The sequence below is a fragment of the Miscanthus floridulus genome, chromosome 11 (assembly GCF_019320115.1).
Source record: "Miscanthus floridulus cultivar M001 chromosome 11, ASM1932011v1, whole genome shotgun sequence".
Lineage (NCBI taxonomy): Eukaryota > Viridiplantae > Streptophyta > Magnoliopsida > Poales > Poaceae > Miscanthus > Miscanthus floridulus.
This window is the reverse complement of record NC_089590.1, coordinates 66876501-66948589: the sequence shown is the minus strand read 5'-3', so window position 1 is coordinate 66948589 and position 72089 is coordinate 66876501. Positions and strand designations below refer to the sequence as shown.

General features: G+C 50.1%; 1 protein-coding gene and 1 pseudogene across 1 annotated transcript; both read left to right on the top strand.

Annotated features, from left to right (window-relative positions):
* The first annotated feature begins 7003 nt into the window (after nt 1-7003).
* On the top strand, nt 7004-9833 carry LOC136493406 (protein CUP-SHAPED COTYLEDON 1-like). The gene is made up of 3 exons (XM_066489489.1): nt 7004-7365; nt 8639-8904; nt 9046-9833. Exons 1-3 carry the CDS (start codon nt 7197-7199, stop codon nt 9472-9474), a joined length of 864 nt encoding a protein of 287 aa, XP_066345586.1. The 5' UTR covers nt 7004-7196; the 3' UTR covers nt 9475-9833.
* Nucleotides 9834-47368: 37535 nt separating this feature from the next.
* On the top strand, nt 47369-50292 carry LOC136493299 (low-specificity L-threonine aldolase 1-like; annotated as a pseudogene).
* Nucleotides 50293-72089: the final 21797 nt, after the last annotated feature.

Below are 72089 nucleotides of genomic sequence, written 5' to 3'. Positions count from 1 at the left end.
GAATAAGACAAACATATTATAACCATGATTTTACAAAGAACAAGTTAGAAACATATATTAGCAAGTAAATCAGGTGCAAACATATAAAAAATAAATTAGGTGCACGTAAGGTCAAACATACATTTACAGGGACGCCTCCATGGCATATATTAGCATCACGATTTTGATCTGAAGTAGAAGTTGTTTTCAACTGCAGCAACACATACTAAATGTATATACATACAATATGATGATTTAGCAAGGGAAATGACAAAAACATGTACCACAGAATTGACTTTTTGATGCATGCCATTGGATACAACACGTCGAATCACAGATATCACTCGATTAATAGGACAAGATGTACCAGATACTGGACCGACAGGACACCTCAGTTTAGGGTCTTCAACATAATTTCCTAAATTATCCTTAAAATCAAACATTCTAAAAGATGGTATGCTAGGACTATTAAAGTAAGGAGCCTTCTTCATACAAGGTTTCTCAAACGGGTGCTTCCCCTGCTTAATTAAATATTAAATTGGTAAAGAAAGTTGAAACTTACAAGTGACAAGAACAGATATTGCACATGTCAAATACCATAATTGCAGTATTTTAAATGTGCAATTTACTGCTAATAAATGTGCAATCCAAAAATAGGTACTAACTAGTATAATCCAAAGTAGGAGCTGCATTTTCAGCCAGTTGAGTTTCTTTTGAATGGCAGGGAATAGTTTTTGGCTCTGAAACATGCAAATTAGGACTAAGACCATGATCACTCTGGTTCAGAGAACCAATAGGATTCCTTCTACTAGACGATTCTCCTGCACAAAGACCATGCTCAAACATGTGTCTTGTTTGTATCATAGATTTGTTGAACATTTTTTTTCATGAGCAAGACAAACCTGGAGCCTTCTCAATTGTATTCGTCGAGTGTCCAGCAGCTCCACTAGTTCTTTCACCTACCTGAACAATGACAAATAGATGGAATACGTTGCATGGGCAAAATAAAAAGGGGGTCTACTGTTCATAAGTGCACGGGCAAAAAACACAACATAAAAACAATGTGAGTCTGCTCTAAAACATAGACCGGAATGAAAGATCATGGTAATAACAAAAACAATGCAAGTCTGTTACCTTTGTTGAATAATGAGGTATGTCCATCGTCGCACCACGACCATTGTAGAAGCCAGCTGGTTCATGAGGAAGAAACGACATCCGAGAATTAGAAGCAGCAGGTACACCATTGTAGAAGCCAGCTGGTTCATGAGGAAGAAGCGACATCCGAGAATTAGAAGCAGCAGGTACACTTCCTTCATGCAGAATAGATAGCAATAGAAAGATCGGTCAAATAATAGTTAAAGAAAATAGGTGGAAAATTAGAACTAGCTGGAAGCTTGGTTTGCATTCGCTAAAAGATAACAAAAAACTATGGCCTAAAGCTCTGAATTGATAGTATTGTAAGTGTTAGGTGGAGCACATCAAGGGCCAACGGAGTCGCATACTCTTGATGCAAGAGCACAAGCAGCCACATGCCAATTTTCCGGGGAGAAAGAACTTCGGCAAAGATCCATTTGTACTAAACAGTCGATTTGTTCGCATGTTATATCATTTCTCGTTAGATTCATCGGCTCAATGCTTTACACCGGTAGCACCCACCTAGCTGATGATTTTACTTAATTCTACGTGTATTGTACTTGTCAACATAAAATCAATCATGATCCATGAGCTTTACAGTCCGTAAACAACCGATTTCTTCGCATATCAGCCGTTTAGTCGATTTTTTCCGTCTGACTGCTCCCGAAGTGGCACACTTGGAATTGTCTGGGCAAAGACCGGCATGTTCCACCTTAAATTACTGATAAACTTTCTCTCCTTGTCAATTGCAGGTCAAATTGACTGGCATGCCTCAGGAGAAATTCGCAGGGTCGACGGGTCCTGTGATTGAAGCCAAGCGGATCTCCAGCCTTGTTTCATCAAGCAGATCCTTCCGGCTTGCTGTGTGCCATGCGCATCGATACATTTTTGCGCCGACAAATCCTTACATGAGTGAGAAACAAAAGTGTATATATTTCCGAGACACGGTAGCTTTCACATTTTGCCACACCATGAAAACTGACATTGCAACACTTATCCACGTATGTTCACACATCGTTTTTCTAAAGCACTCCAATCCACACGGATATCCTCAGGGCGCAACAAAAACAGTTAATGACTGCATCGTGATGCCGAGAAATTAACCAAAATCACCCCAAAGAGATTCACACATTGTCCATTTTTGACCAAGTCCACACGTTATTGCAGTGATCCGGCCAGACATCTGGCTGTAGTAGGCCCAGCATCGATCGTCCTGCTGTTTTCTGTCTCAACAAACATCCAGCTTCGAATGAATTCGAATACGATCGATCGAGGCGGCCGGGACCCGGAATGGCTTGTCTCCATCATTTCGCGTTTTCCCCGATTCTCATGACTGCTTTGTTGGCCGCGACATCGATCAATATATGGGTGTTTATGATTTTTTTTTGGCTTGATTATGAAGTACACAAATCTCACTTTCTTGTTTCAAATCGTTGGTGGTACGGTGGTAGTGTCGTAATAAGTACCATGCCACACTGTCAACATGATCGCAATTCTCTCAGCAGAAATTAATGGAGTTCCTTGCATTGGATTCTGCCATTCTGGTTGCATTGGTTAGGTGAACACTTCCATGCCCCGGCCGGCCCAGTATGTAGTAGCTGTAGCCTGTAGTTACTTGCACCGGTGTACCAACTAGTAGTTGCCCTTTATGCGTGTGATCATCATTTGCTGATGGAATCTGCTAGTCGGTTCAGTGAATTAGGAGCAGTATTGATCTACTCCCAGTATATATGTCGTACGGCAACTTGTGGCATGACTGCATGAGTCCATATACATGCAACCGGATTTCGCTGTTAATGACCAACAGGTTCAGACATCATAAACCAGCCAATCAACAATCGACATGCTGACCGGTCAACTGGCCCGCTGATCACAAATCACTTGATCAGCGCTATATATCAATTATAAGGTTCATGCATGCATGAAAGCGTACAATGTATGTGCTTGAGGAGATAGATCTACCAATACAGAGGGAGTCAAATTGCTTGGGTCTCAAGCTGAGGAGCAATCTGGGGTGGTGCCCTAGCTCTACCACACAGGAAGTGCAGATTCCAGAAGATCAGTACTGCTGGAGTGCTGGTGCATTCCTTGAGAAGGAGAATACTGGGGATCGATTTGTAATCTGAGACCACAGTGATCACGCAATTGCTGTGGGTTTGGGCAGTTTACATGCTGTGCAATCTACATGTTCACAGTTTAGCTGCTGCACTAATGGAGGGCTCCTTCGATCGTTCGCCAGTCGACGGTGTCATTTTTCATGGTCAAATATCTTTTGCCTATGCACTTTGTTTCTGCAGTTATGTCTGTAATAATCCTAAGTTCTGAAATGTGTGTGCCCATGAGCTAGCTCTCACTTAGGGCTCGTTCGGTTCAAGTCCCTGAAACAATTCCTATTTGGAATGGTTCACTAATAATTTATATAATGTTGATAAGCTGAAATAGTTCCTAGCTCCGTTCCAGAACAACCGAACAGACCCTTAGCAGGCTTAAAAACGGACTAGATCAGTACCTTATTTGGGTTTATAATTCCCTCCCTACCTTTGTATAAACTCTTCTGGACCGTGATCTCACTGATGTCATTGTGGAACAAAAGCAGCAAGAGGTTGAACGACGTAAGAAGCGCACACACACTCTACCACCACAAGAAAAATCATGGTTTTAAAACTAGACTAGATCCGCTAGACCGTATAGAGTATAAATGCGGCATTACTGAATTTTAATGCATATATAAGCAGCATAACCTTTTCTAAGAAAGAGGTGCCAGTTCGTTATAATACTTCAATCATGGACTAGTGTGATGTAATCTTGAAAATTCCCATAAGATCAACCAATTTAAAATTGAATGAGTACTATTACTGATGCCATATTTGTTGGATCAGCTTACTATGTAACAACTGTGCAAATGATGTGAAAGATGCCATTCCTCATAATGTATTTTAGTGCGAACTAGTTGTTTTTGTCCACGAGCTGGATATCTTTTTTCTTTGGGACTAACACATGCACGCACACGGCACACTTATCACTAGAACACGCTTTTTCAATATGCATGGGGCCTAGCTATGTACGTACGCGTGCAGCTTCACTAGCTTCATCCAAATCCCATTTGGAGATACACACGCTATAATACTCTATTTAGGTGGACAATAATCAAGATTTGATCTTGTTAAAAAGCAAGTTATATAATTGCAATACATTTTCTTTCCTTGCCCGTATTGTTTTAGTTTGTTTCTATCCAAACTCATCGGAGATGTTTGATCCGTGTTGTTCTCGCATACAAATCATCTCATTTCTTGATGTGTTCCTTATTAATTAACTAATATGAGCATCTGTACTACGGATACAAAATTGGAATGATGTATCCATGTCATTTTTTTTGCAACATAGAGCTTCAATTAATCAAGAAGCAACAGAATTACTATCTTCAGTCAGCAAATGACACTAGTATAGAAATAATTTTTAGGGACGCCTCATTTCTTTCAAAAATTGTCTACTTAGCAAACGGTTTGTAACTATCTCAGGGAGCACTGTAGCTTATAAACCGACCCTAGAAATATCTTTTTAGGAGCAGTTCTATTAAGTGAACTGTCACTAAAAATATATTTATTTTTAAATGATTTGTTTAAGAGAACCGTTTCTGAAAAAATAATTTTCAGGTATGGTTTCTTATGTCAACCGTCTCTAAAAATAGGTGACTTTTGAGACGGATGACTTAAGTCAATCATCCCTAGAAATCGATTTTTAAAGACGATTGACTAAGTCAACCACTCTTAAAAGTAGCTAGAGCACAAGTAAAATAATAAATTTTTCAAATAAAGTCGGATGAAGAAAAAAATTATATCAAAATTATAGAGCTCGACGAGATCGAAAACTTTGTAGTTGATGCAATTTTTATTCAAGATCGTTTAAGGGCCCAAATATATATTATGTTCTCAGTTTTAAAATTTTAAGTTTTTGAATTTTTCAAATGACCGATTGAGAAATATCCTTTATCAAAGTTGTAGTACTCGACGATATCTAAAACTTTGCAGTTCAAAGTTTTCTCATTTAACATTGTTTACGAGTCAAAATATTGATTACAAGAATCATATATATTAGTAAAAGTAGACAACATCATATAACTAAGCAAAGTGACTATGTGGTGTGGTGGTAGGGAATGGATTGCATGAGGTGAGAGGTTCCGTGTTTGAATCCTGACGGTTGCACTTGTTCAAAACAAGCGAAAATAAATCTTTGTGAGCGGTGGTTGGTCCTTCAGGCTTCTAGCCACATTAAAAATATTTAGGCCGTACCGGTGCCACCTCGCTCTTCCACCTTAAAAATTCCCCACCTGATCACGAAGCACGACAACTGTCGCTCCCTGACAAGACTTCGGATGGAAGGCGTAATTAGTATTGCATTTGATCCCCCCTCTTGTGGTGCACTCCATCTTCTCCTAACTTCACCCACGACCTTCTTCTTTAGGGCTTTAGTGATTTGCCAGATGCCTGAACCTGACACGCGGGCAGAGCTACAGGGCGCCAGGCTCTGCAGAAGCTTTGTCTTCGTGCCCGCGGGGTTGTGTCGGCCACAACCGGCACAGGGTCATGTCTGGGGCATGACGTAACGTGACTAGGATGAGTGTGCGGTCATCACAAGAGCGCACCCGCCCGCAGGTCAGCCTCTCTCTACATGTGGCCATGTCCTTAGCATGCGACGAACGCCACAAGGAAGACGAACCTAGGCAAGGCATAATGACTACTCCAGCTTGTAACGGTCAGCTCTAGGCTCCAGCAGAAGATGCCATGATCAACGACGAGGGACGGTGTCCGGACGCCACCAACCAAAGATTAGGACACGAAACCCGAGAAACTCCCAAGAATCACATCTCCTTGTACTCTCCTCACCCTCCGATATATATAACGCATGAATGAGTCTCATGTAAAGGAGATTGACAGCAAAACCCAATCGAACCCTCTCCTACCATCTCTCTTTCTTTCTCCACCATTGTAAGAATTTGACACAAAGAAACCACTACTGGACGTAGGGATTTGACACCCGAACCAGGATAGATCCTTTGTGTTGTCTTGAGTGCTAAACCACCGAAGTCACACGCATCGATCCACTGATCGAATCACTAATCACTGCCGCCGAGTCATACCCACGATAGCCGCAAGACCATTTTCGGAGGTAGTCCTTAGATCTATCCGCCCCTATTAATCAAAGAGGTCGTTGTTTCCTAAAATCCTTTGTTCTAGTAATGACATGTTTTTCTTAACAATTCATATGGGGATCAAACTATTAACGTTCCACCAGAATCTGCGCACAAAGCCGCAAACTGACTGAAACGTCATCGTAATCTTATTGTATATATAGAAAAGAAGATTAAAAAGCGAGGGCCGGGGGAAAAAGGCTTGCCAGTTTCATCGATCGCGTATTCGCGTTCCACGTAGGATCGAATCAGTATATACACCGGATCGAGCATCAGGAAACTGTTTGGCCTCGATCCTCTCGCTATCCCTCCATCGGCCCCATGACTTCCCGGCGGGGATGGATAACTTGCGAGGCTGCGCCTCCTCGTCAGGCGAGAGGGCGATCCGGATCCGGGGGCAGTTCTCGTGCCACAAGCATGAGGCATGGCGACATGGCGTCGATCAGTGGCGCGCGTTGGAATCTTCCACCTCAGCCTCAGCCTGCTGGCGCGCGTCCGATGTGACGTGCGCCCGCCGAGCCGGAGCCCCAGGAGAGGAGAGATAGCTAGCTAGAGGATAGCGACGGGAGCTTATTGCCTGGCAGCATGACACAGCAGGGGCACAGCGGTTTCTTTTGCTAGCCAGCCCGCCTCCTCCTGGCTTCCTCCCTATAAAAGCATCCGGCCGGAGACCCAGCCACGCTCAAGACACATTAGAGTAGCTCTTCTTTGGCATAGGTTCAGTGTGTAATTCGTCTCCTCTAGTCTAGTCTAGTTAAAAAGGCAAATTAACTGGCATGCAGGCTGCAAGAGATAGTTAGTTGATCGAGTCTGCTTGTTCATCTATAGCCAACGATATATAGCTACAAATAAAGAAGGAATCATCTATCGGCAGGGAGCTAGTAGGGAGGGAGGGATGGGGCTGAGGGAGATCGAGTCCACATTGCCGCCGGGATTCAGGTTCTACCCCAGCGACGAGGAGCTAGTGTGCCACTACCTCTACAAGAAGGTGGCCAACGAGCGCGCCGCGCAGGGGACGCTGGTGGAGGTCGACCTGCACGCGCGCGAGCCATGGGAGCTTCCAGGTGAGCACTGCACGCCGCCCCGGCCCCGGTCATCTCCATCTTACTCTTTTTTCTCTCTATCTCCCATGCATGATGTGCCCTTCGTCTCTCCTGCTCATGGTTGTTGTATGCATGCATGTTCCACGAATCTAAGCTCGCTCCCATGGATATCTAGATGCCTCTTGGCTCTTGATCGATGAGGTGTTCATTCGTTATACTATTCTTCGTGTCGGGCATTAGTACTCTTGGCCGGTTCATCTATTGACAGCTTAATTTGGGAATATGATGACGTTAGCTTAGCGTTTGCAATCACTGCTAACGCATATGATGGAAGGGAGTTTGCTTATGGAAAATGGAACCAAGCAACGATGTGTGACCTTTGCTGTTGCTGATATGCATGCCTGTATAGCTTAGCATATGGGCATGTGGCCTTTCCTAATAAAGGTATCTAACATTATTGGTGCCCTTGGTAGTAGCGAAGATAAAAGGCTGCGTGCATCACATGGTGCAGAGGGCTGGAACATGTATGCATGTTCCAATATAATTCTCTAAAACAAACAACAAGCAATGAGGCGTCTTTCGTGATCGATTCCTGTTTATTACATGTCTCCGTTGAATTCACCCAAACTTGCGTGTACAAATTCCACGTATACTGTTCTTCAACATTGCTCATGTGTACGTAGGACGTACTCACACATCCAACATAGATAAGAGAGCACATGATGATTTTTTTAGAGAAAAAGGTACTGCAAATAAATCACCAACCATGTATAGGACGGAGTATATAGTTTAGTTTGGAGCCGTGTTATTTTTTTTCCCTTTCAAATAAACCGATGTTGATTGGACAAGTCACCTGCTAGTTACGTTGATGCTGTCTCGTACGTGCGCGGTACGTGTAGTTAATGTCGATCCTTCTAAACTAATGTTCCATATGCATCTGCAATAACGACCCTTAATCAATATATATTCCATTTGCATCGGGTGTAATCTCTTTCAAGAATAATGAATTAATTGATCATATCCCAACGTACAAGCGTCTCGCTTACTCGTCGCCATCTTGATGGCGCCCTTCCATTCCAGTCCATTTCCTTGCTACGTCACATGAGTAACTGCCACGATTCTTTCTTTCAGTTCCTTCAAAGTTTCAATTTCATTCCGGTGACCGACCGATCGATCCATCACTTATCTCAGTCTCAGACCTGTGTACGTATATACGCATGTTTTCCAGACGCGTTGAATTAATAATAAATAAATTTGCTGCACTTGTGTATGGTGTCTCGATGGATCATGTCAGACGCGGCGAAGCTGACGGCGAGCGAGTGGTACTTCTTCAGCTTCAGGGACCGCAAGTACGCGACGGGGTCGCGCACCAACCGCGCCACCAAGACGGGCTACTGGAAGGCTACCGGCAAGGACCGCGAGGTGCGCAACCCGGCCACCCGCGCCGTGGTCGGCATGAGGAAGACGCTCGTCTTCTACCAGGGCCGCGCCCCCAACGGCGTCAAGTCCTGCTGGGTCATGCACGAGTTCCGCCTCGACTCGCCGCATACGCCACCAAAGGTACGGTACCGTCGACGACTATACCACCGTGTCCGTGTGCGCGCGGGTCAAATCGGCTGCCCTGCCGGCCAGCCGCCAAGACCGCACCATGTATTTTCGTATACTTCTGTTTGCTGACTCTTGGTGTGTGCGTGCGTGCAGGAGGACTGGGTGCTCTGCAGGGTGTTCCAGAAGCGGAAAGACAGCGAGCAAGACAACGGCGGCTCCTCGTCGCCGACCTTAGCCGGCGCATCGCAGTCTCAGGGGGTGCTGCCGGACCAGCAGCCCAGCATGATGGACGCGTACGTAGTAGACCAGCCGGGCTCTTCCGTCGGATTCGCACCACCGCCGCAGGAGAACCTGAACCTCGGTGGCGGCCTGGACGCGCTGCTGATGAACGGAGCGATGTGGCAGTACACCTCGTCGTCGGTCTTCGATCACTTCCCGCAGCAGGAAGTGACCAGCTCACCGATGATGGGGCTAGGCTCCAGGGGAGGAGGAGACAGTGGATGCAGCTTCTTCTACGACAGCGGCTTCGAGGACATGGCCAACATTGGGGGCATGGGGTTCCCACAGGGATGGATGGGCTGATGAGGAGGCACCAGTTGCAAATGCGTATGGAGAACGTACGTGCAGTCATGGTATGGACTGTGCATTGTAAAGGAAAATGATTGAATTGATTCCATTAGTAGTAGTACCCTCTAGTATTATTGTACAGTAGGTACGTAGTGTGAGGTTAGATTATTGGAAATTATTAGAGTGCACCTCTTCCAATCCAAAAGCCAAAAAAAAAAACGGAAAGAAAAGTAGAGTGTGCATATGTGCATAAGATAGATCGATGGTTTGGTTCACCTGCATGACGACAACTGTATATATGTATCTCTTCACTCCTACTATATGTTTGTAAATTAATATAAATCAATTTAAGTACATGCATGTGTGTGCCACACAAGAACTGTTACTGATCAAGGAGGTGTCATTTTCGTTAGCTTCATATGACCATATCGAGTATATGTGTTTCTGAATATACTGAAGGTTTCTGATTGTTCCAGCTGATTTATTTATTCCTACATTTCTCACCGGCTTGAACTTTATGTTGAACTTATTGGTACATGAAAATTTTAGTTTGTGGCACAAAAACTTGCACAGCAATAGTTCCTTAATTGATTTCTCTTTTCCATGTTTTCTTTTTCCCGTATTCTTCCAGAAAAATATGTAGTAGCTCATCTGGCCCCCTTTTTTTTTTGCGAATCACAGTACAGACACAAATGCAGACACTCTATTTTGGTAAAATATGTATGTTGCGAGAGACTTAAGAAAATATGATCATAGCCAATATATCCTGATCCCGGAGTTCAAGATATGAAAAATGCAAATTTCAGGAAAAATAATGCATGGCTGCCGCTTATATTTCATGCATGTTTTCATTGGTTTCAACGAGATTGTTTTTAATGTAATGCAATATTATCTTTGCCTGTATAGTTGCATATACTCCCTCTATCTTTAAATAAATCAATTTTTAAAGTTGTCTTAAGTAAAAAAAAATTAAGTTTGACTGAATTTATAGAAAAGAGTGTCAAGATTTATGATACCAAATTAGTTTCACTAGATAAATCATAAACTATATTTTCATAATGTGCTCATTTGGTGTCACAGATATTTCTATATTTTCATATAAATCCGGTCAAACATAAAAAAAAAGTTTGATTTAAGACAACTCTAGAAATTGATTTATTCAGGGACAGAGGAAGTATTTATTTTTAGCATGAATTGTATGACATTTAATATTTTGTTTGCCTAATTCAAAAGCTCCAGTCGCTTATACACTGTGAGCAGAAGTTTCTCGGCGCGCGTCATATGCGATAATGGCGTAGATGGAACAGGTACTTTTACGTAATGTTGGCAGCTGGCAGAGTCTAAATATTATATTACAAAAGCAACGATGAATATATTTGAACCATAATTGACATTCTACTGTGCTAGCAGTAGAGCACTCCAGAATTTTAACGTAGCTATGAAAAGACTTTGGTCCTTTATTTTTCTGTGTGTTGTGTATGTGTGTTGCAATTATTTGTCTGTGTGTGCAGCTGACACCTTATTACATGGTTACTTGGATGACTTAAGAATTAAAAATTGTGTTCTAGTTGTGTCAGTGACAATACATTTTATTATCAGACTTTCATACCATGAGGCCTGTGCTGTTCTAACTAACATGACCAACTTAACGAGTCGTGAGTCCAGGTCACGGATGGGGGAAAGAGGTGCGCGAAGACATTATGGGAAGTGGGAAAAAAAAACTTTTGGCAGGTGGAGATTCGTAGAATTCACAGCCCTCGAATATATTTTGTTTTAAAAAATCTTGAATTTCCAAAAGACAAACGTTGCTATCAAGGGAGAATCAATCTCAAATTCTCAATAGCTACGGCCATCGATCCATCTCTGTATCTTCCAGGTTCCGGCCATATTGCCAGGCTATCATGCATGGGAGGGAATCTTGAATTTTCGGCGTATGTTATAAAGACCATATGTTCTATACCATGTCATAACTAGACAAAATTATATATATATACACATAAAAAATAAAATCCTATGCAAGCTTTATATTGGTATGTTTTTTTTTAGAATTACACAGTACAACGCAGACGCCCACACATGCACGCACACTCACCCCTATATGGACTGAGCGGGCAGATCTCAAGATTCACGAAGTCACCATTAGCGTCTCGCTGTCGGCGGGGACGTCGCGTACCACTGAAAGCATAGCACCGTTAAATTCTAAAATAAATCTAGGAAAATACGAGCACACGTACCAAGTCGAGGACTTAAACTCGGGTGGGTAGGTTCCACCACAAGAAACCTAACCAATTGATCTATGATCGGTTCGTGCCACATCTCTAAGCATGTTGGCATGTTGGTATATATATGCCTATAGACCAGCAAGTTGGCATGTGTACTTTGGGATGTTGCAGGTCACCGATTGATAGATATTCCCTCCATTCTAAATTATAATATGTTTTATTTTTTCTAAATAAAATGATTTTACTATATATTTAGACATAATGTATATCTAAGTGCATAATAAAAACTATGTATCTAAAAAACCCAAATCGTCTTATAGTTTGGGACGATGGGAGTTATATATAAAAAAGAAAAAAGATAGCAATGTTTGTCTTTTGGAAATTCAAGTTTTGATCTTCCATATCTATCTTTAGAGTTCGATTTTAATAACCCTCAAACATCATCGACACTATCAGAACCATCTTTTTCACCTCCGGTCTATTGGTCAGTTTAAAAAGCGTTTTTATTGTTTTCAGAGGTGGTTTTTGCGCCATGCCATCTACCAGGTCACCTAGCAGTCCAGCACAGCCACGTCATCACCAACCCCCTTCCTTTCTTACACCCTTTCTCTTCTACCGTGAGATATGATGCTCTCATCCATCAATGATCTAGAGCGATGTCGTGTTTCACCTAGATACCTCACGAGGTGGGCCATGTGTAGGGGCAGATTCATGACTTGTATTAAGGTGCTGCTGCTGCCCGAGTCCAGTCCATAAAACTTCGTATGTGATGATTGATGAATGTCGCCCCATTGTAACTTTTGTAACTTTAGTATTTCTTTTTCTTCTAGACACAAGATAGTTGCCCTAACGAGAGTGGGACTTCTACAAGAATCACAAACCCCTCAGCTAGAATATGAGAATAAAACTCAATATTATTTGCCACATTGGAGTTTATAGTCTGATTTGGGGATTAGGAATTTGGAATGAGGGGCTACTAAACTCCCATAGGCCAAAGGGCGCGGACAACTTACATGACACAAGATGGGAACATTGAGTTAGGCATCGATCAATGAGCGTTAATACATAGGACACTGGGCCTTGGGTTAGAACTATAGGGTGGTCCATGACCCACAAGGACCACCCTATAGCTCCACCACTGACCATGGCGACAAATAGTGTCAGCTGGGAAGAGATGATGGTGGGGTCACATTGATGTCTTGACCAAGTAGGGTTAGCATGGGGTGGATGGTGTAACACCCTAAAATTGCTCCTTTTGAAATAGAGAGAAATTGAATTAATTTTAGATTTGTGTGTTCATAAAACATAGAAATAATAATAATTTTCATTAAATTAAAATTCATTATAGGATGTAGCAACATTGTTGTGTATATATGCTGGTGCATTTGATTTATTGAGGTGAGTGGGTTTGACCACAAATTCAAAATTGAATTCAAATGTTTTTGAAATAGTTTTGAAATAAAAAAATAGAAAACTCCCCTTCTCTGTTTTGGCCCAAGCGGCCCAGTTACCTGCGCGGCCTGCTTCCTTTCCTCTTCCCCGTGTCTCCGTTCCGGCCTGGCCTGCTCTCCCGCCGCAGCCTGCTCCCTCTCCCGCGCGGCCCGCCTTCCCTCTTCCTAGGCCGGCCCAACAAAGCCGCGGACGCCGCTCTCCTCTCTCCCCTGTGACGCTGACGGCCCGGCCCCAGCTGTCAGTTGCCTTCTTCCTCCCCGTGACGTCACCGAGTCAGACTCCGTCGCTGCATCGATGTCCGCCGCCACCGTCATCGCCTATTTCAGCGTGCGCCCCAAGTCTCCCCGCCTCTTAAGTATCTAGCCCGCATCGTGCCGCCTCCCTACCAAGCTCTAGAGCAAGCCGCATTCGCCGAGTCGCTGCGCCGCCGCAGCCCTAGGCGCCGCCGTCGACGCCGTTCGCCATCCCGAGCCACACGCCGCCTCCATCCGCTCCACGCTGCCGTTTTTTGCCGTGGTAAGTTCGCCTTGGCCTCCTCTTGCTCTCTGTATCTTTCCCGAGTCGAACCATGGCCCGTAGGCCATTTTCCATGTGCACCGCTCGCCGTCGGCTATGGCGCCGCCGCCAAAGCTCGCCGCCGACAGCCTCTCTCCCTCGTTCTCTCTCTCTGCTGTAATCTAGATTGTCCATATCAGATCCAACGGCCGAGATCGGCCGATACCCTTTCGCCGAGGCCTTTTTGCAAAAGAGTCCTTTAGTTTCTTAGTATTCGAACCCGTTGTCCCTGCACTTTTGCTAAAGAGCCCCTGTAATTTTCTATATCCGAACCCGCAATCCAAAGCATATTTCTAGAATACGTTTTCTTCTTTTGAAAACGTAATTGCTCCGATTAGATTCAAAATACGCTTTCATCTATTTATAGTTTTGCCACTATTTTCTTTAGGCCATAACTTCTCCGTTTTAACTCTGTTTTGGTCCGTTCAAGTTACGTTAGATTCGTAGTTGCGTAATCTACATGTTTATCTTACTGTTAAAAATATTTTCAACTTTTGAAATTCGATGATTGATTTAATCTATTATTTTATTAAGCTCCGATTAGAGTGTTTTTTGCGTCTGTGTGTTCGTAGTAACGTGTAGAACATCTTTAAAATAGCCCAATGCTCTAGATTCCTCTCCCTAAGAACTTATTTGTAAGCGAACATCTAGGACTTATAGTACAACTATGAGGGCTACATGGCTCTGGCTTTAGCTCAGTATGAGGACATTTTCTAGCTTGTTAGAGGTTACCTTTATGACATAAGAATGGCTTGACGAATCGGATATAGGATAGCCTCTACTCTTATGTGTATAGCCATGATGGACTTGTGCCATTCGATAGTAGGGTTCCTATATCTGTTTGCCGAGTGAATCTAATGGCCCTAACTTGTTAGACGAACCTTTGAAAGACTTCATAGTGAACCCTGCCGACCTTCCTTGGTAGTGGGTCAAGAGGCTGATCACCTCGGGTGAAAGGGTAAATCATGACTCATAGTGAAAGTGTACAACCTCTGTAGAGTGTAAAACTAGTATATCAGCCGTGCTCACGGTCACGAGCGGCCTTGGACCCTTACGGAATATATGATAAACACTGATGATACGAATGATAAAGATGCTCACTATTGATTACTGTTTATGCTATTCATTATTCATGTTTACCTGATCATATGTTTACATGGGCTTGTGATAAACTTGTTGCTACTCAATTGCTAAAATCATGACTCATTAAAAGCTAATTGCAGTTAAACCAGTGTCAACCTTTTGAGCCTCATGAACCCCAAGTTATATTTGTTGAGTACGACATGTACTTACGCTTGCTTTACTTTTTAAATCTTTGGAAAAATCTTAGATGGGTACCAGATTGCTAGAGTTTGGAGGAAATAGGCTTGTGATCAACCAGTCAGTTGTCCCTGTGGAATTGGAGTCTTCACCTGAAGATCAGAGTTGTCTTGCCGCTATTTGCTATTTACGGTTATATCCTTTATACTAAGTACGTTATATTAAGCATTGTCTTTTGATATCACCCCTTATTTGTAGCTATATATGAGATTTGACTTCCTGGGCTCACATATGGTGCATATCTGGTTTTGTTCTTAAAACCATGTGCTACAGATGGCAACAACAGTGGATTTGATAATGACTCATCACCATGATGAAGAAGGGTGGGATAGGGGCAAGGAAGGTTAGTCATCAAGGTAGGGGTTGGCGATGGCTACACTACCGTTGCGAACAATAGAGGGCGGGAAAGGGGAGTTCATCATTGGCCTAGAAGAAGAGGAGGATAAGGGTCACCGTTACTCAAACATCTCTTTGGTGAAAAGATATTTGAGTAGGGGCCCTAGAATCAAAGATCTCAGTAAAAGTAAAAGCAGAGGAGTGGTGGAGAGAATCTTTGAGCAGCACTGTAGCTGTCACATGTAGTCGAAAGGGAGGCGACAGTGATGTGGTCGATTGCAAATGCAACCATGGTGTTTTGGGCAGCACCAACACAGGTACTATTACTAATGACCATAATTTAAAATTCATGTTACAAATAGATTTGGATCACATTCTCTTAACACAAACCAGTGGTCTTCTAATCCCATCAATCTCTTCACCCGCACCGAAAGTACTTGTCTTTTCTGTTTCTCGCCTTGCTTTCTACTTTACGCACTTGAACCGTACATTTCTACTATGAGGCATCACTGACCTCTGCAGACAATCCCTAAGGGCACGCCCAACGAAGGCAGTACCTAATATTAGCCTTAGAGAGAAAGTGCATTCTACATAGGCATTCATGAGTTGAGGACAATAGGTGTCAGTAGAGTCTCCCAATGCAACCAATCATCCTCTGTCTGCTTCCTATCTCATTGTCGGGGACCAATACTAGCGTACCCGAAGAGGAGGAGCTATTGACCATCAACATCGATCCATCCGAGCAGTCAAGAGCATGACTACAGCTCCAACTGACCCTCAGGCATGCAAGCTCCACCTCGCTTGACCTCCGAGGCCTCGCTCGACCCTGAGGCCATGGTCTCTGCCTCGCCCGACCCTAAGGCTGCAGGCTCCGCCTCGCCTAACCCCTGGGTTTGCGCTCCGCCTCGCTCGACCCCAAGGCCATGGGCTCCGCCTCGCCCAACCCCTGGGTTTGTGCTCCGCCTCGCTCGACCCTAAGGCTGCAAGCTCTGCCTCACCCGACCCCAAGGCCGAGGGCTCTGCCTTGCATGACCCATGGGTTCATGCTCTGCCTCGCCCGACCCCAAGGCCACAGGCTCCACCTCGCCTGACCCTTGGGTTCGTGCTCCACCTCACCAGACCTCTAGGGGTGGGCTCCGTCTCGCCCGACCCCAAGGTCACGGGCTCCTTCTTGCCCGACGGAGACCCATGCCGACGCCAACCACTCTAGGTCCAAGCGTATGGGCCTGGGTCAAAACTTTGACACAAAGGAAGAGACCGACATGCCCTGATGTAACCCGTAGCATACCGGTGCTGTTCTGCCTAACCCCTGTACGAACGCTGATAGGTGCGTCAGCTCACCACGACGTCCGCTGCTATAGAATGGAACACCATGACCGGCAGACGATGCCTGTACATGGCGCCAGTGACGGATAGGGCCATGACATAGAGCTGTCCCTGTTGACATCTACAGGGTCGGTGGGACCCACATGAAGGATAAGAAGGACCCGGTGATCCTGAAGGGCTCTCTCTCTAGTTCTTCTCTTTTCCTTTGTTGTAACCCATGCTTTCCCTTGGCCTATAAAAGAGAAAGTAGGGTGTCCCATGAAGGGGACCCCGATCTAACCCCGAACAGATCAGATCTAGATACACACAAGAGCAGCAACTGAGCTCTTAGCACCCATTCACTCCTTTCACTAGAGACTTAGGACCTGTCCCTCTCTCACTCGTTTGTAACCCCTACTACAAACTTTCAGTGCTAGTAACATGAGTAGCATCAATGAACTAGACGTAGGGACTTTCTTACCGAACCAGTATAAACCTCGTGTCCTCTAAGCACACCATCTGAACCAGATGCGCAATATTAGAAATTTACTCATCGGTGGTAACTCGAAACACCGACAGTTGGCGCACTAGGTAGGGGACTTTTGCGTATCTCAACATCCACTTCAGGTCTTAGAGGGCTAGTCATGGCGTCAGCTGGGTCCTGGGCACGCACGTGCGCTTCGGGGACCTAGACTTTATCGTCACAACGGAGGGAGAGTTAGCGTAGGCTCCCACCGCCATCTAACCTCTCCTCTCCGCCAGCCTCGACACGATCACCGAGGCACTTGAGGAGCTACAGCTGCACGCATCAAAGGCCCACACCCCCGGGAGTGACCAGTTCCTCGTCTTCTACTATGGGAGGTTAGAGCGCCAGCTCAGCACCTTCCTAGGACCCTAACTGTCCCCAGAGGACCTACGCCGCCTCACCTTCTCGTTCGCCAACATCATGGCATAGCTTGCCGGAGGAGAGCCACTCTCTCTAGAATACCTAATCTGAAGTGCCCCGACAGTGCTCCCATTCGGTCTCCGCAACGCCGCTGAGACCGTTGACCACCTTGTGGCGCAATGCACTCCTTCATCCCCCACAAATGATGAGTTCATGGGGATGACCGAATATGTCACAGAATCTTTCCACAACCTCCTCGTAGGAGAATCAGAGTTGCCCTCTAGCTCTGACTCTAGCAAGGGTAGCCATCATCCCTCTCATGAATGTTTCATGGCAAGTACCCCTAAGGGACACGTCGAAAGCATCCACGAGGGAGAGGCTGCCCCAATGAATGACTTTGATGATGAGATCAAGAGGGATGCAGGGGCCCCACCTCTCCTGCGGGTAGAGCAGCTAAAGGCCCGACACCAAGAGCTCAAGGAAGCATGACTCTAGCTCGAGCAGGAATGCATGGAGCTTGAGCGAGAGATCGAGCGCCACAAAGACGGTGGACGTGCGCGCATGCCATGGCCCACGACTTGAGCCAGAGAATCATCGAGGACGATGAAGCCCTCCCACACTTCACCCGAGTGAGCCAAAACATCGTTGCTATGGCAGCCTTGCTCTGGGGGCTTCTGGGGCCCACGACACCAGAGGATCGTTGGACCCATCCCAAAATTTGCACACTACTTGAGCGTGCGGCGGCATAGCAAACCGAGAGCTCGCTATCCCAATGACGCGAGCTTGACGCCAGCAAGCGTACGGACTCAGAATGACCTAACAAGGACGCATCAGTCCACCAGGCGCCTCAAGGCGACAAGCCACGCACCGCAGTCCTAGTGCATGAGCGTCTCAGCCGCCACCATGACACGCGCGACACCCTCGATGCCCATAGGTGTGCCCATGGCGATGCGAGGGAGGGGCTAGCCATGGCTACCACCCTCATCGTTGGGGACGCTACAACAGCGGTGAGGACCGAAGCCCAAGCCCCGACTTGCCAGGACCTCATGTCTTCGGCTGACACGTCCTCAACGCCGTCTTCCCACCACGATACCGACCACCGACCAACATCCCAAAATAATCTAGGGAAATGAACCCTGGACTGTGGATCAAGGATTATCGGCTTGTTTGCCAAGCCAGTGGAGCGGATAATGACGATTTCATTATTCGCAACCTTCCATTGTTCCTAGCAGATTTGGCGCGAACGTGGTTGGAACACCTTCCGCCCAACAGAATTCAAAGTTGGGCGGACCTGAAAGAGATCTTCGTGGGAAACTTCCAGGGCACATACGCGCATCCTATAAACCCATGGGATCTCAAAAATTACCGATTGAAGACCGGAGAAACCCTTCGTAGGTACATCCGGCCCTTCTCTCGACAGTGCAACGAGCTGCCCAACGTCGACGTCATAGGAGCTTTCCTGTCTAGGACCACCTATGAGTCCCTGGTCCATAAGCTCGGACGTAAGGCACCTCCAACTGTCCCGGCAAGAAGAAGAACAAGCAATGGCATGAGAGCTCGCTCGTGGCCACCACCGACTGCAAGGGGGGTCGGAAGCCCACCGAGGGTACCCCAAACCACTTCAAGAAGCTACTCGAAGGACCATGTCCGAACCATGCCTTCCCTGTCAAGCATCTATACAAGGATTGTAGCCTCATGAAGCAGTTCATGTCTAGAGGCCCCAACAAGGGTGAGAATAGGGGGGACCCCAAGCCAGCCGCAGACGACGTCGAGCGGAAGGACAGTGGCTTTCTGACACTAGATGGCAACCTCATGATCTTCGGAGGGTCAGCGGCCTATGACTCCAAGCATAGCCAGAAGCTTGCCTGTCGTCAGGTCTATATGGCCGAGTCAGCCGTGCCTTCCTTCCTCCAATGGTCAGAGTCTGCTATAACCTTTGATTGGACCGACCACCCTGAAAGCGTCCCACAGCTGGGATAATATCCACTCATGGTTGACCCAATCATCGACACGAAGCAGCTCACCAAGGTACTGATGGATGGTGGCAGCGGCCTCAACATCCTATACGCTAAAACGCTCGATGCCATGGGCATCGACCGAGCATGCGTCTGGCCGACCAGGGTGCCTTTCCACAGCATCGTGCTTGGAATGCAGGTCATGCCACTCGGGCAGATTGATCTGCCCATCATCTTCAGGGATCCATCCAATTATAGGATGGAGACTCTTACCTTCAAGGTGGTCAGGTTCCAAGGAACCTACCACGCCATCCTAGGACGTCCATGCTACGTGAAGTTTATGGCAGTCCCCAACTACACCTATCTAAAGCTAAAGATGTCGGGTCCATGCAGGGTCATCACCATCGGCACCTCCTTCTAGCGTGCCTACGCGTGTGAGGTCGAGTGTTGCGAGCACGCCATGACAATTGTCGCCTCCAAAGAGCTTGTGGCCATCAGGAAGGAGGTCGCTGAAGAAGCACCCGACCCTAAGCGGTTGACCGGGTCTTTAGAACCTATAGAGGGCACCAAGGAGGTCCTCATAGACCCTAGCAACTCCAAGGGCAAAGTGGTGCACATTGGCACCACGCTTTTCTCCGAATAGGAAAGCGCGCTTGTCGACTTTCTCCTCCGAATAGAGACATTTTTGCGTGGAATCCCTTGGACATGACAGGCACTCAGAGAGAAGTCATCGAGCACACTTTGAAGATTAGGCCAGGCTTCAAGCCGGTGAAGCAGCGCTTGCGTGCTCCGATGACGAGAAACGCAGGGCGATCAGCGAGGAGATTGTGAAGCTTTTGGTGGCCGAGTTCATCAAGGAAGTATACCACCCCAAGTGGTTAGCCAACCCTGTTCTTGTATGAAAAAAGAGTGGGAAATAGAGAATGTGTGTTGACTACGCGGGTCTCAACAAAGCGTGTCCAAAGGATCCATTTCTGTTGCCACACATAGACCAAGTAGTCGACTCAACCTCAGGGTACGAAACCCTTTGCTTCCTTGATGTGTACTCCGGGTACCATCAAATCATGATGAAAGAGTCCGACCAACTCGTGACATCTTTCATCACCCCATTCGGATCATTCTGCTACATCACAATGTCGTTCGGTCTGAAAAATATGGGGCTATGTACCAGTGTTGCACGCACAAGTGTTTCAGGGACCTCATCGGGTGATCCATTGAGGCCTACGTGGATGACATCGTGGTCAAATCCAAATGGGCTAACTAGGTTGTAGTCGACCTAGAACAGACCTTCACGAAACTCCGAGCAAACGGCATCAAGCTTAACCCCGAGAAGTGTGTTTTTAGGGTCCCAAGGGGTATGCTGCTAGGTTTTATCATTTCCGAGCGTGGCATCAAAGCCAACCCAAAGAAGATCTCGGCCATCACAAGGATGGGCTTGATTTAGAACATAAAGGTGGTACAATGAGTTATAGGGTGCCTTGCCATGCTCAGCCGCTTTATCTCGTGCCTTGGCGAATGAGGTCTCCCCCTCTATCGACTCTTGAAGAAGGCCGACCATTTCGAATGGACACCCGAGGCCCAAGAGGCACTTGACACGGTCAAGCAGCTTCTGATGAAGGCCTCGATCCTTGCCCCCCCGACTGATGGTGAATTGATTTTGCTCTACATTGCAGCCACCATGCAAGTGGTCAGCGCCACCCTGGTGGTAGAGCGAGAAGGAGAGGGACACACCCTCAAAGTGCAGCATCCCATATACTACATTAGCGAGGTCTTGTCCAATTCCAAGACCTGCTACCCCCAAATCCAGAAGCTCCTGTATGCCTTCCTTATCGCAAAAAGGAAGTTGCGTCACTACTTCGAGTCGCATCCAGTGACAGTCGTGACGTCCTTCCCTCTCGGTGAGGTCGTTCAAAATAGGGATGCCACAGGAAGAATCACCAAGTGGGCACTCGAGTTGATGGGTCAAGGCATTTCATATGCCCCCTGGATGGCCATCAAGTCCCAAGTGCTGGTTGATTTCATTGCAGAGTGGACCGAGGTCCAAATGCCGCTAGCAGTCATCGACCAGGAGTATTGGACGATGTACTTTGATGGATCACTAATGAAGAAAGGCACTGGCGTGGGGCTAGTCTTTGTTTTGCCCCTCGGGGTACGCATGAGGTACATGGTTCGCATCTATTTCTCCTCCTCCAATAATGTGGCCAAATATGAGGCACTCATCAATGGCCTGCGCATCGCCATCGAGTTGGGTATTCAACGGCTTGACGTCCAGGGCGACTCCCAGCTGGTCATCATCCAAGTAATGAAGGAATCAAGCTGCCACAACGCCAAGATGGTTGTGTATTGCCGAGAAGTCCGCCGGCTAGAGGACAAGTTCGACGGTCTCGAGCTCAATCACATCCCGAGGCATCTCAACAAGGCGGCTGACGCGCTGGCAAAAGCGGTGTCCGACCAAGAGCTAGTGCAGATAGGAATCTTCACCAGCGATCAGTACAAACCCTCGGTCTGCTACGACTATGAGGAGCCAGAACAAGCCGGTGATGGGCCACCTACCCTAGGCTCGGGGGCTAATCAGCCGTCGGCTCCATCCGACCCCAAAGTCATGGAGCTTGATGAGGATTTAGCGATGGAGCCCGACCCTCTGGCCAACTAGAGGGCGCCTTACCTGGACTACCTCCTTCATGAGGCACTGCCGATGGACAAAATGGAGGCTCGACAGCTCGCACGTCGTGCCAAGTCCTTTGCCATTATTGATGGTGAGCTCTATAGGTGAAGCCACACTGGGGTCCTATAGCGTGAAAGGTCCTTGTTGGTTTTGGTAATTGAGTGACAACCTAGGTGGACTAATTGTGTTTATGTGAGATACACAGGTGATTAGTCCACAGGTAGATGTGTGTGAGCAACATATGCCATAAAGGTGAAAATGGCTTGGAGATGTTGCAAAGCTCACACATGTGATGATGAAGGAGCTTATTGCACATGAGACATGACATTGAGTCATGTGATCAAGGTGGATAAGATCAAGACAAGACTTGGCTTGATGGACCGGTTGCAAGCGTGAAGGGCAAGTCAAAGGCTTTGGAGTGATGGACCGCGTGGCGGTGAAGCTTGAGCAAGACTTGGCGCTGATGGACGATGGCAACGGTGAAGAGCAAGTGAAGTCAAGATCGATGAACCAATATGATCACGTGATGATATGAAGTGGATCATATCATTGTTGATCGTGTTGGTGCATGTGTTGCATCGACATTGAAGGAGATGGAATGGAATGCGCAAGGCAAAGGTATAACCTAGGGCATTTCATTTCACCGGTCATAGGTGTGTAGAGAAGTTTATGACCGGGTTTAGGATAGATGGCCGTACTATCAAGAGGGGCAAACTTGTTTGCATATCGGTCATCTAGTGCCACTCGAGTGATCTAACTTTGCATTGTCGCTAGGATCGAGTGGCGTGGCAAGTTGAGTGGCTAACATCCTTTTGGAAATGATTGTGAAAATGCTAACACACTTACACATGGTGGTGTACACTTGGTGGTGTTGGCACATTTACAAAGGAGGTCGGCGCTTTCGGGAAAATGGAATGTCTATTTTCTATTGTGCCGGATGCAAATTCTTGTGGTTAGCACATTGGAGCAAGGGTGAAGAAGTTAGAAGTGAAAACGAGTTGGTCGCGAAGACGCTGGCGTCGGTCAACTGACCGGACGCTGGGTCTGAAAGCACCGGACGCTGCCTGCCTGTGTCCGGTCGCGCTGACGTGGAGCGACGCAGAAGCTGGAGTGTGACCGGACGCGTCCGGTCGAGGTCGGTACCTTACTGGAAACGACCGGACGCTGGGGGTTTAGCGTCCGGTCAGTTGAATCTGCTACGTCTGGTCAGGTCAAGTGACCGTTGGAGTCGGGACACGTGGCCGTCTGCGGGCGACCGGACGCTGAGGTCCAGCGTCCGGTCAACACGACCGGAGCGTCTAGTCGGCCCGACCGTTGCCCAGTGAAGGGGTAACGGCTAGTTTAGCCCTTGGGGCTATAAATAGAAGTGGCCTTCAGCCATGGCTGGTGCTGAGCACCTCAAGGGACTTAGTGTCCATGCTTGTGAGTGCTTGGGAGCCCTCCATCACACATATACTTGATAGTGATCATTCGATTGTGTGAGTGAGCGATTCTAGTGCGATTGCATCGTGAGGTTGCATCGAGTGGCACTAGGTGATCGAGTTGCAAGCCGGTGGTGCTTGTTACTCTTGGAGGTTGCCACCTCCTAGACGGCTTGGTGGTGGTCTCCGTCGAAGTGCGCAAGAAGCTTGTGCGGCGCTCCGGAGAAGTGCTTGTGAGGGGCACTTGTGCTCGCCCCGCGGGAGTCGCGAAGAGCAACATTAGTAAAGCGTGTCATTGAGCTACCCTCACTCAAGGGGTAGGTTCTTGCGGTGCCCGACGTGCGGGCTTGGCGGGTGATGCCAATTAGCCGCCGAACCACCAAGTGAGCGGTCGACACAACGGGGACTAGCGTGTTGGCAAACACGTGAACCTCGGGAGAAAAATCATCGTGTCAACCTTGTTCTTCCCATTGGTTTGCATCTCCGTTACACAAGCTTGCGTTTACTTTCATATACATTACGCTTGTGTTGTTGCTTTTGTAATTAGATAGCTTGTGTAGCTTGCTAATTACCTTCTTGCTTGTGTAGCATAGAAGTAGCTCCCTTGCATGGCTAATTTGGTTTTAGTAACCTTGTTAGTCACATTGCTTAGTTTGTGTAGCTAAGTATTTGCGCTCTCTAATTAGGCATTGGTTGCCTTGTTATTGAGCATTGCTAGTAAGCTTAGTTAGCTTTGTGCTTTTGCTTACTAGCATGTGTAGGAGCTCCCTTGTTGCTTAAAGTACTAGTGACATAGGTTTGTGTAACCTTGCTCCTAAAATTGTTTAGGAGAGCTCTAACTAGCCTGGCACCTTTGTTGCATAATTGTTATCTTTGCAAGGTGCTAGTGAACATATATAGTGGGGTATAGTCTTGGCTAGACCGATAGTTTTAATTCCGCATTTGTTTCGGTTAGCCAACGTGATTAAGTTTTAAAAGGACTATTCACCCCCCCTCTAGTCGCCATCTCGACCCTTCATAGCGCTGCATCCCCATCGAACAAGGGAAGCGGTTGCTGAGCAATATCCACGGTGGGATCTGCGGTCACCATGCCACACCTAGAACCTTGGTCAAAAATGCGTTCCGACAAGGCTTCTACTGGCCGACCATGGTAGCTAATGCTAAACATATTGTGCGAACCTACGAAGGGTGTCAATACTACGCTCGATAGACCAACCTGCCCACCCAAGCACTCCAGACGATCCCCATCATGTGGTCGTTCATAGTCTGAGGGCTCGATCTGGTCGGATCTCTCAAGAAGGAGCCTGGGGGCTATACGCACTTGCTTGTCACCATAGACAAGTTTATAAAGTGGGTAGAGGCTCGACCGATCTCCGCGATCAAGTCCGAGTAGGCCGTGCGGTTCTTCCTTGACATTGTCCATCGCTTTGGAGTCCTAAACTCTATTATCACAGACAATGGCACGCAGTTCACCAGAAAGAAGTTCCTTTGATTCTATGATGAATACCACATCTGCATCGATTGTGCCACCATGGCGCATCCCCGCATGAATGGGTAGGTCGAGCACGCGAACAACATGGTCCTACAAGGCCTCAAGCCTAGGATCTTCAACCGATTGAACAAGTTTGGCGGACGATGGGTCGTGGAACTTCCCGCGGTGCTCTAGAGCCTAAGGACGACCCCAGCCAAGCCACCGGCTACATGCCATTCTTCATGGTCTATGGTTCCAAGCCTGTCCTCTCGACCAACCTCAACTATGGAGCGCCAAGGGTCAGGGCGTACGACAAATAGGGAGCCGAGGCGTCCCTCGAGGATACCATGGACCAGCTAGATTAAGTGGGCATCATTTCCCTCCCCCACTCGGCCAGGTACCAGCAAGCATTACGCTAGTACCACTACCTTCGAGTGCGGGGTTAGGCCTTCAACGTCGGGGACCTGGTGCTCCGCCTCGTCTAGAGCAACAAGAACCACCATAATCTCTCCCCACCGTGGAAGGGGCCATATGTCATAGTGGAGGTGCTTCGACTAGGCACATACAAGCTCAAGACCATCGACGGCAAAGTCTTAGTCAATGCCTAGAACATTGAGCAGCTATGTCGCTTTTACCCTTAATATATGCACACTTTCTCTTATCAGTATCGCTATCGACTCCCAGATCTTTAGTGACACCCGACCCTAGCAACGGCAAGGGGTCGGGCTTGACTCGGGGGCTAATAAGAGCATATCTATCCGGTAGACATTCTCTATGCCCGACCCCTTTCTCATGCTAAAACCTGAAGGCAAGGTGTGCGGAAACAAACGCTGAGTAAAACTAGTCGGTCTGCAAGAAACCTATGCCCCAGCGGCTATGACGTTTTTGCTCACCAGCGTGATCAGAGTTTTTGTCCCACACCCCAAGCTTTAGCCTCCGCCTTCCCAGGAAGGGTTTGGAGGGGCCCACCGGTGGAATCTTCATCGAGGAGAGGCCAGCAGGTCGCCTAAGTCGATTGGATGGCTCAGGCCACTATCGAGAGACAGGTCATCTCTAAGTGACACCTGACCCTAGCAACGGCAAGAGGTCGGGCCTCACTCGGGGGGCTGGCAAGAGTGTCTATTTGGTAGACATTCTCTATGCACAACCCCTTTCTCATGCTAAAACCTAAAGGCAAGGTGTGCAGAAACAAATGCTGAGTAAAACTGGTCGGACTGCGAGAAACCTATGCTCCAGCGGCTATGGAGTTTTTGCTCACCAGCGTGATCAGAGTTTTTATCTCCACACCCCGAGCTTTAGCCTCTGCCTTTCCAGGCAGGGTTTGGAGGGGCCCACCTATGGAATCTCCATCGAGGAGAGGCCAACAGGTCGCCCAAGTCGATCAGACGGCTTAGGCCACTGCCGAGAGACAGGTAGGGAGCAGCAGGATGCCCCATACGGGTTATACCGACTCCTTCATGAATGATGGACTTGGATTTCCCACAAACATATCCAATAAGAGCTCTCTGAACCCGTCACTCAAGCCATCGAGGTAACTTTACCAACCCCCACTTTACTTCTCCAGTGCATGAGCATTCATTCATCCATTCTCATGCATGCATTCATACATTCATCTCATACATCCAAGCATCGCATTTGCAATTATTGTGTCACAACGCTTCATGTCACGTCATGAAGCGGTAGTCGTCTCATTCGATATGAGCAGCGACCGACCGAGGTTTGAAGGCTGGCCCACGAAGGGCTCGAGGCTGCCTCATGACAAACAGAGCTAGGGGAGAAAACGAAGATGAGCCCCAACGGCCTTTGCCCGACCCGCTCAGAAGCAGACAACGTCATCTCAACCTTCTCATTTGATCCTAAGCTCGAGCCAAGCCCACATAATCTCCATCGAGGGGAGGCCACCGTGCCACTTGAGTCGGTCTCTGGAATGACTCAGGCATCTACTGGAAGGCGGGTTAAGGAGTAGTGGAATGCCACATGAGGGTTATGCTAACCCCATCACAAACAACGGACCTAGATTCCACTCGGACATGCCCGTTAGCGACCTCACCATGCGCGTCACTTGAGCCATCGAGGCAAATGATGTTAGCTCAACCCCTCTAGCTATAGCGCTCTTGCTTACCAGCGTGACCAGAGTTTTCTTGCCCGCACCTCAAACTCTATGATCTTAACAATAGGAAGGGTCAGAACGCATTAAAACCTTTTTACACATAAAAAGGGAGAAAGAACAGATTTATTCAAACGAAACAAAATAACAAGCTTGTTTGAACAAGGTAGAAGGGTCAGAACTTGTCTGCTTATTACAAGAATGACCGCCTAACCTATCTAACTAACTAGCCCCTCTAAGGGAGAACTATGTCTTCTATCCTGTCCGCCAGGTCCTACGAAAGGGGAGCCACCGCCGTTTCCATCTCCTCTAGCTCATGGACTTCATAGCCGGGCATGTAGCCATGGCTCATCACCTCTAGATCGATGCTGTCCCCATAATGAGAACGAGCAATCGTGAAGGACTGATTGACCCCAGCGCGAAGGGCATTCCTCTTGAGCTGGCGCACCCGAGCCGTGATCTCAACGCCATGAGCCGAGAGCAATCTGGTCCCCTCCGACTGCACCACCTAAAGGTCATCGTCGACCACTCCGAGGGTGGCGCTTAGGATACCGAGCTCGTCACTCTCCGCCTGAAGATTTTTCCTCACCTCGGTGAGATCCACGGCCAGCCTGGTAGAAATGCTCTTGGCCTCTAGCTTCTGGGTCATCACGCTTTCGAGCTCGGCCTAGAGGGAGCCGACCATCTGCTGCGCGTTGTCGTGCTCTTGGCTGGCCTGGTGGTGCTCTCGGAAAGCTAGGTCACACTACTCGTGAGCCATGCCATGTTCCGAGAGGAGCCTCTCCATGGTTTGGATCTATTCATCCTGCTCCTTGCGCCACAGAGCGACCGTTGTGGCATCCAGGCTCACCCTCTTCTCTAGGGCCATGAGCTTCTCCTTGGCCCTCAGCTTCAGATCCCTTTCCTTCTCAACCTCACCTAGAAGGTCAAGGATCCACTGGTGGGTCTCAGCGTCCTTTTGGAGCAACTTATCTCACTCCTTCCTAACCCTGTCAGCTTCTTCATCATCCTTCCGTGACCTCGCTGATAGGGCCTCGAACACCTTCTCGGCCTCATCAACATCCCGATGGGCCTTGGCCACCCGCAACCGAAGATTAGCGGCCTCCTCGGTGAGGGGAGTCAGCTCAGCCACCCTTTGCTAGGCGACAACAAGCTAAGCTATCACCTTCCCATGTAGCCACGCCTCCTCGATGAGGGGGTCCTAGGCTTCCTTCTGTTGATGAAGGAATTGAGGTTTCCCCCGGCTACGAGCTATAAGGGACTACAGGGAGACGTTGGTCAGAATACAAAAAGTATATAGAGGAAGAAAAGGGCAAGAAGCAGGATCAAGTAAATACCCAGCCGGAGGGAACAACAACATCACGCAAAGCACCCGTGGCGTGGTCCAGGGCCTCAAGCACGGACACGATGCCTATGTCGAGGCTCTCTCGCTCCATGCTCTCCATGGCATCGTCTAGGGTAAAAAGCGTCGATGCCAGATCCTATGGATCCACCCACTGGAGTAGGGGCTCACCCCGTGCGGGCGAGCCGCTACCCACCGATGTCAGGGCTAGGGATGACTCCCTATCGGCTACAAGCGCTGCCGACTCCTCTCGTCGTGATGTCCTCGCCGGGACACCACCTCCGGCGATGGAAGGGGTCAGTGGTGCGCACACCAACCTCTCTACCAGCACCACAACTCCTAGGGACCCCTCACTCGCATCCCCTTCGTCTAGCCCACTCCAAGCACTGTCGCTTGGACCGCCGATCGCACGGGTCGCACAGGTGCCTCAGGCGCCACTGTGGTTGTGCCTGGCTATGACCAATCTATCACGGCCACCGCCACCTCCACCTATGTCGGTGGGGTCATGACCGGCTACGTCGTGCCCGCCACGGTCGATGCCACGAGCGCGGTCGGTAGCCCCATCCGCCCCGCCATCAGCAGCGGTATCATGACCATCACCGGCTTCTCCACAACCTCCGAAGGCACCCCTTGAGCCCCCACGTCCTCCTATCCCACCGAGGGCATAGGCGCCACCATGGGCGGCGTTCGAATGGCCGACGACGTGGTCACACTAGCGCCGCTCCCGCCTGAAATAGGCGTGACACCAGGCGACGGCTGTCGCCTCGATTGGAGGGCAATGCTCTTCTTTGGCGCTAGCGCCAAAGGATTCCGCTGCCTGCCAACGCTGCAAGGGACAAAAAACACAAGTCACGATGAAATTCAACCAAAATAGAAAAAAAAACAAAGGAACTAATAACTCACCTAAGCACTGTCGGTCGGTAGATGCGTTTGGGAGGCAAACCCTCTGACCCTCGCTCTGCCTCATCAGAATGAGGTCATTTCGAGCCCACCCCCTGCTCCTAGGCAGAGGGGCTCACTCCCCTTGCTCTTGAGGCGTGACGGCAGATCCGCCCGCCTCTGTTGGCTTATGGGGTAGGCCAATGGTACGTCCTGCCTCCATCGATTCCTAGGGTGCATCATCAGAACAGCCTGCCTCCATCGGCTCCCCTAATGTGCCCTCCCCTCCATGGAACAGGAAGGGTCCTAATGCCTGTAAGGACAAATCGACGCCTGTCAACACATCCTCATTCTCTAGGTTGTCCCACTCAATATCGTCGGCTACTGATTCTTCTTCCTCAATCACCTCATTGTCATCACCATCATCATCATCATTATTGTCAGTGTCCTCCCCTCGTTCCTGCGCCTACACCTTTCGCTGTTTCTTCCTCTTCTTGTCCTCCTTCACCTTCCTCAGCCGCTTGCCCTCAGCATGATTCACCACCCTCATGGCTGAATCCCTCAGTAGCGATGCTGGGTGATCTGTGAGGATGAGGTCCCTCGGCTGGTCCCACCCCTCTCAAAGTCAATTTTTTTACTTTTTAGCCCTTTTTTGAAAGTTTCTCAAAAATAGACCCCTGGAGGAAAGATTTCAGAATATTGACCCTTAGCTCGGTGCCATTGATGCTGGCGCCGAGCTCCTGGGCTCAAAGTGAACATGGAAGGTGACATGGCAGGAAGCTCAACCCTAGTCACCCTGGTGCCGAGCTCAGCGTCGTAGATCTTGGCGCCAAGCTTGGCGCCATAGATCTTGGGGCTGAGCTCGGCGCCAGGGTGACTAGCGCCGAGCCTTTATTTTAACCCTGGCCCAACCTTCCTACCCGAGCGTTCTTCCTCTTCTTTCTCCTCCCTCTCGGGTTTTTTCTCTCCCCACTTCACCCTACCTCACGAATCGGCATTTTGGATCTTGAAAACTTTGATTTGATCCATAGATCTTTGAGAGCAAGGTATCCTTGTTCCCCTCCTAGTTTTTTTGCATCGATTTGGTATATATTAGTCGGATTTTTGAACTTAAGAATCGTCATCACTTAGGTTTTCATTCTATCCCTCAATATATATATTATACAACCATAGGATGATGCCAAGGCATGAAAAAGCTAGCAAACCTAGGCGCATGTAGTTATGTTATGGGTTCATTGTTGTGCATCAAATGGGAAACCCAAGGTTTAGGGTTTAATGTTAATTGCTTTCAGTTCATAGAACAAAATTGGTTGTACTGTAGTTATGGTTCGCATTGACATTTATTTGTGATGTTTTGAGTTTTGTTTCTTAAATTACATCTGTTTTGTTAGATGCAAGAAATGTTTTGGGAGGAGCTTTGGTGAAAATGGGGTCGTCCTCGAGAATTATACCCTGACGCGTCTAGCAAAGATGCCCCCGTCCCTCCTGACCTCCCTGTCCCTAACTATGACTGTGGTTTCCTGGCCCATGTTTTTCAATCGAAACATCCGGACACAGCGGCGCGTTGCTTCTACACATGCAGTCGTTTTAATGTAAGAAATTGTCTCCACTATCCTTTTCTTTATTTGTGTAAGTATGCTACTAATATTTTGTTGGAATCTCATTGTGTAGGACCATGAGAGGTGTTTTTTCTTTCAGTGGATCGATGGTGTAGACAAGTTTGATCCTAGGTACCTCCTTTTCGACGATTGGTTTAGAGGGAGACATCCACGTGAGCACTTCAAGCAGTGGGTTCCACCCCCCTAACCCTCCACCAATGACGGCCAAGGAGAAGCACCTAGCCGTAGTTAGACGACTCAAGGAACCTCCTCTGTGCGATTGTGGAGATCGAGCTGTGATAAACCCTGAGAATACGTTGGAGTTTATGTGTCCAAACAAGCATGATGTAAGTGCAAAGTGTATGTGTTGAAATGTTGAGCTATATGTGTCCATGTACTAATGTCTACTTATTTAGGTGTTTTCAATGGCGAAGTGTCATTTCAAGGAGTGGTTGTATGGTCCTAAGAACCAATGGCCGGAAGAACCGCGAAAGGTTAAGGAAAAGAAGAAAGAAGGGGTAATTTACAAAGCACCTCCTGTCATCTGCGAATGTGGTGTTAAATCCAACTATGGCCTAGTCCCTTCAGAGCTTGGAATTTACCATTATTGTGGCCACATGGTTGAGTATGATGAGGTTGGTTATTTTTGTGGTAAACATGAAATCATATTTTGTTTCTTTTGCTAAGACATGATATAATTTTTCATTTGAACAGAGCACTAGGAAATGCAGGTGGGAATGTTATGATGGTCAAGCTAAGTTCTTGGATGAACTGAAGAAGAGGCAAGTAACTGCACGAAAGAGGGAATATGGACCTGACTATGTCGACCTATTCGTTAAACGTCACAAAGAAAAGATGCGTGAGTTTGCTAGACAACGTGGTATTTGTAACCCGATCGATGTTGGGCTTAACAAATGGGGATTGGGGAGACGGATGACGTTAGAGGAGGAGAGGGCAAGGAATGAGGCAAGGGAGGAGACAAGAGTACAGATGCAGGTCTTGAACGAGCATGTTGTTGCATTATGTGCCAGTGAGTGCTTGAAAGCATTTTTTTCGTTGCCTGATTTTAAATGTAATATAATCGCGTTGCTAACTTATTGCATTTTATACATGAAGGGATTGGTTGCAGCGAGGAACATGCAGCAGAGCTGGCTCATGCAAGGTATGAGGAGAAGAAGTTAGATGAGCATAGATCATGAGTTGGTCGCACCGTTCAATCACCGATTGTGTTGTCTAATGAGGGGGACGAGGATGAGGACGACACTGGCAGACTGAGTGAGCTCATTGCTCTAGCAGAGATGGGCTTATAGGCATAGGAGGTTGAGGACGATACTGGTAGATTGAATGAGCTCATCGCTCTAGCAGAGGTGGGGTTGTAGGCGGAGGAGGCTGAGGAAGACACTGGTAGACTGAGCGAGCTCATCAGTCTTGTAGAGGCAGGCTTACAGGCGGAGGAGGATGACGACGCGCTCTTCACTCAGGCCGTAGCGGCCGTAGATGAAGCAGAGGCCGCTTACTACAGGCGATAGGCAGGTCAGAGCAACGCAGGTGAGCCTAGCCACAACAACAGGGTTGTAGTAGAGGACTGGTACTCGGATGATGAGTTGCTTACTCAGTATGTTTTAGACTGAGGATTTGGAAGTGCATTTGCCCCTATGTCTACTGTCGGCACGTACTTCTAGTATTATTATGTTGTTTAATGTGGCATAGTATTGAACTTTTCATTATGTGGTTGTTTTCATTATTTATGGTCTCAATATTCCGCTTAATGTTACTGATGTATTGAAATGTGAACACGTGCTGCAAATAAAACCTAATGACGTACGATATTATATAATTCAACACACAAAACACATAAAATGGCATGTGAGAACATATACCGAACCTGGGTACAGAGTTTCCTTCGACTAAACCTAACATGCCTTAGGTAATTAAACCAAACAACAAACACATAGATGTGGCATGTGAATAAGATAAAGTCATCCTAGTAGTGTGGCCACATAGCAAATTGTGTTGCACTTTCTCCATAGTAGCCTCCCATTGTTGTTGTTGGTGGTGGTGAGGGTGACGAGGGAGGCCCTTGTTCTTGTGGTTAGGGCAGGTGCAATATTGATCATTGCAGAGTGCCCCCTATGAATCGGCACCATTGTTGTTTTCCTGTCCGTCGTCCTTGTAACCGCTGCTAACTTCCCTTTCTAGATTGAAGATACGGTCCTGCAGGTAGTAGATGTACTCCACATGCAGATAAATAGGTCAAGGATCGACCCACCTAGTGAACCCATAGTTTTCTTCGGCCAAGGAAGACTACAATAAGTATGTCGTGTAAGTTATATAGAAGAGGAACATATTGAAGAAACAAATAGTAATAGCAATTACCCATGCTCGCGAGCATTTGAAGAAATAAGGACCTTCATCTATTCCCTCGGTGAATATCTGCACTAGGCAGTCCTCACCATGCATGCATTTTGGCCACTTTTCTTTCCTTTCATCGTATCCTCTTAGTGGTGTCTCTTTGATGAAATCACTTTTGCTCTCAATAGGGAACCTCTCATAAAGAGCTTCCTCAAAGAAATCGGGACCAAGAGGACCCTCCCACCTAATGGTAGTTCCCTTCCCCATTTCTCTCCCTCTAGACAACCCTCCAGACATTGGTACTGCAATGAAAGAAAATGCTGATGAGTGTTCTTCTTCCTTATTGTGTGTGTGAATGAGAGGGAGTGAGTGGTTATTTATAGGTTGAGAGGAGGAATGGAGGCCTCTCAATGTGTCATGTCAGTGATCCGTGTGCCTCTTCACCTCAGCCCTTGGATCAAACAGTCATAAGATGGATGGTGGAGATAGAGTGGAGTTGTGCTTCCTTGCATGCCAGTACTATGTTAGTGAAGTGATAAATCGTTGATGTCCTTGTATCTGAAAAGTCTATTTTTATTGTCTAAAAAGCATAGATTCGTTCACTGTTGCTTGGTAACCCTAGATTCATCAACAAAGCATATGTATGATACATTTGGATTATACACGTTCTAATAAATTTACATTTAATCTGTGTACTAGATTTATGCCTTTTTAGCAGTGTAGTATGATTAATGATTCACGAAAAAAATTCACAAGAGTTTCTCTTGTTTTAGGAGCATCCACAGTTATAAACAGAGACACCATTATATATTCCAAACATTTAATCATCCAAGGAGCAAAATGCAACCAAGACGAACATCACAACCAACATGATATGTCCTGCACAGTCCAAATAAACCACAATGTCCATACAGTCCCAAACAGTTACAGAAAAGTAAATATAAAATTTATAATAGTGCATACTAACAACTACCACATCCCTCACTGCCTCCTACTCTTGCCCTTACCCTTGTGACCGAGAGCGCTCATACCTGGAGTGTAAAGGTCACGTGGATGGCGTCGCCTAGTGTCTGGAGGCGGTGTAGGATGAGTCGAGGGAGCATCATGGAGCTAAGAGGGGCCAAGCTCCTCGTGCCTCTTGTCCACATCGTCGTCATCTTCCTCGTCCTCGTCCCCATCCCCTGTAGCTGCTTGGCTAGAGGAACCCAAGCCTCCTCTGCCTACGGAAGGAATGTACATGTCTTGCGTCGTGTCTATCCTACAACCACAATGACCAGCCGCACGACGTAGACGACATGACAGCCTCTATTGTATAAAATTATGTTAACTGAAAGAATCTAACGTATTAATGATATGTTTGAAAGAATATTTTTAATCTTACGTCCAGGAAGCTAAGCATGTAGTCATCCCTGACTCTCGGCCGAATGCGCTCAATCTCTTCAACTGAGCATTTGAGTGTATTGCCCTGCAACAAAGTTCTCAGTAATAATACTTCTGAACATATAGCAATAGGTTTTGTTTTCTTTTGTACAAGAATCTAACATATTATAAGGGTGATACGGCTTGAAGGTGGCACTAACTAAAATAGATAACTCCTAATGTCGGTCCAAGAACGCCTAATGTACGGTTGTGCAACTTAACATAGAAAAATAAGGCAATTGGCTTACCACTCTATCCATGATCAGTCCTGCCTCCACCTGCCTTCCTGCACGAGTTGATTGGTCATACGTCGTGTCTTCATCGTCGGAGGACTTGATGTCGGCATAGTCATCTTCTGTCCATTGTACCCTCAGCCTGTAACATGTTGCACGCTGGTACCAACCTTGGTACCGCCTAAACTCACGGTTCATGTGTGGCTCGTTGTTGTCGTCCATGTTGTTGTGCATCTCCTCCCATTGCTCAATGAAGGACTAGTGGTGCTTCTCCTAGTCAAAAATCTTCTTGTTCTTCTGACGATCCAACCTGCACGTATGTCATCGTTACTTGAATCTATGTACATGTCACCATATTAATAGAAATGGACCATCACGAGACATTTGAAATATCAAAACACTTACTTGTGTAAGTCAACGCCAGTCAAGAATGGAGCAGTTGGCCAAAGTTGTCTCATTCCAAATTAGCGGGCAACCCTATCTGGCAGGTGAAACTCGACAACATAGAAGTAGATTAGAGGGCACCTCATCCTATAGAAGTCATCGTCGAACCCACAAACGTTGCTTAACTGAAAAGGAAGTGCGCCCTCTCCACCATACGGCTCCCACTCCACCTGCAACATGTCCAAACAAGTTGTTAGATGGTATACTAATCCTTTTTGAGCCAGCATGGAAAATAAAATTTACCTACACTAGAAGGCATCAGCGTGTCTAGCTCATTCATGAATTCAATGTACGCCCAATCTAACCTCACGTACGGAACCCTGACCTGGTCCTAAAGGTATGCCCACATCGGCTGCCGACTTGGAGGCTGACCTTGAAACCACTCACGACGAGCTAGAACCTCTAGACAGCCAACTGGAAGACGAGCCCACATCCACAGTTGTAACAGGTACACGCATCCACCAAGTGATGCGTTGGACAAAGACTGATGACACCCCTCGCACAGCTGCTAGTATAGAAAACACAAGACTGTAGAGCCCCAGCTGTAGTGACCCCCCTGGTCCCAATCACTGAGGCAGTGGACCCACATCCAGGACGCATTATCACCTATGGCGTCGAGGAAGAGAACATAAGCAAATAGGTGTAGGATCCACGCCCTGCAGTAGTACCCAACTGTCTCCTCATCTGCCTCCTCGGGGCACTATGCGAACTCTTCCCATAGCCAGGAGATGAGAACTCCAGAAGTGCGAGCCCCTTGCTCGCCAAGCTCACGCCCATGGAAGGCCTCCACTTGTGCTCTCTTGCCCTCTGACCTACACTGCCCGATGACTAGGTTGCCGTGAATCCTTAGGCCTAGCATCTTCTGACAGTCCTGGAGCGTGACTATCATCTCCCAGAAAGGTAGGTGGAAGCTGTGAGTCTCCGGCCGCCACCGATATTTAAGACAAAGCAAGATTATTTGTCAAAAAGTCAATCGCATGAATAAATGGCCATGAATGGAGGCAATGATTCAATTTAATACCTGTCAACCAATGCAGTTATGGCCGCTGAGTTGAACTTGGGCAACCCACGATGAACATGAAAAGAGATGACATCTAGGTCAGCTCTTTGCAGGAAAGGAGTGTACCTGTCATCGTACCGCATGTCCAAGAACCCACTGTGGGTTCTAGGATGAAGGAGCGGAAGGTCCTGCATCAAATAAAACATAGTCTCCTATTACTTCATGAACACATGTACGCTCACCAAATTTTGAACAAAACTTATAGATTATTACCTGCCCCAGTGCTATGAGATGTCCTCGGTCGGTCGCCTCGTACGTCGGGTCGAGTAGGTGGAATTGCTCCATCCTACAAAAAAGTGAATGGATTAGAATTTCAATATACAATGAAACATGAACTTGGAAATGTATAAGTAATTGACACAAATACAAGCATAAATTGAGACATGCATAAATAATTAAATGAATACGACAAATATAAAATAATAAAATCAACCAATAGTCGCACCTCACTAATCTGTCAATGGCAACTTTGTGAATTGTGGCCAAGTCTACCGCACTTGCCACACTCGTACTGCTCGAGATCAGTAACAAATGGAGTTCCTCTCCCACGCCTCGTTCTTCTAGGTATCTGATCCATAACCATCCTATGCCTCATCCTCTGCCTTGATCCACGCTTGTTCCAACGGTAAGCTAGATTCGTAATGTACTTCAGCCCATCATATGGAGGCCACTCTCTAGTGTCCTGGAATGGCACGAATCGGGGGCTCCATGTGTGTACAAGCATGTTGACACTGAACTCATGAGGTATCCTCCTCTAGATATTATAGTTGTGATGCCTAGCTGCTGCCACCAAATGAGAACATAGAAAGTGGTACTACCTTGGTTTACCACAAGTGCATTTGAAATCTTGGAGGACAACCACATGGATCCTCAACACTCGGACCTCGCCGTCGGACGTTGTACCACCCCTATGCTCGACCTGATAAGTTCCTATGGCATGGTTAAAGCATGTAACCTCATGTGTGCCAGCCCTTTCTTTTGCCTTCTCTAGGTGTTCCTTTGGTTTCGGAGCCCATATCTCTCCATCACTCCGCAACTGCAATGTATGGGCGTGTCTATCGTTGAACCAGGCAACAAGCTTATAGAAGGTGAATTGAACGATTGCATTCATGGACATACCACGTATCCCCAATAGCAACTTATTGAATGACTCTGCCATGTTGCTGCACTGAAACTCGTACCTCCATCCACTGGCGTTGTGAGCTCTCGTCCATTTCTCCAAATCCCACATCAAACCTATCAGTCATTGTCTACCTTCTACATTTGATGCGGTTCTGACCTGCTCCAATTTTTCCTAAAAGTACTTGTCCTCAAGCTGTCGAGCAACCTCCTAGAACAGATCAAAGTTACCCTTCACACCATCCTTCCGGAGTAGATTCTCGGCAAGGTGCCGAGTACACCAACAATGGTGCAAAGGTGCATACCCCTCTATTTGCTCTCGCACGACATTAAGTATGCCCTAGTGCCTATCAGATATGACGCCAACCTCCTTGCTAGGCCCAACCACGTGTATCTGGACTAGCCTCAAGAACCATCCCCAACTATCATTGTTCTCCTTCTCAACCAAAGCAAATGCCAAAGGAACCAACTTGTTGTTCGCGTCATAGGATATGGCTATAAGAAGTGTGCCCTGGTATTTGCCAATCAAGAATGTACCATCAATGGAGAAGACGGGACAACAGTGCCTAAAGGCCTCGACACACTAAGGGAAGCACCAGAAAGCATGGAAGAATATCTGCCTCCCATCCTTCCATGTATTTGGTTTTGGGATGTACTCATAATGCATTCCTGGATTCACCGCTTTGATTGCATTGAAAAGAACTGGCAGCTGCTCATACCCATCCTCCTAGTCCCCATATATCATCTTTCACTCTCGCTGCTTAGCCCTCCATGCTTTACCATAAGTTATCACATGACCTCCATACAATGCCTCAATGGTCCTGATAATTGTCCTCACCTTCATGTTGGGTTCTCCCTGCAAAATTCCCATCAACCGCTTGGTAATGAGGGTAGATGTCAACTACCGATGCCTCAGTGTCAGCTCATGGTCAACACAATTGTGTGGCCCGATAACTTTTGTGATCTTTCATTTTTGGTGACCTGTTGCTTCCTTGCACAAACCCTCCATGGGCAGCATTCCTAGTCACACACAACTGTGTAACGGCGCTCCACATATGAATGCAATACCTTGTAAGGTCTCTTTCGTATCACTGCAAAAGCCTGCAACCACCTCTTCAATGCAGGGAGGTCATTGAACACCCTCCCATTCTCAACTACCATGTTAGGACCGACCTTAGGAGCTTCTAGGAGCTCATCATCACGTCCTTCTGCAAACGCCTAATCGGAATGAGCAAGATCGCTGAACTTGTGAACTCTAGGATTACGACGGCTGGGAAAGATACGCCTCAACATCTCAACATCACTCTCTGTCAGCTCTCCAACAGGGCGATCATCATCAGAATCAAGAGCCCTAGCCATCTCATATGGCTCCGAATCATGCATAATTTCAACACTATTGGAGCCACGGAATCCATCTCCAAAGTGCACTTGCGCAGCAATAGGGGGCGCATCCACATTCTCAGGAATGTCTCCTACAACATAAGTAGAGAAATGAGGAAAGAATGAAAGAAATAGATGTAAGGAACGGGGTAAGCTCCCAAAAACCATGCGGTTAAGACACTTACTCGGATGATTCTATGTCAAAGGGATCTCAAGAGGAGGATCTACCACATAAACATGACTCTGACAACCATCTCCAACTACCGCATTGGGGGCAGATTGAGCATCGGGAACCATAGGTGCAATCTCCAAATGCATATAAGGTTCCGGAATGGGAGGGTCGATGTGTGCCTACTGATCCATTGGTGGGGAAAACACATGAGGGATGGGATCAACTAACACCCGACGCACAACCACGTCCAAACATTGCAGCTGGCTCTTCATAGCTGATCTCACATAGTTCTCCCACTGATCTGTACAACTAATTGAGATCATTCGCCTGAGGATATTGGGAGGAGAACCTAGGTGCAGTACACCATCAACTACAATGCCATCATCTCCAAGGCAATGCAGCTCCTCCCGAGCCCTTGCAACCATCTCACTAAATGAAGGCCTATCATTGAATAGCATAGGCACGCTTTGCATGTCAACAAACTCAACATATACATAGCGATCGCTTTCAACGGTGCCTCCATGATATATGGTCACTAGGTTGTCCATCTAGTTCAAACACGTAACGAAACACATGTCCTTTAGTCCAAATTAGATGATAGATAGTACCTAACAAGTACTTTCTAACTACAAACTAAGTAAATAAGATAATAACTACGTATATATACAGTGTACTCACTAAATAGCTAGATCATATTTAGTTAACTAAATATGTAACTACATATCTAAGTAGCCATCTAACTATATCTATGTACATATGTATCTATGTTTCTATCTATCTACATATATATCTCACTAGATCACTAACTAAATCAACTACCTGAGTCATTACATTAACTAGTAAATAACAAATATCAACTGAGTAGGTACATTGCATATTCATAATTTTTACCTTTCCAATGACTGATCCGTGGATGTCGACGGAGTCGCAGCAGATGACGGGCGTGGGTCAGGCCGACGATCCGAGCAAGCGGTGGCATGGTCGGCCGCTGCAGGTGGCGGGGCTGGCGGTGGCGCGGCCGACGACAGCGGTGGCGCGCGGTGGGCGCAGGATGCCAGGGGCTCCGTGCGGTGAGTCTGGCTCGACGGGCGCGGGAGGCACGGCAGCCGCGGCCGAGGCCAGCGGTGGAGGGCAGCAAGGTGGGGCGAGGCCAAGGTGAGGAGAGGGCGTGGCATGGGCGTAGGAACCGGCGAGGGGACAGGGGCACGGGTGAAGGGGCATTGGCCGTGGCGTGGCGGTGGCGCGACGCGGGTGGCTAGCCATGGGCAACGGCGTGGCGCAGGGGGGCGACGCGACCGTAGGGCGCGAAGCTCCTGCACGGCCTCGGGGCATGGGCCGTCCATGGTGGCATGGCACGGGGCGGCCTCGGGGCGTCCACGGTGGCACGGCGCGGGCGTGGGCATGGGCGCGGCACGGGCAAGGGTAGCCGGTGGAGGCGCATGCGCGGGCGACGGCGGTGGCGGTGAAGCTCGGCTCTGCTCTGCTAGGGCAAGAGAGGGAGAGGAAGAGAGGAAGAGAGGGGCGGGGCCCATAGGTAATAAAGGCTCGACGCCAGGGTGACTGGCGCCGAGCTTCCTACCATGTCACCTTCCATGTTCGCTTCGAGCCCAGAAGCTCGGTGCCAGGGACGCTGGCGCCGAGACGTGTTAGCTTGGCACCTGCATCAATGGCGCCGAGCTAAGGGTCCATATTCTGAAATCTTTCCTCTAGGGGTCTATTTGTGAGAAATTTTTAAAAAAGGGCTAAAAAGTAAAAAAAATCGGTCTCAAAGTTAGTCTCATGGGGTCGGGAAATCAATTGAGGAGAAGGCAAGAGAAAGGGAAACTTATGAAGACGATATAGCATGGCTCCAGCCACATCAGAGGATGCCCCAGCACCGGGTAGACAAAGTCGAGGGCGACACCCGCGTCATCCCGCAAAGCCTCCATTGCCTCGTTGATGTGTTGCGCGATCTCAGAGTTGGGAAGCGTTCCCTCAGCGAGCGTCATTCCATCGAACGACGCCTCGGACGCCATCGCATATAGCGGGAGCGCGCGCGTTATCAACAGTGCCACCCTCCTTGCATGGTAAGCCTTGATGATGCCCGACCCCTTCAGGCCGTTCTCCTTTAGGATGTGGATGGTGGCGATGTGATCTCAGATCTTCTTCTTGTCCTTCTCTGGGACGCCCCACTTTCTCCACTACTCCGGGGCCTCTTCGATCAAGCACCCGGTGAACTCCGGCAGAGGGGCGGTGGCGACGTTCTTGAGGTAGAACCACTATGAGTGCCACCCCTTGTTGGATGTCAAGAGCCGCATGGATGGGTACGCTGACCCGATTGTTTCCAAGTTGGATGCCGACACACCTCATCGGCATGTGCAGCTCCTGCCTACCGCTTTTCTCCCTCTTCTTCTGGAGGTTGACAGCGAAGAAATGCCTTCACAAGTCAAAGTGGAGGCTGATCCCCAGGAATCCCTCGCACAGCGCAATGAACGCCGCCTTGTGCTGGATCCCATTGGGATTGAGATGCTGTAGCTCAATCTTATAGTAGTGCAGCAGCCCTCGAAGGAATTTGTGGGTGGGGGTCGTGAGCCCGTGCTCGTGGAAGTGGGCAAATGACACCACATAGCCATCAGGCAGTGATGGTAGATCCTTGTTGTCAGTCAGCAACCACTCCTCGGCCGAGGTCCGCGCATAGAGAAGACCGTGATGGATGAGGCCCTCCATGCGCTAGAAGATGATGTCAGAACAGCACCATGGATCCACTGGAGGTAGGGGTGGATGGATGCGGGCTCAACGGCGGTAGAGATGCGAAGACAGGAAACCTAAGTGATGGTAGCGGCAGCGTGGCTATGGAGGCAAGGAAGCAACGTATGAAACCCAGAGGACTAACCCTTTGGTTTTATAGGGGCGACGGGTGCGAGGAAACCAACCACCCGCCTAGATCTCCACGCCTGCCACAACCTGTCACCACGTCTCGCCACGAGGCGTGCGCACGCAACCTATGGCCGTCTCTTCAAAAAACTCACCGGACATTTTACCTCCCCGAACGGGCCATGACCCATCATAGGTAAGAGGGATACAGAGCCAAAAACACTCCTATGGCCCATCTAGGCCTAGGAGTTCGAAGGTTGGCCCACCGATGGGTTCAACAACCGCTCTGGGCACTTTTAGAGTGAGGGGTGGAAAGGGATGGGCCCACTATCGGCTAGTACCTGAGCGCACGAGCGCCGCGGGCATCCTAGCCCACATTCGAGTCTTGGCCAGATATGATCCATGGTTTTTCCTTAAATAAAGGTAGAGAGCCCTCGGGACCGGTCGAACAGACCCGAGAACTATATGGATTGACCGCTGAGAATCTAGAGTCGGTCACCAAGCTGACCCAAGCTAGGATCCCTATGAACGGGATGTCGGGGCCCCACTCGGACTAGCCCATTAATAGCTCACCGAGCACCATGATTTGTCCATAGAGGAAAATCATCGCACGGCTCAGACCCTCCGTTTTTATCAGAAAAATGCTTGAGGGAAGACAATTGCAAAGACGAGTCGATCCTCGGTCGGACCCCTGCTACGGGCGGGGGCTCGAGGAAAGTTGGACTCACACGAAGACCGAATGCACGGTCGCAGAACGATAGACCCCCGTAGGGGTCGAAATCAGGAAAGACCTTTTTTGACCCACCAAATCTCACGGCTATACCCCTGAGGGGTCCGATCTCAACGAAAGGGAATCACCGTCCCTAGGTCATGCCGTGGACGACAAAAGAAGGCCAAGGCCCTTAGAGTCCTCCCATTCGGAAAAACCTCGAAAGGAGTATTCTACTCCTCTGCAGGCTTGAGGGCTACCGTCGAGGACCAATACTAGAGTACTCGAAGAGGAGGAGCTAACGACCATCAACATTGATTCATCCGAGCAGTCAAGAGCATGACTACATGTCCAACTGATAGTTTTGGCACGCCTAGTGGGACCCCACAATCGTCATGGCAACTTACAACAATAGTGACATCCTCATGGTGCCTTATGAAGGCTTACCTGATGAGGATAAAGATGTCATCAGTAAAGCTATAGAAGAATTTCATAACAAGTGTTTGTTGTCCTACACCAAGACACGTGATAATAAAGTTGTTCAGAAATATCCGCTACCAAGAGTTTTGATGCATGGGCAGTCAAATACAGACGAAGCTGAGGATAAGCGTTTCTTCGTGGATGCTGTAAATAAATCTGTTCATGATGCCATTTTGAATCATAATACAGTTTTCTTGAACACATTCCACAATACCATGAAGGAGGTGTTTCATGGATATCCAATTGATCAGGTTGGACTGGCTTACTACAACATCCCACATCCATCAACTCAGGGGACTAATCAAGCCGGTACTAGCCATAAAAAAGCAGCACTAACTGGTAATGATGATGTCTAGGTAGTTCAGGGCTCATCCGAGCAAGTTTAGGGTACTACTACTAATCAGATGCTGTATAATCTTGGATCATCAGCGCATCATGTGCAACAACCGATGGGGCAAGTTCAGAATCAAATAGTTAATTTTGGCACAGCAGGCCAAATACTGCCGTCGGCTCAAAAAATAGTGCCATTAGTTTAAAAGATTCATAGTGTCAGTGTTTTGGACCGGCGGGCCCTCAACCGGCTAGTGAAAGTGTACTGCGTGCTCCTAATCCCGGATGGTGATGCAAAGAGACACAAGGTTTATACTGGTTCAGGCAATTGGTGCCCTACGTCCAGTCTGAGAGAGCGATCTTGTATTCCTTGCACCGAGGTGCTTGTAGTAGGGGTTTACAAGCAGGGTGAGAGAGGGAGCTAGTCCCAGGTCTCTGCGTGGAGCGGTGTGGGTTGCTTGAGATGTTGATCTCAGGCAGTGCAGAGCAGTGTGCGTATTACAGAGTGTTGCGCGTTGCTTGTCCGTGTGTGTGTGTGTGTGTGCGATGTCTCCGTCTGTGCGTGCGTGTGTCCGTGTGTTCTCCCCCTCCCTAGAAGCGGCCCCGGTCACTCCCTTTTATAGTTGAAGGGAGGCACGGGGGCGGTACATGGATTGCTATGTGGCGCTTTGTGAGTAGTGGTGGCGTGTCCGGACCCTGTAGCTTGTCACTGTGGCGGCATGGTCAATGGAGCGGTCTTTGTCCTTGATGCACTGGAGCGACGCGCCGGTCACGCCCAATCCTGTGCGACGTGGGAGCTCCTATGATAGCTTGACGCAGGGCATGGCACATGCTGTGGACGACGTGTCGATCGCTGTATGTTGACAACGTAGAGAGCCGAGGCCCAGTTGGTGCAGAGGCTGAACCATTGTGGGGGGGCCTCAGCGGGCGTGAATCCCGAGGCTACCGAGACCCCGAAGCGGATAGCCAGGGCTCGGGGGGAACAATTGGTCCTGTACACTGATTCCGAGGCTACAGGGACCCGGTCATGATTCTCCACGCCGCGCTGTCCTCGGAGCAGGTGGGGTTAAGCAGCACGGGCGTCGGTCGTGGGCACAGCGCCGAGCACAGCGATCGGTAACCCCCGCCCCGTCTTGTCTCGGACGGCATGGCGTTGATGCGACTCCCACCTTGTCGGTCACTCCGCTATGTCGAGCCGTCGTTCGGCTGACGTCGCAGGAGTGGTCGGACACGTTAGTTGGACGTGACATCCCGGTCGAGGCGGCGGTGACGGGGTGGCTGCCGAGCCGGCCTCGAGCGAGGCATAGAATCGGTACCTCGTCCGAGGCCTTACGGGCGGGGCCTCGGGCGAGTCGGAGAATTGGCACCTCGTCCGAGGCTTTACGGGCGGGGCCTCGAGCGAGGCGGAGAATCGGCACCTCGTCTGAGGCCTTACGGGCGGTGCCTCGAGCGAGGCGAAGAATCGGTACCTCGTCCGAGGCCTTACGGGCGGGGCCTCGGGCGAATTGGGATACTGTTCGAGGTGGGCCGGGCGGTCCAGCCGAGCCTCGGACAAGGTGGGGGTTAGCCAGTAGTTGTCTCTTGGCTTCGATTTTTACAGGGTCTAAGCGATTTTTTCGGTTCTTGCTTAGGGGACACTTTTTTATGGTACCCGACACATAGAGATACAGATCCCAGCATCTACAACCAGATACTTTAAGCAGCAAACCAGCAAATAACCCAACAGATAGAAATATAGAAGGCCAAGGCCCTCAGAGTCCTCCCATTCGGAAAAGCCTCCAAAGGCTTATTCTACTCCTCTGCAGGCTCGAGGGCTACTGTCGGGGACCAATAATAGGATACCCAAAAGATGAGGAGCTAATGACCATCAACATTGATTCATCCGAGCATTCAAGAGCTTGACTACAGCTTCAACCGACCCTCAGGCGCGCAAGCTCCGCCTCGCCTGACCTCCAGGGGCCTCGCCCGACCCTTGGGTTTGCGCTCCGCCACGCCCGACCCCGAGGCCACGGGCTCCGCCTCGCCCGACCCTGAGGCCGTGGGCTCCGCCTCGCCCGACCCCAAGGCCGCGGGCAAGCCTCTAGGGGCGGGCTCCGCCTCGCCTGACCCTTGGGTTCGTGCTCCGCCTCGCCTGACCTCTGGGGGCGGGCTCTGTCTTGTCCAACGAAGACCCATGCCGCCGCCAACCACTCCAAGTCCAAGCGTATGGGCCTAGATCAAAACTCTTACACCAAGAAAGAGACCGACACGCCCCGATGTAACCCGTGGCCATGACGGGCCATACCTAATGATTCACATCAGGAAAAGCGTCGGGCGTACCGATGCTGTTCTGCCTAACCCCTGTACGAACGCTAACAGGCGCGTCAGCTCACCACGACATCCGCTGCGACGAAATGGAACGCCATGACCGGCAGACGACCTCAGGGTCGGCGGGACCCACATGAAGGATAAGAAGGACACAGCGATTCGGAAGGGCTCTCTCTGGTTCTTCACTTTTTCTCCACAGTAACCCGTGCTTTCTCTTGGCCTATAAAAGAGAAAGTAGGGCGTCCCATAAAGGGGATTCTGGTCCGACCCCGAACCGATCAGATCCAGATACACACAAGAGCAGCAACCGAGCTCTTGGCACCCGTTCACTCCTTTCACTAGAGAATTGGGACATGTCCCTCTCTCGTCCATTTATAACCCATACTACAAACTTTTAGTGCTAGTAACACGAGCCGCAACGACGAACTGGACGTAGGGACTTTCTATCCGAACCAGTATAAACTTCGTGTCCTCTAAGCAGACTATCCGAACCAGACACGCAATATTAAAAATTTACTCGTCGGTGATAACTCGAAACACCGACACACATCATCTAGCAGGCTGCAGCTTTTTGTTAGCCAAGAAAGCAAGGTGATCGAGTGGCTTCCTTGCCCCATCGCACTCCTCAAGTGATGCCTTGTTCTTTTGTCAGACCAGACTATTGCTTCCTCTGCGGCAGTATATGATAATCTGCGAGACCGCTATTGAGTGTGACATGTCAGCTTGGTGAGGATGTGGAAGATGGGGCAACACGCCAGCGTGGCGCATTGGGGAAGCCCTAAGCCATGGATTTTACTTCAGAATGGCATTCGACCCTAGGTGTCATGTTGAGGCATAAGGCCACCGTTGAGCTTTTGATCTCTCAAGGGGGGCGTGCGCTGGGGGTGGGGGCAGGGTGGGCGGTGGTTGTCAGTGCATCATCGCCGGAGTCGGTAACAGATTTTATGAATGAAGGTTGACGTGGGCCAATTTGGATGGGCTGTATGCCTGTATGGGCTGAAAACGGTGTTGGTGGGCTGTACGTTGGTCTAACCGATGGATGTGCTGCGCCTGGCCTGCGGGCTGCCGGCGCAGCCCTGTGCTTGTAGGTCGGACTTGTACGGTGGGCCTCTTCCTCACCAGCGTCGGGCCGTCGGCACAACTGCACACGGTACACATGCATGCATACGGTATGCAGTATGCAGTATGCAGTATGCAGTATGCAGTATGATGCGTATGGAGGACCACGATGCCGGCTGTCTCGTCTCTCTATCATCTGTTTGGTGCCGCCTGCTGGACGCCTCTTTGTTTGGGACTGGAGGCTGTCTTTTTTTTAGGCGGGATTTTGTGAGTTGCGACAGAGAAACTAGTCTGTGTTAGCAAGTGCAATCCACATCATCATCGTCGTCATCATCATCTAGGGTATACATGATGCAGACCGCACACACGGTGGTCCTTCTAATAGCGCGAAAGATTTGTCAGTTTTTTATTCAAAAAGGCAAACCATCCATACGAAAGACAAAGCGAGGCGCCTCTTCAAGATAGGCCGTCCAAAGTTTGTTGCAGGACGCGACACACCCCGCACACATCAATTCAGTTCACCAGGCCCGTTTCATCCTGATACTCTGTCGCTGCACCGGTGCCGGTGCAGTGCTGCAGTTGGGTTGCGCTGAGCAGAGCAGGAAGGATGGCGACCAACAAGGTGGTGGACCTGCGGTCCGACACGGTCACCAAGCTCTCCGAGGCCATGCGCGCCGCCATGGCCGCGGCCGAGGTCGACGACGACGTCCGGGGCGCGGACCCGACCGCGCGGCGCTTCCAGGAGGTGATGGCGGCGATCCTGGGCACCATGGGCAACCTCGTCTCCGTCTCGTCGTCCCGTCGGGGAAGTAGTGACGTCGGGGACCATGGGGAAGGAGGCCGCGCTCTTCGTCCCGTCGGGGACCATGGGCAACCTCGTCTCCGTCCTCGCGCACTGCGACGTCCGGGGCAGCGAGGTCATCCTCGTCGACGACTCGCACATCCACCTCTACGAGAACGGCGGCGTCTCCACCATCGGCGGCGTGCACCCCGAGACGGTCAGGAACAACGCCGACGGCACCATGGACATCGACAGGATCGTCTCTGCAATCAGGCCTCCGGGCGGGGGCCTGTATTACCCGACCACCAGGCTCATCTGTTTGGAGAATACACATGGGAAGTGAGTAGGCTGCCGATCTTGCTGGTGAAAAGACATTGTTTTTTTTGTTTTTTTGTTTTTTTATACCTAAGTAGTATGTTTGTTACTGCTTCTGCAGTTCTGGAGGGAAATGTTTATCCGTAGAATACACTGACAAGGTTGGCGAAATTGCCAAGAGTCATGGCCTGAAGCTTCATATTGATGGAGCTCGCATTTTTAACGCCTCTGTGGTGAGTAGTAGTATGGTGTCTTTGTTCAGTCTTCAGATATCAATTTTATAGAGGATTGAGGTCTGAAAGAAACCATATATCCAAGTAAGATGTACAGTAGAGTATATAATTTGTCTCTTCACTTAGAAACTTTAGACATCTGTGCGTGCGTCCTAGCCTCTTATCCATTATTATATTCGTTGAGCCAGGCACTTGGAGTTCCTGTGGACAGACTTGTGAAAGCCGCAGATTCAGTTTCGGTATGTTCCAATTTTCAGAGCACTATGATCAGCTACACTACTTACATGTGAATGGACTATAGATACATGTATAATGGTGCTTCTATTTCTCTTTGAAACTTAAACTTCAGGTATGCATGTCTAAAGGTTTAGGCGCCCCTGTTGGATCAATTATTGTTGGTTCAAAGGCCTTCATTGACAAGGTGTGGTCATTTGTGTTTCTAAGTTTAAACCGTAGCGTTGTATTATTGTAAAAAGAAAAGAACTGCAAAGATCTGCGAGTTAGAATTGAAATATGAACAATACCTTCAGGCTAAAATTCTTCAAAAGACCCTAGGTGGTGGAATGAGGCAGGTTGGAGTTCTCTGTTCTGCTGCTCATGTTGCCGTCCGCGACACTGTGGGAAAGCTTGCGGATGACCACAGAAAGGCTAAGGCTTTGGCAGGTTTGTTTTTCTCTTTTCTCAAAAACTTAGTCAGAATTGGCTGGCTGTACGCTGTTTAAGGCCAGAATTTTTCCCTTTTTCTAAAAAGACGGTTTATTTTTCCCGGAATATTTGTTGCCCGACCTTTTATCCTACTTAAAACAGCGGGGTAAAAAGAATACAATGTGCCATTGCATTTTCTAGAAAACAAATCGACGAAGCCTTTTTTTCATTAAAAAAAACAAATCCAAACCTTCATTGACTTGAAGTTCTGAACTTGTCACTCTTGTTCATTTGCCTAGAGGGACTGAATAAAATTGAACAGTTCACAGTGGATTCAGCTTCAGTCGAGTCCAATATGGTCAGCCTCCTATATTATTTCTCATTATCCACAATATATGTAACTGTAAACGTCCCATTAATTTGTAACATATCCTATGCTTTGTAAGGTATTCTTGGATATTGTGGATTCACGCATATCTGACAAGCTGTCCAAGTCCTGGGAACGCACAATGTGCTTGCAAATCCAAGGAGTCCAAAAAGGTGAAGTTCCTTTGCTGTTTAGTAGTTTTTAATAAGATTAGCATGTCAAGTATTTTTCTAATAAGATTTACAATGTACATTGTTTTTAAAATATGATTTAAAATTTTCAATATCTTTGTTGATGCTATATATCGTATTACCATTCTTCTGGACTTTCTGGAGTATTACCATTACTAACTTCACTGAGACTACCAAAATTAGCAGTCTTTGAAACCCAGACAATACCATTATACTACTTCCATTCTAACTATTCATATGACGACCTCCTTTATTTATGCAGTGTCAGGCTTGTCCTTCATTACCAAATTTCAGATACCGATGTTCAATATGCACTGACGTGTTTTAAGGTAGATATGCAAAAAAAGCTCACGCCGTTTCTACTTTTAACTATTACTGTTCTGGTTCCTGTGTGGCAGTGTGAATGTCACGGATACGATCTTATGTTTTCAGAAAGCTGTTGAAGAGCTACTAAAGGGCAGTACTGAATTCGAGCATTTGGCAGATACTACTACCAAGAACTCCTATGGGCACTAGGACACCCTGATGCATCAGCTCGGTGGCCTTGCTTGTCCGTAATCAACTCGAAGATATTGTAGCCACACCAAACCTTTGCTGAAAAAGTGTTGATTTTCACTCATTTCTCGGATGTGTTCGTTCTTGTGCTTTAGTCTGTCCAGAATTGCCTGATCCTTTTCACTTCCTGGTAAGACGGATCACGGATGTGGTGAAATGAAAATGAATAGGTCTTTCCCTAAAATAAAAAGGTAAATATGGCAACAGAAGGAAAAGATTTAGAACAGAGCCTATAGCATGCAGAGAGGGAACACAATGAAAAGCAAAGGTAAAACCCAAGCATTCCATTTGCAAATGCTGAAAATAGGACTCAGAGGATACTCGTAGAACAGTGTTGGGTTTACAAGATGTCTGTCGAATATTTTTGGTTTTCTTTCTCCGAATGACCTGAAACATAGGCGCATGGGAAACAAAGGTTTATCCGTCGAATGCTAGAAATGAGCTTAATGGGCCGAGCTCTTAGTATTGCTCTCTGCATGGAACATCGTTGTTTTTGCTCTGCCTGGATAATAACATATGGAGCGAGGATGGGTTCGAGTTTGGGCTTTATGCTTGACACAAGCTTTAATAATCTGTCCCCAGTTTAAGACTTTTAAGTCTGGATTTTGATTTCACATCGTTCAGATTTAGGGCTTAGGAAAGGCTTATCATTCAGGAAATGCTACTAGCAGCAGCTGGTATGAGTTGTTCTATCTTTACCCCACCAAGCTAGACCCTTTGTCGTCTGCCGATGCCCCCAGTACAACTACCACATGCTGTGTCGTTTGTGAAGATGCTCTTCGTTCCTGTAGCTCCTTCAGTTGTCCACGCAGTCCTCCCTGCTGGCTGCTGCCCATCGCACCAGGACAATTCTGAAGTCTATGCTACGCAGGCTGCACGCACCGCTGCGCCCTAGCACTTATATAAACAGGAGCGTGCTACGCTACGCACCCAGAGCAATGTCAGCGTCATAGGCATTGTGCTGGCTGCAGTGCACGTACAGTACAGACGCTGCTATCGGGAGAGCTGCACTGCACAATAGGCAGTAGCATTGGCATTGTTGGATGCTGGGTTAGGCCACGCTCACGCAAACCCTTGATCAGGCGTCCTGGCGACGAGCGGGGATCCAGCCAGTCGATCAAGGCAGAGGCGACCGACGCAAACGGCCGCGGCCGCGGGGGCCGCCTGCGCGCACGGACGACGGCACGGCAGGTCGGCCGAGTGCCTGTGGCTTGGCTGGATCCATGCACCGCCGGAGCCCACCACGCAGCACACAGAGGTGACGGGATGGGGCACGGCGGCCGACGAGACGCGTGCGTACAAGTCTCGTGACGAGACGAGATCACGAGGAGGCGCCGACGATCTCGCTGCCGAGGGCGCGGGGCGCACCCGTACCGCGCGGCGGCCCCGCGCTGGCGCTCGCCGCCGCTTATACAGTCGTCTCCCTGTCATGGGCCATATGTGCTGGTTCGGCCGTTTAGCTAGGCCCGGGCCCAGGACAGTTCTGGCCTTCTAGGCCCGCCCGCGGTCAGAAAAGGAAACGAGCAGGACACGTACATGTACATGCAGACTGGGCTTTTATTGGACAGAGAAAGGGAACCACCAGTTCACTACTTCTCGGCCGGCCGGTAGTCTCCAAAAAGCACGAGAACAGATGGCCATGCATCGTCAGCCCATCACCGAGTGATCACCAAGCTGTAAGAGACCACAGAGGCACCGAGTGATTAACTGCCTGATTAGCCGTCTTTCGAAACGTCTAGGAGCACACCTAGAAAGACTTCCACGCTAGACCTCCCATCATCATGCTCTCGAATTTCTGTAGTACGACAGCGGCTTTTCGCTTCTGGACTCGGGGAGGCTGGACACTGTGTAATCCTAGATCCCTAGCATGCACCAACAATGTAGCCGGGTGGCGCCATGGCCTTGTTTTCTTTAAAAGAAACAGGAGGGCAGGAAAAGAATTAGGGCGCGGTTGGTACGGCTCCGAGGTGCTTCGGCTCCTAGACTAATTATGCACTGTAGTGTGCCAGAACCGGAGCCGGTGGAGCCAGAAATTCGAGCTTCACTGGTTGTGTGAACAGTAATCGCGCTACAGTGAGAGGGAAAAGGTTGGGAGGGAAAAAACATCTCCGATGCCACAGTGTTGCTACAGTGTTCGCTGTAGGGGTGTCAGCCGGAGCCGGAGCTGCCGGGAGCTCGGCCAAACAAGGCCTTACTCCATCTGTCTACCAAAGAATACAACGTACTATGATATCCATGCCGGTTATAGTAGTTTAAATTTAACCTTACCTATTGGTTGAGCCTTAGCTAAGGGTGTTTGGATCCATTACAAAAACTAATTTAGTACTGTCTTCGTTCCAAATTATAATTCATTTGACTTTTTTTACTTTAAGTTTGACCACTAGTCTTATTCAAAAAATCTATGCAAACATAGTCAAATTTAAGTCATTCTTAAAGAACTTTTGTTAATAAAGCAAGCCACAACAAAAGAAATGATATTTAGCACAAATTTTTGAATAAGACGAGTGGTCAAACTTATGGTAAAAAAAGTCAAACGAACTATAATTTAAAACGGATTTAGTACTTTCTAATCCTAAAATAAGTGTGCATCTTGCGTATCAAGAAGTCAAGTTTTTTTTTTAAATTTGACCAAATAAATATATATATATATATATATAAGTAATAAGCATCATTACATTAATTGTGGAATATACTTTCATAATAAACTTATTTAGAGATACAAGTTACTATTTTCTATATAACTAGTCAAGCCTAAAAAAGTTTGACTCCTCGAAAAATGATATGTGAGTTTATTTTGGAGCGGATGGAGTAGCTAACTATTTCCTCAAGGAATATAAACCTAACTATCTTGTATTTAATTAATAAATACAAAACTCGAGGAAGCGTACAACTTTATAGTTGAACGCTTCTTCCATTTGAAATCATTTAGTTTCTAGAAATTTTGTTTCAAATTTTTAGATTTTTAAATTCATTTGTTTTTTACTTTTCCAAATGACCTAGATATAACATAAACTAAAGTCACAGTACTTGAAGATATCTACAAGTTTGTAGGTGAATACTTTTTCGTTTGAAATCAATTAGGGCCCAAAAATTTTGTTTTAAGTTTTCAAATGACCTTGAATGTAGAAACGATCTAAACCTAAGTTATAGTACTGTCGAGTACCATAAAACGGGGTCCCCTAAGCATATACCGAAAAAATCGCTTAGACCCCATCAAAATCAAAGCCAAGAGACGAACCATTGGCTAACCCCCGGCCTTGTCTGAGGCCACCGGCTCTCCGCCTCGCTCGAGGCCTCGCCCGAAAGGCCTCGGACTGCCTGCCGAATCTCCGTCTCGCTCGAGGCCTCGCACGAGAGGCCTCAGAAGGCCTACCGAATCTCCGCCTCGCTCGAGGCCTCGCACGAAAGGCCTTGAACGGGGAACCGATTCTTCGTCTCGCCCGAGGCCCCGCGCGTAAAGCCTCGGACGAGATACCGATTCTCCGCCTCGCTCGAGGCCGGCTCGGCAATAACCCGTCGCCTCTGCCTCTACCGATCTCCCCGATAGAGCGTCGCGTCCAATTAATGCGACCAACCACCCCCACGATATCAGCCAGACGACGGCCCGACACGGCGGAGCAGCCGACGAGACAGGAAGTCGCATCAACACCATACCATCCGGGACGGGATAGGGAAGGGGTTACCGGCCGCTGTGCTCGGTACTGTGCCCACGACCGGCGCCTGCACTGCACTGTGCCACCTAACCCCTGCTCCAAGAACAACGCGACGCGGGGAGTCAAGTCCGGGTCACTATGGCCTCGAAATCAGTGTACAGGCCCAACTGCTCCCTCCAAGCCTCAGCAACCCACCTTAGGGTCTCGGCAACCTCGGGATTCGTGCCCGCCGAGCCCCCCATGATGGCTCGGCCTCGGCACCGCCTGAGCCTCGGCTCTTCACGCGGTCAACACACAGCGACCGGCACATCACCCGCCAGGCCCTGCGTCAAGCTATCACTAGAGCTCCCACGTCGCACAGGATCGGATGTGACCGGCGTGTTGCTCCAGCACTTCAAGGGCAGAACCACTCCGTCGACCATGCCGCTACAGTACAAGCTACAGGGCTCGGACATGCCACCTCTGTTCGCACGACGCTACATAGCAACCCCATGTATCACCCCTGTCCCCCCTTCGACTATAAAAGGGAGGGACCGGGGATGTTTCTAAAGGAAAAAGGTGGAGTTTTAGGCTAACACTTACGCTCGCACGGGCTCACGAGAATTCAAGAGATAGAAAAACACACGCTCGACACTCTGTAACGCGCACACCTCCCCGCTGCATGAGATCAACATCTCAAACAATTCACACCATTCCACGCAGAGACCTGGGACTAGCTCCCTCTCTCGCCCTACTTGTAAACCCCTACTACGAGCACCTCGGTGCAAGGAATACAAGATCGATCTCTCAGACTGGACGTAGGGCACCTATTGCCCGAACCAGTATAAACCTTGTGTCTCTTTGCATCACCATCTAGAATTGGGAACACGCAGTACAAATTTACTAGTTGGTCGAGGGCTCGTCGGTCCAAAACACCGATAGTTGGCGTGCTAGGTAGGGGCACACTGCGTGTTAGCTTCGTCATCCCAACAAGTCCCGGATGGCAGACCCCGTACGACCACTGCGTCTCAGCACGGTGATCTGGTTCAAGAGCCTAGAGTTCATGTCTCTAGGGCATGAGTATGACATGGTACTCCTCACACCCCGAGCCCCACCAACCGACGACGACACCACGCACCGGTAGCCTAGGTGCAGGCGGCGCCCGGGCGGCCGCTCTCATCGCGCTCACCAAGCGCGACGCGGGCGGGACCACCTCGACACTGCGCAAACCCAGGGCGACGCGCCGCGCTCTGCCAGTATCCCATGCCCAGCTATTGGCACAAGGTCCCTGATTAGGGACCTGTCTAGCCTGAGCCTGGACAAGGGAAAGACGCCGGTGGCGTGCAGCGACGCCCCGTCATCAAGCTCTGCCCCGCCACCTCCTGAGGAGCCAACTCCAGTGGAGCAGAACCCGGCGATGGCACCATCCTCGTACCCCTTCGGGTTGAGAAATGTCGCCGCCTCCTATGCTTATGCCTACGCTTCCGCTCACGCGGAGCCCTCGAAACACCACCAACGCTTCGCCCTTGGCCTCGACGCCACAACCTCGACTCACACCCACGCTGACTCGTCGAAGGAGGACGAGGCGTGGGCCGGAGTGGACTTCTCCGGGCTCCATGACCCTGAAACCATGCGTCGTTTCCTGGCCGCGAGCGACTACTGCTTCGGCTATTCCGACTCCGATGACGAAGACGCTTACGATCCCGCCCGTGAGTGCTTCCACGTCGGGCTCGGGATGCCGAGCACGGGCGATGAGGACGAAGGGGCAGGCTTTCGCTCCCCGCCCCCTAAAAGGGCGGGCGGCGCCGCACCTCCACACGTTGAGCCCTAGGCAGCGCGCAACGAGGGCCTGGCCCCTGAGGAACTTCGACGACCGGACCTGGAGCAGCTCCGGGAGCTTCAGGCCAAGGTCGAACAAGACCGACTCCTTCTACAGCAGCTCTGAGACACTCTCGAGGAAGAGCAGCGGGGTCGCGGCGAGGTCGGAGCAGCCCGATGGAGGGCTCGCAACGTCCACCGCCGCATCAACAACAACAAAGGGGGCGAGCAACCCCCTATCTTCAATCGTGCTAGCCAGAACGTCGTGGCAGCAGCAATGCTTCTTTGAGCGATGCCCGAGCCCTCTACCACGACCGAGCGATGGGTCCACGGCGAGCTCCGGGACCTCCTCGAGACCGCCGCGGTGCAGCAGGCCGAGAGCTTTACCTCTCGACGGCACGGGGGCGCCTCGGAACTACCCACATCATCGCTTTGGTAGGATAGAGAGGCCTCGGTTCGTCCTGAGCCCGCTCGGGCACCGACAGCCAACAGGGTCCCCTTACTGCACGATCGCCTCGGCAACCGACGCGAGGCATAGGGTGACCACAAGGTGGTTAGCTAGCGACGACGCCACGACAATGAGGGGCCCGCCCGGGGCTACCATCCGCACCGAGGTGGCCGCTATGATAGTGGGGAGGACCGTAGTCCTTCTCCTAAACCGCCTGGCCCTTGAGTCTTTAGCAGGACCATCCGCGCTGCTCATTTCCTAGCCTGGTTTCGGCAACTGGCCAACCTCACGAAGTATAGCGGTGAGACAAATCCCGAACTTTGGCTGGCCGATTACCGCTTGGCTTGTTAGCTAGGCGGTGCCGACGATGACCTACTCATCATCCGTAACCTCCCCTTGTTCTTGTCAGACTCGGCGCGAGCCTGGCTCGAACACCTTCCTCCCTCATAGATCCACGACTGGCGCGACTTGGTCAGGGTCTTCGTCGGGAATTTCCAGGGCACATATGTGCGCCCTGGGAACTCCTAGGACCTTAAAAGTTGTCGCCAGAAGTAGGACGAGTCTCTCTGAGACTTCATCTGGTGCTTCTCCAAATAGTGCACCGAGTTGCCCAGTGTCGGCGACTTGGAAATCGTCTAGGCTTTCCTCTCTGGCACCACCTGCCGAGACTTGGTCCGAGAGTTAGGCCAAAACGTGCCAACCTCAGCTGCCGCACTCCTTGACATCGCCACCTACTTTGCCTCGGGTGAAGAGGCCATGGTGGCCATCTTCCTCGATAGCGACGCCAAGGGGAAGTGCAGGGACGAGGCCCCCGAGGCCTTGGCTCCCCACCTCCCCAAGAAAAAGAAAAAGGGTCACCAAGGGAAACAGGAGGAACTCGAGGCTGGTCTAGTTGCGGTCGTAGAGAACAAGAATCCCCGAGGCCCTAGAGGCCCCGGGCTCTTCGACGACATGCTGAAGAAGCCCTGCCCTTACCACCAGGGCCCGGTGAAGCATGCCCTCGAGGAATGCACCATGCTTTAGCGTTACTACGCCAAGCTTGGGCTCCCCGACGACGATGCCAAGAAGAGGGGCATCGGCGATAGGGACGACGACAAGGACGATAGATTCCCCGAGGTGCACAATGCCTTCATGATCTTTGGCGGTCCTTCAGCATGCCTCACGGCACGCCAGCGGAAGAGAGAGCGTCGGGAGGTCTTCTCGGTGAAGGTGGCCGCTCCTCGGTACCTCAACTGGTCTCGGGAGGCGATCACCTTTGATCGGTATGACCACCCTGATTATGTCCCGAACCTCGGACAGTACCCACTTGTCGTTGACCCCATCATCGGCAATACCCGGCTCACTAAGGTGTTGATGGATGGAGGCAGCAGCCTCAACATCCTCTACACCAACACCCTGGGGCTCCTAGAGCTCGACCAGTCGCAGCTTCGGGGTGATGCCGTGCCTTTCCACGGCATCGTGCTAGGGAAATGCACGTGACCCCTCAGGCGCATCAACTTGCCCGTTTGCTTTGGTACTCCCTCCAACTACCGCAAGGAGGTCCTCACCTTCGACGTGGTTGGGTTCAAAGGGACCTACCATGCCATCTTGGGACGCCCATGCTACGCCAAGTTCATGGCGGTCCCCAACTACACCTACCTCAAGCTCAAGATGCCGGGTCCCAACAGCGTCATCACGATCAAGTCCATGTATGAGCATGCATACGACTATGACGACAAATGCATCGAGTACGCCGAGGCTCTCGTGGAAGCCGAGACCCTCATCGTCGACCTCGACGGGCTTGGTAGCGAGGCGCCTGACTCCAAGCGTCGTACCGGGACTTTCGAGCCCACGGAGTCCATCAAGCTTGTCCCGGTCGACCCCACCGGCTCCAACAACCGGGCGCTGAGGATCAGCGCCACCCTCGACAGCAAATAGGAAGTCATGCTCATCGACTTTCTCCGCGCAAATGCCGATATGTTCGCGTGGAGTCCCTCGAACATGCCGGGCATACCGAGGGAGGTCGCTGAGCACGCCTTGGACATCTAGGCTGGCTCCAGACTGGTGAAGCAGCGCTTGCGCTGATTCGATGAGGAAAAGTGCAGGGCCATTGGCAAGGAGGTTCAGAAGCTTTTGGTGGCCGGGTTCATCAAGGAAGTGTCCCATCCGGAGTGGTTAGCTAATCCTATATTAGTTAAAAAGAAAAATGGGAAGTGGAGGATGTGTGTAGACTACACCGGTCTGAATAAGGCTTGTCCGAAAGTCCCATTCCCATTACCATGAATCGACCAAATCGTTGACTCCACTGCGGGATGCGAAACCTTATCCTTCCTTGATGCATATTCTGGTTACCATCAAATCAAGATGAAAGAGTCTGACTAGCTCGTGACTTCTTTCATCACACCATTCGGCATGTACTGCTATGCAACTATGCTGTTCGGCCTCAGAAACGCAGGGGCCACATACCAGCGGTGCATGACCTAGGTCTTTGGCGAGCACATCGGGCGAACCATCGAGGCCTACATGGATGACATCGTGGTCAAGTCTAGAAAGGCCGGGGATCTCGTCAAAGACTTGGAGATAGCCTTCAAATGCCTCAGAGAGAGGGGCATCAAGCTCAACCCCGAGAAGTGTCTTCGGGGTCCCCCAAGGCATGCTCTTGGGATTCATAGTCTCGGAATACGACATCGAGGCCAACCTAGAGAAGGTCTCGGCTGTGACCAACATGGGACCAATCTGAGACCTCAAAGGAGTATAGAGGGTTATGGGATGCCTTGCGGCCCTGAGCCGCTTCATCTCGCACCTTGGCGAAAAAGGCTTGCCTATGTACCATCTCTTGAGGAAATTGGAACGCTTTTCTTGGACCCCCGAGACAGAAGAAGCCCTCGTCAAGCTCAAGGCAATGCTCACCAACCCTCCCGTCCTGATACCACCGGCCGAAGGCAAAGCCCTCTTCCTCTATGTTGCCGCAATGACCCAAGTGGTCAGCGCGGTCGTAGTAGTTGAGAGGCAGGAAGAGGGGCACGCTCTACCCGTCCAACGACCTATTTACTTCATCAGCGAAGTGCTCTCCGAGACAAAGACACGCTACCCCCACATCCAGAAACTGATCTACGCCATAGTCTTGGCTCGACGCAAGCTACGTCATTACTTCGAGTCCCACCCGGTGACCATGGTGTCATCTTTCCCCTTGGGAGAGATAATCCACAACCGGGAGGCCTCGGGTAGGGTAGCCAAGTGGGCCGTCGAACTCATGGGGGAAGCCCTATCTTTTGCGCCTTGGAAAGCGATCAAGTCTCAGGTCTTGGCCGATTTTGTGGCTAAGTGGACCGATACCCAACTGCCACCTACTCAAGTCGAGGCAGAGTGTTGGACCATGTACTTCTATGGGTCCCTGATGAAGACCGAGGCAGGTGTGGGTCTGCTCCTCATCTCACCCCACGGAGTGCACATGCGCTACGTGATTCGGCTCCACTTCGCTGCCTCCAACAACACAGCCGAGTACGAAGCCCTCGTCAACGGCTTGCAGATCGCCATCGAGCTTGGAGTACGGCGCCTCGACGCGCGAGGTGACTCGTAGCTCATCGTCGATCAAGTAATGAAGGAGTCAAACTGCCATGACCCTAAAATGGAGGCGTACTGCAAGCTGGTACATCGCCTTGAAGACAAGTTCGAGAGTCTCAAACTCAACCACATCGCGTGAAAATTCAACGAGGCCGCGGACGAACTGGCCGAGATGGCGTCGGCATGGGCCCCGGTCCCCCCAAACGTCTTTGCCAGAGACCTCCACAAGCCTTCCATCGACTACGCCTCGGTAGTGGAAGAGGGCCCACCGGTCGAGCCCACCACAGGGCTCGAGGCCCCCTCGGTCGTCGAGACCCCCATGGCCGAGACCGAGGTCATGGAAATCAATGCGGAGCCTCCCGAGGCCAACCAGGACATGGACTGGCGAGTCCCGTTCCTTGATTGCCTCGTTCAGGGAGAGCTTCCCGTAGACAGGACCAAAGCCCGATGGCTTGCGCGACGAGCCAAAACTTACGTCCTCAGCAACGGCGAGTTATATCGGCGAAGTCCATCTAGCGTCCTCCAACGATGCATCACCACTGAGGCAGGTCAAGCCCTACTTTGGGACTTGCACGCGGGAGCCTACGGGCACCATGCGGCGCCTCAGATGCTCGTAGGAAACGCCTTCCGCCAAGGGTTCTACTGACCAACGGTAGTTGCTGACGCCACTAAGCTAGTACGCTCTTGCGAGAGATGCTAGTACTACGCACGGCAGACGCACCTCCCGGCCCAAGCCCTCCAAACCATCCCCATTACATGGCCGTTCGCCATGTGGGGGCTCAACATGGTTGGGCCTCTGCAGAAGGCCTCCGGGGGCTACACCCATTTGCTGGTAGCAATCGATAAATTCTCCAAATAGATCGAGACTCGTCCGATCAATCAAATCAAGTCCAAGCAAGCGGTGCTATTCTTCACTGACATCATCCACAGGTTCGGGGTTCCGAACACCATCATCACTAACAACGGGACGCAATTCACCGGCCGCAAGTTCCTGATGTTCTACGACGACCACCACATCCATGTGGCCTGGTCGGCAGTAGGACACCCTAGGACAAATGGCCAAGTAGAACATGCCAACGGCATGATCCTACAAGGCCTCAAGCCAATAATTTACAACCGATTAAAGAAGTTTGGCAAGAAATGGCTTGCCAAACTCCCGTCGGTCATCTGGAGCCTGAGGAACACTCTGAGCTGAGCCACAGGGTTCACACCATTCTTCCTACTCTATGGAGCCGAGGCCATCCTCCCTATTGACATGGAGTATGGCTCCCTGAGGCTACAAGCATACAATGAGCAAAGGAACCACACCACCCGCGAGGATGCCCTCGACCAACTAGAGGAAGCCCGAGACGTTGTGCTACTACATTCGGCCAAGTACCAGCAAGCCCTACGATGCTATCAAGCCCGATGTATTCGAAGCCGAGACCTAAAGGTGGGCGACCTGGTGCTGAGGCTGAGGCAGAGCAACAAGGGCCGCCACAAGCTGACCCCGCCATGGGAAGGACCGTACATCGTCGCCCAAGTGCTGAAGCCCGGGACCTACAAGCTAGCCAACAAGAAGGGCAAAATCCTCACCAACGCTTAGAACATAGAACAGCTACGTCGCTATTACCCTTAAATTTGCAAGCATTGTATACATTATTTCTTGAAATACAATTAAGAAGCGTTCTTTAGTTGTTCTAATTTTTTGAGAAACCCCCCGAGCCCATCATAGGCCTTGGCATTACGATAACACCATAAGGGAGACTCAGCTCTGCCTCTATAGAGGTGCCCACTGCGAGGCTCGAACAGGACACGGCTCTGCCTCTACAGAACCGAGCCTCCCTCAGGGGCTAGAAGGGGGGACCCCCCCTAAGTCCCACACACCATTTTTTAGTTGTTTTTCGAGAAAAAAAATTCTACGCCAAACTCTCTAGCATGCTCTGACAAATCGATTGTGAAAAACCTAAGGACCGAAAGACTGTCTCAAGGCCAAAAGGCCAGCTGAGTCGCGAGACGGGCTATGCCTCCAGGCTATGGCACTCCCTCACCACCTTTTGCTCGAGGGGCAGCTTAGGCTCTGAGGAAGTTTTTTGCAAGAGATTTGTTCAGAGACAAGACAGAGGGCAGAGGCTCAGAAATACAATAAAAATGATTAAGAAACATAGACGCGCGAGTACTTTAAAAAAGGCCTCGACGGCCACCAGCAATATGATAGGGCAACATAATCCCTAATCTATTTACATGGCCTCTTGGGCCTAGGTCAAGGCTCAGGGTCTCCAGCATCAGCGAACGGCATGGGAGGGACCACCTCCTCCTCGAACAGTTTGGCTAACGCCGTGCCGGGGCCCTCCACTGCCTCCATCAGCTTCGCGACCTCCTCATCGGCCTCCTCCTCATCATCAGGCAGGACGTAGCCATCGCTGATGGCCTTGAGGTCGACACCGATGTAGTGTGAGGCGATGACGGCTAGGGCACGCTTGACGCCCGTGTGGAGTGCCCCTTGGAGTTGCCCGCACACTCTGCTACTCACACTGTTCGCCTACACGGCCGTGTAGCCCGTGTACACGCCGTGTACACGCTACACGGTGGTGCGCCGTTTCCGTCCGTTTCCGTTTAATCGTCCGTTTACCCCGTTTAATTGACCGTTTAGCCCGTTTAATTGACCGTTTAGCCCGAATAATAGCTAAACGGTAGGTGACCGACTGTTTACCGTTTAGCGTTTAGGAAAACACTGGCTACTCAACGCAATTAGGTGGCTCCCAAGGGAGCTACCTGACTAGACCCCCTCGACCTCTAGGGCCTCGCAGGCGGTACGGGCGGTGCCCCATAGCGCGGTGTGCTCCCCGATCTCAGCCTCGAGCGCCGCCTGCACCGCGACGGAAGCCTCGGTGACCCAGGAAACCTCCTTCTCCAACCCTGCGCCAAGACAAGCAGAATGGGGTTAAGCGTGAAGGGAAATAAGCCAAACAGCAGCTAGGGCCTATGCGACTCACCCTCGACTTTCTCTTCCCAGCACTCAGCCTCGACCTAAGAGGCCTCGGCTTTCTCCTTTAGGCGCCAGACCTCGACCCGAGGAGCCTCGGCCACCCTGGAAGCCTCTTTCTCTAGCTCTGCATCACACCAGGGAGTTAGGGGCTAAACACAAGAAAAACAAATAAAACAAGGGGAATAGGACTCACCCTCGGCCTTTCCCCTCCAGACCACAGCCTCGGTCCAGGAGGCCTCAGCCACCTTGAGGGCCTCATCCAGGGCGCCTTTCGTCAGCTGGTGCGCACCCTGCTCTGCCCCCAACTGCCCAGCGAAAACCTTGGTCGAGGTCGTCGCTTCCCCAGCTCAGGACCTGTCACACCTCGGGTGTTAGCCTTGCATAACTTGACTTGCATAGCATGAGCATGATCATAAAGCATTCATATATAAGCTTTGACACTTGAAACATTTGATTGAAACATATGCAACATTCTTATTATTTCATGTTTCCATGTGTATATGCATATGATCATGAGTGTAAACATGTAGATAATTGTGTGACCTTGCAAATAGCTTAAACATGTTTAGAATATCATCATGAACAACTTTGGTATTTATGGCTAGGGCTAATTAGGTCATTATGTTATAGTTCAAGTATGTACCATCTTTTGAATGTAGCCTGTTTGACCAAGTTTGAACTATGTGCTAGAGACTATGCATGTATGTGATCACTAAAACAAAGTTGTAGTATTTGTCATGGGGAACAACTTCTATCTTTGGGTCATGAACTAATAATGTACATAGCTTATTCTTTTGGAGCTCATAAAAATCATCAAGTCAACAATTTTCAACACTTAGCCAATTCTGCTAAGTCTTGTACCCTAACCGTGCTGATAGCCGATCTTTGGGATGGCCTAACTCGAGATTGGTTGAGAGTTTGGGTGTGAGTTCTAAACAAGAAATGAAGATGGTACATCGGTCTACAAGTTCCATTTAGATGGTTTATACAATAGAGCTACGGTTTAGCAGTTAAATCACTGTCAAAACACGCTGTCAGGCATCACTTTGCGAGTCTGAACTAACTAAATCGGCCGATCATTCAGTCGTCAGTGGCCGACCGACTCAGAGCCAAGCCGCCGCGTGGCGCGGGAATTGGCCGTGCGTCGCCGGCGTTCTGCCCCGTGCGGCAGAGACGAGCCAGCGCCGGCCATTATCACCCCCAGCGCCCTCCCAATCCATCCCGCGCCCCATTTTTCATTTCCTCAGCTCCTCCTTCGTCCTTGCGCGCAGCTGCCGAGCTTCCGCAGCACCGAGAGCCTCCGCCGTCGCCATAGCCAACGCCAGCTCGCCCTCGTTGCTTCTCCACCACTGCAACGCCTCCACCAGAGCCCCATGACTCACCGCCTCCACCTGCGCTCGCTGACCGCGCTTGGTAAGCCACAGCAACACGCACGAGCTCATCGGAGCTCCACCGCCAAGTTCGTCACCGTGGCTGGAAGGCCACCGTCCACCTCTTGCTGCAAATGCTTGTGCGCTAGGTTCGCCTGAGTCCGTAGAAGCTCGTCAGTGCTCGAGCTTGCTTTGCCGTGGCCTCCACCGGCATAGCGCCGTCATCCCACACCACCGCCCCACCATGAGCGCCGCCGCCGTGCATAGCCCCGACGAGAGGTCCCACCGAGTAGCTCAACCGGTGCGCTAGGTCACGTAGGTCACGCGGTGAAGAAGTCATCGCCGGCAAACTCGCCGCCATTGAGCTTTGGCCGCTGCCCACGCTGTGCAGCACCGCTGCCCTGTTTCGAGTCGATGACATGTGGGGTCCCCTGACTAACGGGTCCCACCGGTCAGCGACTCTGTATTTGAAAGCTAGGTCATTTGATTCCTAGATTTTGAATTTGTTTTGTGATTTTTATATCCACAGTTTGGTAGCTTCAAAAATTGTGAAATAAATCTGGTTATGTTCCTTAGGAAGTGTAGTATTTAGGAAAAATATATTCTTGACATTTACAGTAGAAGTTTTTGGAGATTTAAATAGAGATTTGAAATGTGTTTTTGAATGCATGCAAATTTGTTTATTTTATATCTAGAGTTCCTGTGCTCCAAAAATTATGAAATTTTTGTGGTAATCTATTATTATCATGTATGAACTCTGGTAAAAATTTGAGGATTAGTGCATGTGTAGATTTATAGTTATAGATTTTTCTTTTATAAATAGTTAATCCTTGTATGAATTTTTATAAATTATTTATGAATCCACAATTCATGAAATTTGTTGGAGGTAATCCTAGTACCATAAGGATGCTAAGAAAAATAGGAAATCTGTTGCTTGACACTTTTCACTAGGGTTTTCTATTTTTGCTATTGTAAGCCTTTCTGTCTTGTCATTTTTGTATAGATTGTTTTATTGAATAAAATGGCATGAAACTTTTACAGTAGTCCTTTGATAGAATTAGTAAGGCACTGTAAATTTTTGATAATTTATGAAGTACATCTGGTATATGTTTATTATTTAACCTAGATATCTAAATAAAATAATAAAGGCATTTAAATAAATAGTTTGGGCTTCACCATTATATTGTCTTGAATGTATTTGGTATGCTTAAACTATTGTTAGACTTTATGTTGTCAAACTTTGAGGGATTACATGAAGTAGAAGTATTGTTGATTAAAATGCAAATGTAAAAGGATTCCAGGATAGATTCTGTTGTTTGATAAGTTGCATGATAGGGATGATGTTTGCTGTAAAAATAGTTAATAACAAAGTTGTAGATAATTTGATAAGCTTTCCAGAAAGTCTAGGATCACTGCATTTGGATTAGTAGAACTCTAGTTATGAGTGAAACAAGTAGCTGCTGTTTTGTGATATAGTCGATGCATTGTGGAAGTAGTTAATTAAATAATCGAGAAGAGATATGCACCTACTCAATAAACATGATGCACTTGTTAACATATATGCATTCGTAATACTTATGCCATATTCATGTATCTAGGATCGGAGGAAGAAATAACATTGCTGGACTTCGAAGAAGCAGAGGAAGGGGACCAGCAGGAGAATCCTCAAGCCGCAGCTCCCGAAGGCGTGGAGCAGAATCCTTAAGAGCTTCTGGAGTGTCCTGACCACCGCCCTACTTCCTTTCTGCGAGGCAAGCCCCGGAGCATTCTAAGTCTCCCAGTATTTTACAAATGTTTACTTAAGTACTTATGATTGATGCATTAGGTTATAAGAGTTGAATGGAACCACTTGGTGCATGTACATTCCTTGTCCAGATATTACACCTTTAACCGGTATAGGTCTAGGATCGAATATATGCTTAGCCATGCTTAGACCGGTAGAATTCGGGTGATATCCTGTCACCTGCGAGATATAGGTGGATACCGGAGCACGGTTGGCTATATTTGCTATCATGGAATAGAACCATGGGGCAAAAGAAAATCAAGACCGGGCGGGATGTCGATAGAGAATCAACAAGACATGGAGGTCTTGGGTGTGGATCTATCCCCGTCTGTGTCGATTAAGGACCGTATCGTTGTTGGCGCTTCTGACAAGATTGAACGCATGCCTCTCACTTAGCTGGCCAAATAACTCGTTCCGACCGTGAAGCCGAGTAATTCAACTCAGGCCGGGACCTGTTTTGTTGTGCGCTCCTTCCGGGGAACGATCAGACTGAGCCCATGGGCAGGCTAGGCCTGAACATCCTGGCATCTGGTGTTCCAGATTGTGCGGCGCAGTATGGACCCGCGAAATGTAGACTTGAGTTGTACCAAAGGTGACCTAAGGCTGCCTTCGCGCGGTATGCCTGGGTTTGTGTTAGGAATAAATTCCCCGCTGGTTGAAATTGATTCGAATCGCCGTCTCTCCCGGATAGTGAGAAACTTGGCTAGTCCCAACATCGTAGTAACTGTGTTATGAAACATGATGGTTCGGATGAATATGGAATTACAATACCTGCTATGGTTACTATTGTATGCTTTTAAATTGATATACCACATGTTTGGCACAGGATAGTTGCTAATCTAGAAATGGATAGTTATAATTAACTTGATAAAGAAATCGTAATTATACAATGAGTCAATTGCCTTTATGCAAAATGTTGTCAAGTTACGTCCACTTATACAGCCTTGCATAATCCTTGGAGTCATTTTATTTCTGGTTCATGACGAGTAAGTCTAGCTGAGTACCTTCTCGTACTCAGGGTTTTATTTCCCATTGTTGCAGATGGCACTGTGTATCATGGTTATTGCAAGAGTTGCTTCTATCCCGCCGTGGATGAGGAGTAAGCCTTGGGCAGGCTTCTTTATTAATCCCTATCCTTGCTTTTGTGGACCGTGATCCTACTTGGCACTGTATCAAACTATGTTGGAAACTTTATTTTCGAACTTATTTGCTTCCGCTTTATCTATCAAACTCGGTTTGTAATAACTGTATTCATACTCTGATGGAGAAATGTATCTGTGAACTTTATGTAATATGTGGCATGTATGTTGAATCATGTATGATCTTGGTTGTTGTAAATCGTTTATCGAGACCCATCGTGGTACTCGACGGACTATCGGGTTTATATGGGTTCAAGTATGACAGTGCGACCGCTTGCGGGCTACCATTGTACTTGTACTCTTGTAAATTGGTCGGTTCTGCGACAGGACCTGAAGGCGTCCCTATCGCCGGCCACCTGGGTCAGCTCCTCCTCTAGCTCCTTGGCCCACGCCGCCAAAGGGACAACCTGCTTCTGAGCCATGGCTGCCTTGGCCTTCTTGTCGGCACAGCGAAGGCGGAGGTCCTCCACCTCTATGCCCCGCGCCGACAAAAGCTCGTTGGCATGAGCGAGCAAGTCCTTCTGCCACTGGAGCTGGTCCCAGACGTCCCTCTCCCGTCGGAGGAAGATTGACTTCCCGAGGGACCGAGCCTCAAGCTCCTAGATAGGTAGAACAGGGGTCATGCACTGCGAGAAAATTCAGAAAAAGACAACACCGCATGAGAAAAGAAGGCGCATACCTAGGCGACCCCAGACAGATCGTCGGCCATGACAGACAGCGCTGTCCGTAGTGACCGCTCCGCCAGCTGGTGGTATTGCTCGAAGGTGTCCCAGCGCCCCCCCCCCTCGGCCGCGTCCTCAAGGGCGAACAAAGGCTCCCCCTCAGGGTCGTCCCGGCTCCGCCACAAGACACGCAGGTGATCCCACCCGCGGGGCTCGGGTTGCACCCACACGAGGGCCGAGCTTCCCTCGCTAGAGGTCGGAGCAGGCCGCTCCACAGTGCTAGCTACCTCGGCATCCGCCCCCTCCTTCCCCCAGGAAGTATCGTCGGAGGAGATCAAATGGACCTCCACTTCCCGGGCGTTCTCCCACAACGGCGGCAGGCCTTGGACCAGGGGCGGTACTGAGGCTTTCGCCGCCTTCAGCTCCACTTCCTAGGCCACCGGCTTCGCCGCGCTCACGTCGGCCTCCGCCGCCCCGACCTCGGCGGTCCTAGGGGCTCCGGCCTCCGCCACCATGGCCTCGGTGGTCCTAGGCACCCAGGCCTCCGTCGCCTCAGCCTCGGTGGCCTCAGCGACCAAGGGCGCCTCGACCCCATCTAACCCAGAGGCCTCGGTGTCGCGGGGCGTAGGCGCTCCCTCCCCAACCTATGTCGGGGCCACCTCGGTAGCCTCTCCTTGGGCAACCGGCTCCTTCGGGTCGGCCCTCGCCGACGTCACGCCGCGTTGTATGGCGGCTTGCACCTCCACCACCCAGTGGGCGGTGGAGCTGGGGCTCACCTTGAGCGCCTTAAGTGGCGCCAAGGTGGGCACCTCTACGGGACGCTTCTAGCTGAAGACAAAATACTTACGGGGTCAGCATGCAACCAAAGAACGAACGGAAGATGCTGCAACTCTACCGAAAAAATGCTTACCTCGAGCGGGGCTGCAACCGCTTTGGCACTGCGACCCTCCTCTGCAACGGCGGTGGCGGCGGCGGTGGCACAACCTCTATATTCACCGGTGTCGGCCAGTCCTCGGTGGACCCTGGTGCCCCCTTGACCCTCTACGGAGGCGGTTGCGTCGCCCCCACCGCTGCTCGCTCCACCTCTGCCGTCGAGACCACCGGGCTGATGGTGCGCTTTCCTAACGCCCGTGCCTCGAGCGTGCCGGCCTCAGCCTTGGGGCGGGCGGTCACTGGCCCTGAGGCGTCCTCTCCTCCTCCTCCTCCTCCTGGAAGCACCGGGCTACTCACCGATGCCCCAGGCGTTGTCTCCCCGATGTCGAGGAGATGGTCTAGGGGACCCCACCCCACCTCGCTCTCATCATCTCTACCCACAGAGTCTGTCAACAACGATGGCGATGGAGACGACTCCATCGAGAGAACGTCCTGCCTCTGCTGCCGGCGGCGCTTCTCCAGTCCCTCGCGCTCAAGGATCTTCCTCGTGCGCTTTGCCACCTTAGCGTCCTTTCGCCTCGTCGTGCGCTCGGTTCACCGCCCGCCACTCTGCATCCTTGGGAACGGGCGGCGGGGAGGCTCTCACATCCCTCATCCCCTGTAGGGGCGGCAAACACAAATAAGGGACCAGAAAACGGTGAGGAACAAGGAGGCCTCGGGGGCCGCAGCGATGTGTGACTTACCAGAGAGAGATACCCCCGCGACGAGCACATGATGATGGGGGTCAGACCACTGATCTTCAACCGCCCCTCCACCGTCTCCCTCACCCGACGAAGAATCTCCTCATCGGAGAGGGCGGAGGCGGACATCCGGATGCCCTCGATTGGCTCATTCGGTCTCATCTCGAACATGTGGCGCCTCCGAGCCATCAGCGGTAGCACCCTCCGGTGGTGGAAGGCAGCCACGACCATAGCCGCCGTAAGGCTGCGGTTCCGCAGCCTCTCCAGGCCCTCCAGGAGCGGCTGTAGCTTGGGCAGATCCTCCTTCGGGACGCCATACCTCCACCTCTCTAGATAGCTCTCCACGATCCGCCCGGTGTAGGGGGGAAGTCCGCCGTCATCGTTGCGGAGGTAGAACCAGCTAGTGTACTAGCGGCGATTGGTTGACGCGAGCTGGGCTGGGATGTAAAGGTGCTGACGGTCCTGGCGCACTTGGAGAGTGCAGTCGCCAGCCCTCACCACCTTCCTCGTGCCCATCATGCCCGTCGGCTTGGTGGTATGCCCTGCCCGAAAGAGGTGGAGCCATAGCTCCCAATGGGGGGCAATCCCCAGATACCCCTCGTAGACGGCGACAAAGATGGCCACCTGCGCGATGGAGTTGGGGTTGAAGTTGTGGAGCTCCACGCCATAGTAGTGCAGGAGCGCCCATATGAACTGGTCCACTGGTAGGCCGAGACCGTGCTCATGAAAGGACATGAAGCTCACAACATAGCCATCGCGTGGCCTCGGCTCCAGCTTGCCCGACGGAGCAATCCACTCCGGCCTGTTGGGGTCGGTAACCGGACGGAGAAGGTCGTCATCGACGAGCGACTGCAGCGTCTCCATGGATATGTCGGACCGACCCCAAGGATCTGCCTCAATGACAACAACAGTGCCGGCCATGAGTGCGGTGGAGAATTCGACTACGGTGGTAAGCCTCGCTCTCTCCCTCTCTTCCTCTCCCTTCTCCCTTCTTCCCCCCGGCGCTCTTTGTTCCTAGCAACAGCTCGAGGGCAGTAAAAGCTAAGGCAGACAAGGTAAGGAGGAGAGGGGCAAGGCTCGTCACGTATTTATGTAGGAAGGGGGCGAAACAGACGGGCGACGAAATCAGGGAAGTTTCCCTCAGATCCGGCACAGTTAATCTAGATCCGATTTAACCGCCCACGCGCCCACCTTTTTCTTATTAATCGCGTGAACAGTTATGTCCCATCCGCTGACACAGCATCGCGTCCAACCGCTGTAGTGGCAGGCGCCATTCTGCCCCCCCCTCCCCCGAGAAACCTGCCTCAAAAGGCGTGCCTGCCATTGTCAAGCCGATGGGGGGGAATATCCCCCACTCGATTCCTTTCAGGTGAAGGAACTGGGCACCGAGCCCGTTACGGTCTAGGGGTTCGAAGGCTGGGCCCCCAGGGGTTTCGACAGCCACTCTAGGGCAACAGAGTCAGGGATGACTATGGGCGAGCCCGTACGTGGCCAAGGCCCAAGCAAGCGAAACGCTTGGGACGCCTTAAGTCGTGTCCGAGACCGGTAGGGAGGTCTCTGAATGGGATCCCACCGTAGGGAGGCACCGAGCCCCTAGGGCCCATCGAACGACCCAAGGACCCACTAGAGAAGCCCTCTGGTATTTTTGGAGCGCGTCTCTAGACCGCTAGCTGACCCCTATCGAATGGGGCACGGGCCTCCACTCGGACTTACCCGATAACAGCTCACCAGAAGTGTCACCGCTCGCACCCACCGAGGGTAGCCTAGCATATTCCACCCGTCCTTCCGAACGAAAAGGATGCGCGAGGGTCGCACAAAATGCTAGGGGAACTCCTGATCGCCCTCTCTCCATGCAGAGGCTCGGGGACTCTTCCTGCAACCTTGCCAAGACCCAGCGACCCAGGCTCGCACCCGAGGGGGCTCAGCAAACAACCCCTCCTTCCGAACGAAAAGGATGCACGAGGGTCGCACAAAAAGCCAGGAGAACTCCTGACCGCCCTCTCGCTCCGTGCAGAGGCTAGGGGGCTCTTCCTGCAACCAAGCCGAGACCCAGCGACCCAAACTCGCACTTAGTGGATCGACGAACACGATAAAACCCCTCGCACGACGTAAGAAAAGCCCCTAGAGAAATAAATCCACTCCTCCAGGGCCTCGGGGGCTACACCCAGTGGGTGCGCTCGCGCGCACCCGCCGAGGCCTTGAGTACGAAACACCATCCCGCCAGGAGCTGTCGCGAGCCAAGTCTCGTCAAAACCTCAAGGAGAGCGCTCATGCTCTCCCTGAGGCTCGGGGGCTACTGTCGGGTACCATAAAATGGGGTCCCCTAAGTGTTTACTGAAAAATCGCTTAGACCCCATCAAAATCAAAGCCAAGAGACGAACCATTGGCTAACCCCCGGCCTTGTCCGAGGCCACCAGCTCTCCGACTCGCTTGAGGCCTCGCCCCAAAGGCCTCGGACAGCCTGCCGAATCTCCGCCTCGCTTGAGGCCTCGCACGAGAGGCCTCGGAAGGCCTACCGAATCTCCGTCTCGCTCGAGTCCTCACACGAAAGGCCTTGAACGGGGAACCGATTCTCCGTCTCGCCCGAGGCCTCGCGCGTAAAACCTCGGACGAGATGCCGATTCTCCACCTCGCTCGAGGCTGGCTCGGCAATAACCCATCGCCTCTGCCTCTACCGATCTCCCCGACAGAGCATCGCGTCCAATTAATGCGACCAACCACCCCCGCGATATCAGCCGGACGACGGCCCGACACGGCGGAGCAGCCGACGAGACAGGAAGTCGCATCAACACCATACCGTCCAGGACAGGACAGGGCAGGGGTTACCGGCCGCTGTGCTCGGTACTGTGCCCACGACCGGCGCCCGCACTGCACTGTGCCACCTAACCCCTGCTCTAGGAACAACGCGACGCGGGGAGTCAAGTCCGGGTCACTATGGCCTCGGAATAAGTGTACAGGCCCAACTGCTCCCTCCAAGCCTCGGCAACCCACCTTAGGGTCTCGGCAACCTCGGGATTCACGCCCGTCGAGCCCCCCCCACGATGGCTCGGCCTCGGCACCGCCTGAGCCTCGGCTCTTCACGCGGTCAACACACAGCGACCGACACATCGCCCGCCAGGCCCTGCGTCAAGCTATC

Bases quoted from the DNA above. Each gene is read 5' to 3' on its own strand.
- LOC136493406 (XM_066489489.1), top strand. From the start codon at position 7,197: ATGGGGCTGAGGGAGATCGAGTCCACATTGCCGCCGGGATTCAGGTTC. The intron at 7,366-8,638 runs GTGAGCACTGCA...GGATCATGTCAG, and splicing joins CGAGCCATGGGAGCTTCCAG to ACGCGGCGAAGCTGACGGCG. The intron at 8,905-9,045 runs GTACGGTACCGT...GCGTGCGTGCAG, and splicing joins CGCCGCATACGCCACCAAAG to GAGGACTGGGTGCTCTGCAG.